We start from the raw sequence: 56,546 nt of genomic DNA on the forward strand, positions 1-56,546 counted from the left end.
GAAAGCTCGCATTGGATTTCTCGCTTTTGATTATTCTCAACTTAGACATCCATACCGGGACAACATAGACAACGAGATAATGGACTCCTCTTTTAATGCTTTAAGCATTCAACAACAATTAATTCTTTTCTCATTAGAGATTTGAGGATGTTTGTCCAAAACTGAAACTTCCACCATGGAACATGGCTTCGGTTAGCGGCCCAATGTTCTTCTCTCACAATATGCATGCTCAAACCATTCAACTCGAGTAGATCGCCCTTACTTCGGACAAGACGAACATGCATAGCAACTCACATGAAATTCAACAATGAGTTGATGGCGTTCCCCAGTAAACATGGTTATCGCACAACAAGCAACTTAATAAGAGATAAAGTGCATAATTACATATTCAATACCACAATAGTTTTTAAGCTATTTGTCCCATGAGCTATATATTGCATAGGTGAATGATGGAATTTTAAAGGTAGCACTCAAGCAATTTACTTTGGAATGGCTGGAAAAATACCATGTAGTAGGTAGGTATGGTGGACACAAATGGCATAGTGGTTGGCTCAAGTATTTTGGATGCATGAGAAGTATTCCCTCTCGATACAAGGTTTAGGCTAGCAAGGCTTATTTGAAACAAACACAAGGATGAACCGGTGCAGCAAAACTCACATAAAAGACATATTGAAAACATTATAAGACTCCACACCATCTTCCTTGTTGTTCAAACTCAATACTAGAAATTATCTAGACCTTAGAGAAACCAAATATGCAAACCAAATTTTAGCATGCTCTATGTATTTCTTCATTAATGGGTGCAAAGCATATGATGCAAGAGCTTAATCATGAGCACAACAATTGCCAAGTATCACATTACCCAAAACATTTATAGCAATTACTACATGTATCATTTTCCAATTCCAACCATATAACAATTTAACGAAGGAGAAACTTCGCCATGAATACTATGAGTAGAAACCAAGGACATACTTGTCCATATGCTACAGCGGAGCGTGTCTCTCTCCCATAAAGTGAATGCTAGGATCCATTTTATTCAAACAAAACAAAAACAAAAACAAACCGACGCTCCAAGAAAAAGCACATAAGATGTGATGGAATAAAAATATAGTTTCGGGGGAGGAACCCGATAATGTTGTCGATGAAGAAGGGGATGCCTTGGGCATCCCCAAGCTTAGACGCTTGAGTCTTCTTGATATATGCAGGGGTGAACCACCGGGTGCATCCCCAAGCTTAGAGCTTTCACTCTCCTTGATCATGTTGCATCATACTCCTCTCTTGATCCTTGAAAACTTCCTCCACACCAAACTCGAAACAACTCATTAGAGGGTTAGTGCACAATATAAATTGACATATTCAGAGGTGACACAATCATTCTTAACACTTCTGGACATTGCATAATGCTACTGGACATTAATGGATCAAAGAAATTCATCCAACATAGCGAAAGAGGCAATGCGAAATAAAAGGCAGAATCTATCAAAACAGAACAGTTCGTATTGACGAATTTTAAAATGGCACCAGACTTGCTCAAATGAAAATGCTCAAATTGAATGAAAGTTGCATACATATCTGAGGATCATGCACGTAAATTGGCTTAATTTTCTGAGTTACCTACAGGGAGGTGGACCCAGATTCGTGACAGCAAAGAAATCTGGAACTGTGCAGTAATCCAAATCTAGTACTTACTTTTCTATCAACGGCTTAACTTGGCACAACAAAACACAAAACTAAGATAAGGAGAGGTTGCTACAGTAGTAAACAACTTCCAAGACACAAAATAAAAACAAAGTACTGTAGTAAAATAACACATGGGTTATCTCCCAAGAAGTTCTTTCTTTATAGCCATTAAGATGGGCTCAGCAGTTTTGATGATGCACTCGCAAGAAATAGTATTCGAAGCAAAAGAGAGCATCCAGAGGCAAATTCAAAACACATTTAAGTCTAACATGCTTCCTATGCATAGGAATCTTGTAAATAAACAAGTTCATGAAGAGCAAAGTAACAAGCATAGGAAGATAAAACAAGTATAGCTTCAAAAATTTCAGCACATAGAGAGGTGTTTTAGTAACATGAAAATTTCTACAACCATATTTTCCTCTCTCATAATAACTTTCAGTAGCATCATGAGAAAACTCAACAATATAACCATCACATAAAGCATTCTTATCATGAGTCTCATGCATAAAATTATTACTCTCCACATAAGCATAATCAATTTTATTAGTAATAGTGGGAGCAAATTCAACAAAGTGGCTATCATCATATATAGGAGGCATATTGTAATCATAAAAGAAAATTTTCTCCTCAATGCTTGGGGGACTAAAAAGATCATGCTCATCAGAGCCAGCTTCCCCAAGCTTAGAATTTTCCATAGCATTAGCAACAATGGTGTTCAAAGCATCCATAGTAATAACATTCCCATTAGCATGCATATAAAGTTCCATGGGTTTTTTAATTCTCTCTTCAAACACATCATGTCCTAATTCAAGATAAAGTTCATAAAGATCTCTCATATTTTTGTTGTTTTCCATTATGCTTAACTAGTGAAATAAAAACATGCATGATATTAAGTAAAGTAAAACAAGTAACTAATTTTTTTGTGTTTTTGATATAGCAAACAAGATAGCAAATAAAGTAAAACTAGCAACTAATTTTTTTTGTATTTTGATTTAGTGCAGCAAACAAAGTAGTAAATAAAACTAAGCAAGACAAAAACAAAGTAAAGAGATTGAGAAGTGGAGACTCCCCTTGCAGCGTGTCTTGATCTCCCGGCAACGGCGCCGGAAAAAGAGCTTGATGGCGTGTATTTCACACGTTCGTTGGGCAACCCCAAGAGGAAGGTATGATGCGCACAGCAGCAAGTTTTCCCTCAGAAAGAAACCAAGGTTTATCGAACCAGGAGGAGCCAAGAAGCACGTTGAAGGTTGATGGCGGCGAGATGTAGTGCGGCGCAACACCGGGGATTCCGGCGCCAACGTGGAACCTGCACAACACAACCAAAGTACTTTGCCCCAACGAAACGGTGAGGTTGTCAATCTCACCGGCTTGCTGTAACAAAGAGTTAACCGTATTGTGTGGAAGATGATTGTTTGCAGAAAACAGTAGAACAAGTATTGCGAGTAGATTGTATTTCAAGAAAGAGAATTGGACCGGGGTCCACGAGTTCACTAGAGGTGTCTCTCCCATAAGACGAACGAGCATGTTGGGTGAACAAATTACGAGTTGGGCAATTGACAAATAAAGAGAGCATGACAATGCACATACATATCATGATGAGTATAGTGAGATTTAATTGGGCATTACGACAAAGTACATAGACCGCCATCCAACCGCATCTATGCCTAAAAAGTCCACCTTCGAGGTTATCATCCGAACCCCTTCCAGTATTAAGTTGCAAAGCAACGGACAATTGCATTAAGTATGGTGCGTAATGTAATCAACAACTACATCCTTAGACATAGCATCAATGTTTTATCCCTAGTGGCAACGAGCACAACACAACCTTAGAACTTTCATCACTTGTCCCGGTGTCAATGCGAGGCATGAACCCACTATCGAGCATAAGTACTCCCTCTTGGAGTTACAAGCATCTACTTGGCCGGAGCATCTACTAGTAACGGAGAGCATGCAAGATCATAAACAACACATAAGCATAACTTTGATAATCAACATAACAAGTATTCTCTATTCATCGGATCCCAACAAACGCAACATATAGAATTACGGATAGATGATCTTGATCATGTTAGGCAGCTCACAAGATCCGACAATGATAGCACAATGGGGAGAAGACAACCATCTAGCTACTGCTATGGACCCATAGTCCGGGGGTAGACTACTCACACATCACACCGGAGGCGACCATGGCGGCGTAGAGTCCTCCGGGAGATGATTCCCCTCTCCGGCGGGGTGCCGGAGGCGATCTCCTGGATCCCCCGAGATGGGATCGGCGGCGGCGGCGTCTGCGGAAGGTTTTCCGTATCGTGGTTCTCGGTACCGGGGTTTTCGTCACGGAGGCTATTTGTAGGCGGAAGGGCGAGTCGGGGGCCGGACGAGGGGGCCACACCATAGGGCGGCGCGGGCCCCCCGGGCCACGCCGCCACGTGGTGTCGCCACCTCGTGGCCCCACTTCGTGTGTTCTTCGGTCTTCCGGAAGCTCCGTGGAAAAATAGGCCCCCGGGCTTTGATTTCGTCCAATTCCGAGAATATTTCCTTACTAGGATTTCGAAACCAAAAACAGCGAGAACAAAGAATCGGCACTTCGGCATCTTGTTAATAGGTTAGTTCCAGAAAATGCATGAATATGACATAAAGTGTGCATAAAACATGTAGATAACATCAATAATGTGGCATGGAACATAAGAAATTATCGATACGTCGGAGACGTATCAGCGGTCGTAGCTACATTACTTACCAGTGCGTTTCCGTCGAAATCAACGGTCTCGCAGATGAAGATGTGGAACCCGCCCGGTTCCGGCCTCCAGACGCCGCAGGCCCCACGGTGGGCGCCAACTGTCGTTGCCTAATCGACGGTACCTCGGAGGAGGGATCCTCACGAGGGGGAGAAGAAGGGGCCATGGGGCGGAGTGCACACGGGACGGTGGTACGCGATTTACCCAGCTTCGGAACACCTGCACGATGACAGGGCCTACTGCTGCTTGTCTGGAATTATCTGGGCGCTTTCGCGTTGTTACAATGAGTTGAGCTTCTGCCTCTAGGGCTCCCGGGATCCGGCTTATATAGGCGCACGGATCTAGGGTTTACATGGAGAGTCCTAGCCGGATTACAGGTTGCCTAACTAGGTACAATGTCTTGCTGTGTACGTCAAGGATCCGCCTTCCATCTACGTCGTACTGGATCCGGGTTCCTTATGGGCCTTCACGGATCTGACTCCTGGCATAGACCTCTTCGGATCCGGGTACCTCTGTAGGTCGGTTCGGATCCGAGTACCTCTGTAAGGCGGTTCGGATCCGGCTACCTTCCTAGGGCGGTTAGGATCCGGCTACCTTCGTAGGGCGGTTCGGATCCGGCTACTTGTTCCTGGGTTGGACATCTTCCATCTCGATCAACAACAACTGGGCTGCCCGGTGGGCCACTATCACCACCATCTGTGAGCCACCCGGGTTTGCCGGAATCGGACCATGTCGATGGTATGCCTATGAAGTATATCCACAACAGGGTGGGTTTGCAGGGTCGCGGAGAAGGCAGTGATTGGCTTGGATCTTATACTGGGCCTCACACCAAAGGAAGTGTGGACGAGGACATACTCTCGGCCGGCAACAAGGTTAAGATCTCTTGTGGGGTAAAGTAACGCACCTCTGCAGAGGATACTGAATTGTGACTGTCACTCCCTGTTCCGGGAAGGGAACTGCGAACGCGGCAGGAAAGGAACTCCACGAAGTTCTGTTCAACCTGTGAAGACTGACGGGCATAGTTTTCGAATAAAATAAACCTTTTGAAGAAATGTTTATGAAAACTTGCATTGGCCTATGACTTTCTCGGTCTATGGCTGTAGCTAGTGCATGATACACATATTTCCTAATATGAACTTGCTGAGTACGCTCGTACTCATTCTATCCCATTTGAACCCCCTTCTTAGATCAAAGCACCGAAGGAGAAACTACCGTGGAACTCGAAGACAAAGGCGTCAACTACAACAAGACGAAGAATCCAATCAAAGAAGTCAATGGAGTCAACTTCTGCATCAGCTATAATGAAAACCTAGACTAGTAATAGAAGGGAACCTTTCCCTAATCCTAGCACCTAAGTAGCTAGAATTCTATAGCAAGCCAAGTAGCTCTTAAACTTGAGTTAGTAATAAGATAGACTACGAGTCGTTCTTCTGAAGCTTTATTTGAAGTTTTACCTCACTGTAAAGTAGGAGGCTGTGTCGATCTTATGTAAACAGTTCGTGTGTACTTCTATAGACATACCTTGGACTCGCATATGTTTCTGTTGTACCACTCTGAGAGATGTAATATGAGTGGAACGGTGTTTCACTTGTGTTATGTCAACGACTTGTGTACTACACCATGCAGTGGTACGCTGGGTCATCACAATAAGAATGTTTTATGTGATAGTTATATTGTTGAGTTTATTCATGTTGCTACTGAAAGTTATTATGTGAGAGGAAAATATGGTTGTAAAAATTTTCATGGTACTAAAACACCTCTCTACATGCTGAAAAGTTTGAAGTTGCACTTGTTTTGCTTTCCTATGCTTGTTACTATGTGCCTCTTTGATTTATTTTCTTACAAGATTCCTATGCTTAGGAAGTGAGTTAGACTTAAATTTGTTTTATATTTGCTTCTTGATGCTCTCCTTTGCTTCAATTCATATTTCTTATGTGAGCATCTTCTCAAATTACTGAGCCTAGCTGAAAGGCGTTAAAGAAAAGCGCTTATGGGAGACAACCCATGTTTTATTTACAATAATTTTTCTTTTTATTGAGTCTTGGAAGTTATTACTACTGTAATGACCTTTACTTATCATTTTTATTTTGTTTTTTTGTGCCAATAACAGCCTGTAATAGGAAAAAAGTAATGTTTGGAGAAGTTGCTATCTTGAAAACAGATTCTGTGCTGTTACCATAAAAATTCGTGAAAATAGCCAGAGCGTAATTTTGAGCTGTAATTTTTTATGCATATGCCCCAGGTTATTATCTGACTTTCGTTAGTTGAGCACTTTTCGAAATAAACAACAGAGTTAAATTTCGATCTTTACCTGATGTTCTGTTTTGACATATTTCTGCACTATTTGCATTCGCCTCTTGAATCACTTTCTTTTTGAGTTCTTTTGATCAGAGAACTATTTGAAAGGTTGCTACAGTAGATTATGCTTTAATAGATGTTTGATATATGTTAGTAATGAACATAAGTGGATTTGTTTATTTTGATTGTACTAATGTTGCTAATAAAGAATTGTGAGAAATTTTTCTATGAATGAAATTTTCAAGTGTAGGGAGAGAAGAATGATGTGATGAGATGGAGAATGGACAAAATCTCAAGCTTGGGGATGCCCCTACACCCCAATACATGTTCAAGAGGTACAAGCGTCAAATCTTGGGGATGCCCAAGGCATCCCCTCTTCATCAACAAATCAACATGTCATCTCTCTATACGCTATATTTTTATTGCTTCATACGCTATGTGTTTGATAAGGGGTTGTCCGATCTTCTCAGTAAGCTACGGTGGATGTGATGAATACGCGATGAACACAGCGGAGATAACACGATGATGAAGTGGATGATAACTTGTATGACGCAACGAGTCTCTCGATTGGTCCATGTCGCCAATGCAACAACTCTCAACCCTGCAAGATATTCGCAACTCCACACACTTTGCGCACGTAGCCACTGACCACGAAGCGGTAAGTTGCAACCGTCTAACTCCCAATGGAACAGCAGATCACACAAGACTTTCAGTGGCAAAACACCAGATCGATGCGGATTGGTGTAGAGATTCAATAGAGTTGCAAAGCAATCAACTATGAACTAGGGTTTATCTTAAACGGGGTCTAAACCTAATTTGGGGGCGTCCTGGGCACTTATATAGGGGTCCAGGACGACCAGAAGTCGAGAAAATACATTAAAAACCGACTCAGATCGGGATCTGGTCGAGACCGACTCGGACACGGCCGACCTAGGGGCCGGTCGACCAGGCCAGGGACCGGCCGATACGGTTTGGATCGGGCTTGGGGCCGGGCTGGGACTGGGCCACCGGGATGTCTACTTCCCCCTCCTTTTCCTGTAGACAGTGTTGGGCCTCCAAGAGCAGAGGTTTGTAGAACAGCAGCAAGTTTTCCCTTAAGTGGATCACCCAAGGTTTATCGAACTCAGGGAGGAAGAGGTCAAAGATATCCCTCTCATGCAACCCCGCAACCACAAAACAAGAAGTCTCTTGTGTCCCCAACACACCCAATAGGTGCACTAGTTCGGCGAAGAGATAGTGAAATACGAGTGGTATGAATAAGTATGAGCAGGTAGCAACGGTACCGGAAAATAGCTTGCTGGCGTGTAGTTGATGGTGGTAGTATTGCAGCAGTAGTAACACGGTGAAACAAGTAAACAAGCGATGAGTAACGCGACAGTATTTAGGAACAAGGCCTAGGGATTAGACTTTCACTAGTGGACACTCTCAACATTGATCACATAACAGAATAGATAAATGCATACTCTACACTCTTGTTGGATGATGAACACATTGCGTAGGATTACACGAACCCTCAATGCCGGAGTTAACAAGCTCCACAATTCAATGTTCATATTTAAGTAACCTTAGAGTGTAAGATAGATCAATTCGACTAAACCAAGTACTAACATAGCATGCACACTTGTCACCTTCATGCATATGTAGGAGGAATAGATCACATCAATACTATCATAGCAATAGTTAACTTCGCAATCTACAAGAGATCATGATCATAGCATAAACCAAGTACTAACACGGATGCACACACTCGTCACCATTACACCGTGTAGGAGGAATAAAACTACTTTAATAACATTGCTAGAGTAGCACATAGATAAATTGTGATACAAATACATTGCAATCATAAAGAGATATAAATAAGCACTTCACTATGCCATTCATCGGTGAATAAGTATTCTCGTGAAATATAGCCTAAGAGACCCACACGGTGCACACACCTGTCACCTTTACACACGTGGGACAAGGAGTCTCCGGAGATCACATAAGTAAAATTCACTTGACTAGCATAACGACATCTAGATTACAAGCATCATCATATGAATCTCAATCATGTAAGGCAGCTCATGAGATTATTGTATTGAAGCACATAGGAGAGAGATGAACCACATAGCTACCGGTACAGCCCCGAGCCTCGATGGAGAACTACTCCCTCCTCATGGGAGCAGCAGCGGTGATGAAGATGGCGGTGGAGATGGCAGCGGTGTCGATGGAGAAGCCTTCCGGGGGCACTTCCCCGTTCCGGCAGCGTGCCGGAACAGAGACTCCTGTCCCCAGATCTTGGCGTCGCGGTGGCGGCGGCTCTGGAAGGTTTCTGTGGGTTTCGTCGAACGTATCAGGGTTTTCGCGACGGAGGCTTTAAATAGGCGAAGAGGCGGCACCAGAGGGTCGAAGGGGTGCCCACACCATAGGGTGGCGCGGGCCCCCCTGGCCGCGCCGGCCTAGGGTTTGGTGGGCCCGTGCCCCCTCCCCGGTGGCTCTCGGGTGTTCTGGATGCTTCCGGGCAAAATAGGAACCCGGGCGTTGATTTCGTCCAATTCCGAGAATATTTCGTTACTAGGATTTCGAAACCAAAAACAGCGAGAAAACGAGAACCGGCACTTCGGCATCTTGTTAATAGGTTAGTTCCGGAAAATGCACGAATATGACATAAAGTGTGCATAAAACATGTAGATAACATCAATAATGTGGCATGGAACACAAGAAATTATCGATACGTCGGAGACGTATCAGCATCCCCAAGCTTAGTTCTCGCTCGTCCCGAGCAGGTAAAACGATAACACAGATAATTTCTGGAGTGACATGCCATCATAACCTTGATCATACTATTTGTAAAGCATATGTAATAAATGCAGCGATCAAAACAATGGTAATGACATGAGTAAACAAGTGAATCATAAAGCAAAGACTTTTCATGAATAGCACTTCAAGACAAGCATCAATAAGTCTTGTATAAGAGTTAACTCATAAAGCTATAAATCAAAGTAAAGGTATTGAAGCAACACAAAGGAAGATTAAGTTTCAGCGGTTGCTTTCAACTTATAACATGTATATCTCATGGATAATCGTCAACATAGAGTAATATAATAAGTGCAATATGCAAATATGTAGGAATCAATGCATAGTTCACACAAGTGTTTGCTTCTTGAGGTGGAGAGAAATAGGTGAACTGACTCAACAATAAAAGTAAAAGAATGGTCCTCCATAGAGGAAAAGCATCGATTGCTATATTTGTGCTAGAGCTTTGGTTTTGAAAACAAGAAACAATTTTGTCAATGGTAGTAATAAAGCATATGTATCATGTAAATTATATCTTACAAGTTGCAAGCCTCATGCATAGTATACTAATAGTGCCCGCACCTTGTCCTAATTAGCTTGGACTACCGGATCATCGCAATGCACATGTTTTAACCAAGTGTCACAAAGGGGTACCTCTATGCCGCCTTGTACAAAGGTCTAAGGAGAAAGCTCGCATTGGATTTCTCGCTATTGATTATTCTCAACTTAGACATCCATACCGGGACAACATAGACAACGAGATAATGGACTCCTCTTTTATGCATAAGCATGTAACAACAATTAATAATTTTCTCATATGAGATTGAGGATATATGTCCAAAACTGAAACTTCCACCATGGATCATGGCTTTAGTTAGCGGCCCAATGTTCTTCTCTAACAATATGCATGCTTAACCATAAGGTGGTAGATCTCTCTTACTTCGAGACAAGACGAACATGCATAGCAACTCACATGAAATTCAACAAAGAGTAGTTGATGGCGTCCCCGAGTGAACATGGTTATCGCACAACAAGCAACTTAATAAGAGATAAAGTGCATAAGTACATATTCAATACCACAATAGTTTTTAAGCTATTTGTCCCATGAGCTATATATTGTAAAGGTGAAGAGTGGAAATTTAAAGGTAGCACTCAAGCAATTTACTTTGGAATGGCTGAGAAATACCATGTAGTAGGTAGGGTATGGTGGACACAAATGGCATAGTGGTTGGCTCAAGTATTTTGGATGCATGAGAGGTATTCCCTCTCGATACAAGGTTTAGGCTAGCAAGGCTATTTGAAACAAACACAAGGCTGAAGAGGTGCAGCAAAACTCACATAAAAGACATATTGAAAACATTATAAGACTCTACACCGTCTTCCTTGTTGTTCAAACTCAATACTAGAAATTATCTAGACCTTAGAGAGACCAAATATGCAAACCAAATTTTAGCATGCTCTATGTATTTCTTCATTAATAGGTGCAAAGCATATGATGCAAGAGCTTAAACATGAGCACAACAATTGCCAAGTATCACATTACCCAAGACATTTATAGCAATTACTACATGTATCATTTTCCAATTCCAACCATATAACAATTTAATGAAGAAGAAACTTCGCTATGAATATTAAAAGCTAAGAACACATGTGTTCATATGCAACAGCGGAGCGTGTCTCTCTCCCACACAAGCATGATGTAATCCAATTTATTCAAACACAAACAAAAATAAGAAACATACAGACGCTCCAAGCAAAGCACATAAGATGTGACCGAATAAAAATATAGTTTCAAGAGAAGGAACCTGATAATTTGTCGATGAAGAAGGGGATGCCTTGGGCATCCCCAAGCTTAGATGCTTGAGTCTTCTTGAAATATGCAGGGGTGAACCACCGGAGCATCCCCAAGCTTAGAGCTTTCACTCTTCTTGATCATAGTATATCATCCTCCTCTCTTGACCCTTGAAAACTTCCTTCACACCAAACTTATCATAAACTTCATTAGAGGGGTTAGTACATAATCAAAAACTCACATGTTCAGAGGTGACACAATCATTCTTAACACTTCTGGACATTGCTCAAAGCTACTGGAAGGTAATGGAACAAAGAAATCCACCCAACACAGCGAAAGAAGCAATGCGAAATAAAAGGCAGAATCTGTCAAAACAGAACAGTCCGTAAAGACGAATTTTTAATAAATACTTCCGTTGCTCAGATCAGAAAACTCAAAACTAATGAAAGTTGCGTACATATCTGAGGAACACGCACGTAAATTGGCATATTTTTCTGATTTTTCTACAGAGAAAACAGCCCAGATTCGTGACAGATAGAAATCTGTTTCTGCGCAGAAATCCAAATCTAGTACCAACCTTCGATTAGAGGCTTCACTTGGCACAACAAAACACAAAACTAAGATAAGGAGAGGTTGCTACAGTAGTAAACAACTTCCAAGACACAAATATAAAACAAAGTACTGTAGCAAAATAACACATGGGTTATCTCCCAAGAAGTTCTTTCTTTATAGCCATTAAGATGGGCTCAGGCAGCTTTAATGATGCACTCGCAAGAAATAGTATTTGAAGCAAAAGAGAGCATCAAGAGGCAAGTATGAAACAAATTTAAGCCTAACATGCTTCCTATGCAGAGGAATCTTGTACACAAATGAACTCATGAAGAACAAAGTGACAAGCATAAGAGGATAAAACACGAGTAACTTCAAGATTCTCAACATAAAGAGGGGAAACTTAATATTATTAAGATGCATATAACCATATTTCCCTCTCTCATAATAACTTTCAGTAGCATCATTGATGAAATCCACAATATACTCATCACTTAAAACATTCTTATCATGGTCCATATGCATAGGAGTATCATTAATTTTGGCATAAGAAGAGTTATTCTCATTAATAGTAATTGGAGTAAGATTATTATCAAGAATTTGAACATGGTAAACAAGTTGCATATTAAGGGAATTGTTTTTGGTAATCCAATCATGACTATGACAAGTTTCATAAGGATAGTTAGAACCTATATCATAGCATTCTTTATAATAATCATCAAAGATCGGAGGCACAGTGTCATCATAAGAAATAGAATAGTTATCTTTCACAGTCGGTTTATCTATGACCATACCATCGTTGTTATTAGAAGGAGATGTATCAAACACATAATGATCAGTAGCAAAAGGATTTTCAAACACCTCTTCCCCAAGCTTAGAGCTTTCTATATCATTATGGGAGGAAGCATGGATAGCACTGACACTATGGCAATTATTATCATCATCATTTTCAGAATTAGTTTCCCAGAGATTTGCAATATCAAAAGTAGTGTGCTCATTCAAATCATGATTGCTAATGTATGTAGAGGGCATAGGAAGATCATCGTATTCAGATTCATTATCACAATAATCATTAGGAGCAACATACTTATGGTTACCTAGCGTTATCTCATTCACGCGGGGATACGCCGTTACCTCTTTCTTTTTATTCTCCTTCTTCTTCTTCTTCGTTCCCTTCTTCTTCTTCTTCTTCTTCTCTTCCTTCTCCTCGTTCCCTTCTTTAGGAGGAAGAGGCTTGAAGGGTAGCTTGTCCGCATAACCTGATTTACTTTCGAAACAATAGAAGAAACTTGGGAGGATCCCTCCTTTTCATTAATTAGTTGAAAACACACAGCGGTCCTATCATATTTTGGCAAGGTGTCATCTTCTAAAATATTTTGTATGTAAGTATTTGTATGGCTATTATCAATGCAATAAGAAAAACACCCATGTAGGACATCATCAATATCAAGATCACTCATATGTAACAAAGAGATTTTTCTCGACAGTTCTTCACACCCCAAAAATAAAGTAAGTTCATCATGCTGATTAGGAGTAATTTCACCATCACAATACAAATTTGCAGCACTCATTGGGTTCAAATTATCATTGGAGGAGCATTGAAAATTAAAATGACCCACTTCATGGCAAACTTCACAAATAAAAGGATAGAGGGCACAAACTTTTTTACCAAGATCATCTAGAGCCCTAAGCCACTTTCTAGTTTTTTCAGTAGTATGATGGATACAATATTCATCTTTGACTTGATTAATTCCACAAGGTCTATGCATTCCACAAAAATTAACATGCTTATAGGAAATAGCATTCTTAGGAGTTTGAGCATGCTTATTGCAATAATTAACAACAATTTCATTCTTCATGCAAGCCTCTTTAAAAGGTTCATGATACTTATCAAAATTCTTTTTAGGCAATTCAAAATGAGAAGCAAAGGCTTTATAAAGATTTACAACAACTTGAGAGTCAAGACCATAAGTAGCACTCATATTTCGAAATTTATCGGTATCCATAAAAGCTTCAATGCATTCATAATCATAATTTATACCTGACTCTTTACCTTCATTGTTCTCCCATCCTTCAGCGTTCTCCTTAATCCGATCAAGAAGATCCCACCTAGCTTCAACCTCCTTGCTTGTGAAAGATCCCTCCGAACACGCGTCCGGATAGTCCTTGTGTTGTCCCGAAAGCCTCGCATAAAAATTGTTAACAATAACATTACGGGGGAGCTCATGAATGGGACATTTGAGCATTAGTGACTTCGAGTCTCCCCCACGCTTGAGAAATACTCTCTCCATCACGAGGATAAAAGTTATAAATATAATTCCTATCAATATGCACTTCATGAGGAGGATAAAATTTAGAATAAAAGAGAGATGCAATTTCCTCCCAACCAAGAAAATGTCTATTCTCCAACAATTTATACCAATGCGCCGCTTTACCAGACAGATGAAACAGAGAATAGCTTCTTCCTCACTTCATCCATAGAGATACCTGCACACTTGAATAACCCGCATAATTCGTGCAAAAACAATGAAATGATCTCTAGGATGGACAGGTTCCATCCCCTTTATAGTGGTTGTCCATAACACGTTCAATAATTTTCATAGGTATTTTATACGGAATACTTTCAGCGAGGTGGATTTAAAATATCAGAAGCATCATTAGAGTTATCGCATATGGGAGATAAAGCATTATTAGAGCAAAATATTTCTTCCAAAGCCGAGGAGCAAAAAGATTATTTTTATATAAACTAGCTTCCCCAAGCTTAGACTTTTCCATAGTATTAGCGGTAATTGCATTCATACTAATAACATCGCTACTAGCATGCAAATAAGGTTCCATAGGTTTTTTAATTTTCGCATCAAACAATTCTAAATCAGGAAAAAGATTAAAAAGCTCACCAATTTTTTTGTTGTTTTCCATTATGCCTAACTAGTGTAAACAAGAAACAAAAAGATGCAATTGCAGAATCTAAAGGAAATAGCTTCGAGTACTTACAACGGCGGAAAATAGCTTGGTAGCCGAGGTCCGGAGTGTGAGTACCTTTTACCTTTCCTCCCCGGCAACGGCGCCAGAAAATAGCTTGATGTCTACTTCCCCCCCTTTTCCTGTAGACAGTGTTGGGCCTCCAAGAGCAGAGGTTTGTAGAACAAGCAGCAAGTTTTCCCTTAAGTGGATCACCCAAGGTTTATCGAACTCAGGGAGGAAGAGGTCAAAGATATCCCTCTCATGCAACCCTGCAACCACAAAACAAGAAGTCTCTTGTGTCCCCAACACACCCAATAGGTGCACTAGTTCGGCGAAGAGATAGTGAAATACAGGTGGTATGAATAAGTATGAGCAGTAGCAACGGTACCAGAAAATAGCTTGCTGGCATGTAGTTGATGGTGGTAGTATTGCAGCAGTAGTAACACGGTGAAACGATAAACAAGCGATAGTAACGCATCAGTATTTAGGAACAAGGCCTAGGGATTAGACTTTCACTAGTGGACACTCTCAACATTGACCACATAACAGAATAGATAAATGCATACTCTACACTCTTGTTGGATGATGAACACATTGCGTAGGATTACACGAACCCTCAATGCCGGAGTTAACAAGCTCCACAATTCAATGTTCATATTTAAGTAACCTTAGAGTGTAAGATAGATCAATTCGACTAAACCAAGTACTAACATAGCATGCACACTTGTCACCTTCATGCATATGTAGGAGGAATAGATCACATCAATACTATCATAGCAATAGTTAACTTCGCAATCTACAAGAGATCATGATCATAGCATAAACCAAGTACTAACACGGATGCACACACTCGTCACCATTACACCGTGTAGGAGGAATAAAACTACTTTAATAACATTGCTAGAGTAGCACATAGATAAATTGTGATACAAATACATTGCAATCATAAAGAGATATAAATAAGCACTTCACTATGCCATTCATCAGTGAATAAGTATTCTGTGAAATATAGCCTAAGAGACCCACACGGTGCACACACTCGTCACCTTTACACACGTGGGACAAGGAGTCTCCAGGAGATCACATAAGTAAAATTCACTTGACTAGCATAACGACATCTAGATTACAAGCATCATCATATGAATCTCAATCATGTAAGGCAGCTCATGAGATTATTGTATTGAAGCACATAGGAGAGAGATGAACCACATAGCTACCGGTACGGCCCCGAGCCTCGATGGAGAACTACTCCCTCCTCATGGGAGCAGCAGCGGTGATGAAGATGGCGGTGGAGATGGCAGCGGTGTCGATGGAGAAGCCTTCCGGGGCACTTCCCCGTTCCGGCAGCGTGCCGGAACAGAGACTCCTGTCCCCAGATCTTGGCGTCGCGGTGGCGGCGGCTCTGGAAGGTTTCTGTGGGTTTCGTCGAACGTATCAGGGTTTTCGCGACGGAGGCTTTAAATAGGCGAAGAGGCGGCGCCAGAGGGTCGAAGGGGTGCCCACACCATAGGGTGGCGCGGCCCCCCTGGCCGCGCCGGCCTAGGGTTTGGTGGGCCTGTGCCCCCTCCCTGGTGGCTCTCGGGTGTTCTGGATGCTTCCGGGCAAAATAGGAACCCGGGCGTTGATTTCATCCAATTCCGAGAATATTTCGTTACTAGGATTTCCGAAACCAAAAACAGCGAAAACGAGAACTGGCACTTCGGCATCTTGTTAATAGGCTAGTTCCAGAAAATGCACGAATATGACATAAAGTGTGCATAAAACATGTAGATAACATCAATAATGTGGCATGGAACACAAGAAATTATCGATACGTCGGAGACGTATCATACACCCACACGGATGGCACTGGCGCAGGAGCCGGCGGGTGCCGGGCTCACCCGGCGTGGGGGCCAGGCCGGCCGGCGTGGCGGCCGGGCGGACCGGGTCTGGCTCCGGCCTGGACATCTTCTTCCTTCCTCGCGCATGCCTCCCTCTCCTCCCTCGCGCGTCCATCAGATGTCTTCTTGTCTAGCTTCATGTCCAGCTCCATGTCCAGCTTCACGTCCAGCTGCTTCTCTTCTCCTCGTGTGATGCTTGCTCCATCTTCGTCAAAGGACTTAGGCAGTATAAAGTTCTCATCGATCAAAGTATCATTGATGAACAAATTCACCTGTTGTTTTAGTAGCTTCGCACGAGCTCTTGTCATAGGTCCAATTCTAACTTCATTGGACTTGAGCTTCAGAACAACATCATCTTCATCTTGTAATGACGGAGGTAGTGGTTCGGTAGGGATGTCCTCATCATCTCCCCCCTTCAAAAGGCGTCGACCTCGACGCTCCAAGGTCTTCTCTGCCATATGGCGTTAAATCAGCAACATTGAAAGAATTACTAACACCAAACTCATGAGTTGGAAGATCTATAGAGTATGCATTATCATTGATCTTGGCAAGCACTTTGTAAGGACCAGCACTACGAGGAAGCAACTTGGACTTCCGTAGCTTCGAGAACCTGTCCTTGCGAAAATGAACCCAGACCATATCACCTTAACTTTGCAAAATGTGCACTTCTCAAGATTACCATAGAGTTTATTATCACGCAACACTTGCAAAACATGTAAAATATGTATAGTATGACCAGATTCATTGCGACTGTAGATTAATATGTCATCAAAGTACACAACCAAAAACTTGTCAATAAAATCACGCAAAACATGGTTCATCAGTCTCGTTAAAGTGCTAGGTGCATTAGTCAAACCAAAAGGCATTACTAACCACTCATATAAAGCAAATTTTGTTTTAAAGGTTGTTTTCCATTCATTCCCATGTTTCATCCTAATTTGATGATAACCACTACGCAAATCAATTTTAGAGAAGACAACAGCACCACTCAATTCATCTAACATATCCTATAAACGAGGAATAGAATGACGGTATCGAATAGTAATATTATTTATCGCTCTACAATCTACACACATGCGCCAAGTACAATCTTTCTTAGGAACTAGAATAACAGGAACGACACAAGGACTAAGGCTTATGCGGATATATCCTTTATCGAGTAGCGCTTGTACTTGTTTCTGAATTTCCTTCGTCTCTTCGGGGTTCGTCCTATATGGCGCCCTGTTGGGCAGCGAAGCACCGAGGATCAAGTCAATTTGATGCTCAATACCACGCAATGGTGGTAATCCTGCAGGCACCTCCTCCGGAAACACATCGCTGAATTCCTGCAAAACATGAGAAACACCAAGAGAAATAGGGATCATGTCGTTATAAACTAAAACCTTGTCCGGTGATCTCGGGAGACTCCTTGTCCTACGTGTGTAAAGGTAGAGTGTGTGTGCACCGTGTGGGTCTCTTAGGCTATATTTCGCAGAATACTTGTTCACTGAATTATGATTTGAGTTGGATGTCTCTATGAAATTATGGTGTGTTAGTACTGCCTATGAATGCTCAAAGTGCAGCGCAGGGTGTTCATTAGTACTCTGGGAATACATTTTTAAGGTTTGCTTTTGCAGATCTACGCAGTTGATTATTGTTTGTTATCCACCCAGAGAGTCTTTCAGAGTAGCATAGTGAAGTGCTTATATTTTTTATTCCTTTGTGATATCATTATTGAGAGTGACCACTAGTGAAAGTATGATCCCTAGGCCTTGTTTCCAAACATCGAATCACCGTTTATTTATTGTCTTATTGTATGTCTACTTGCTGTCATATTTATTTTAGATTGTTATTACCACTCATATTCATCCATATCACGTGCATTTTACTATCTCTTCACCGAACTAGTGCACCTATACATCTAACAAGTGTATTGGGTGTGTTGGGGACACAAGAGACTTCTTGTATCGTAATTGTAGGGTTGCTTGAGGGTGATATCTTTGACCTCTACCTCCCTGAGTTTGATAAACCTTGGGTGATCCACTTAAGGGAAACTTGCTGCTGTTTTACAAACCTCTGCACTTGAAGGTCCAATACTGTCTACAAGAATAGAAGCGTGCGTAGACATCACACATCCGAAGCGCCGCCGGACGGAGACCTACTGATACCTACACTATATACACTCCGTGAGACGGGCTTCCCCCACCCTCCCGCCGCTGGACCAGCCGTCGGAGAGGGAGGAACCCACACCTCAACGGCGGCGAGGTGGAATCGCCGATCGACTCTCAAAAATCGCCTCCTCTGAACTGTAGCGGAGAGAGGGGATAAGGGACGACTCCTTCACATTCCCTTCATTTGGATCTATAATTGCTCATGCGATTCTTAAAAAGGGTCTTCCCAAAAATTATAGGACTAGAAATTTTACTCCCATATCCATGACAACAAAATCAATAGGAAGGAAAGTCATATGCAACTCAACCATAACATTTTTTTACTATGCCTAGGGCGTGTTTGGTGGAATCATCACCAAGTAAAAGTTCTATTGAGCATTTTTTTTATTTTGTTGAGCTCCACACAAGAACTCCATATTTTTTATTTTTTTTATTCTTTCAACCTTGAAACCAACATATATGGTCTTCAAGTATTTCCTTTGAATAATACCTTCAAATATAATTCAATAAAAAATTAGTCTACGAGGATTTTCATTAGTTATGAACCGTGAACTTGAAGGATGCATCTTCAAGAAGAATACACGCATGAGCATCACCACCGGCTGATTCGAGGGTCATGGTTTTTCACCCCAGAGCATGAAGGAGAACCAATAGAGACCGCGACGATGCCGTCAAGAAGGGGACAATGTCCAATATTAGTTTTAGTAGACCAGAAATTTAACGCTGAAAAAGAAAATAGTACTCCCTCCGACCCGAAAAACTGGGCGGGCTGGCGCTCTAATTCAATTTACAGAAAACCCCTTTGAATTTTAAAAACTTTTGCAATCAGGTCCTCCATCGTGTTCCTCGCATCCTGGAGACCACCGCGCGCCTCTGCTCCCCGGCGATCGCGCGCCTCTGCTCCCCGGCCACCGCGCCCTCCCCGGCGACCGCGCCGCTGCTCCCCGGCGACTGCGCGCCGCTGCTGTCCGGCGACCGCGCGCTCCCCGGCGACCGCGCCGTCGCTCCCCGGCGACCGCGCGCCTCGCTGTCCGGCCACCGCGCGCTCCGGCGACCGCGCCGCTGCTCCCCGGCGACCGCGCGCCGCTGCTTGTCCGGCGACCGCGCGCCGCCCCTGCCCAGGCGACCTCGTCGACGGAAGGGTCGAGCTCGCCGACGGAAGGCTGGAGCAAGGTCGCGCCGGTGGAGGGCGCCGGAGCGGGGTAGCAAGGTCGCAAGGACACGAAGGCCGCGCCGGTGAAGGACGAGCCGCCGGAGAACTGCAGCGTTTCCAACCTCGCCGGAGTATCCTCATCGCCGCCGCCCCCGGGCAGGTGAGCTCGGCCTCTTCTTTACCTTGTGTTCCCGACTCATCCCGACGGCGAGAGACGATCGGCTTCTCAGCGACGCTCCCGAAACGCAACGCCGAATGACGAGCATTCCGTGTTAACATCATAGCACAAAATAACCGGCAAGCAATTATATGAACACAAAAGAAGGCTTTACGATGTAGTGGAGTGCACATCATCCTCCAATTTTGCTCGGAAGCGACTCCTCGTAAGGTTTAGTAGTGTTCTCATTTGACCTGTTAAGGCATGTCAAACATTTCAGCGTAAGAAAACAACAAGACCTGCTTAAAAAAATGCCTTTATGCCACTGATCAGTTAGTCCAACACTGCAGTGGATTAAAGCCTTGATAACTGGGTACAGATTAAGCAATGACCGAAATTGCAAATCCAATGTTCAGACCTGAAGTGTGGGTTTGCAAATCCACTGATCAGTTAGTCCAACACTGCAGTAGATGACCTATAATGTGGGTTTGCAATAAGAGAACTTACTCTTGGACTTCAGAAGAAGCATCATTTGGAGTTGAGTCCACCGATTCAGGCTTCACTGGCTGTGCCAAAGAAAAATGAAACCAAGTTACTGTACATTTAGAGGATTAGATGCTGATTGTTTGAAACAGAAACATGGTGGCGCTGGTTTATTGCTTCTGAAGTGTTGAAGGGTATTGTCTGGAGTAGGATTTCATGTTACCTTGTCTGGTTGTAGTTTGCAACCTTATGGAAGTAAATAACTGCAAAGGAAAATTAAAGTTTGCACTGCATATAAATTCAGCATGCTGTTAACTCGTCACTTGCATATAAATTCAAGTTTCGAACTTTGAATGATTTGGAGTACTGCAATGGAGTATCGCTTGAAAGCACATTTTCTCATTCATATTATCACAGCAATATGCAGTAAGGACAAGGTTTGAGTACCTTTTCACAAAAAATCATGATCATTCCAGTTTTAGAAATACTCCAGTAAGAAAAGTGTAAAGTAGGTTGCTCCAGTAAACTGTATATCATCATCCTACTCTACAAATACAATCTGAACCAAGCACACTCCAAGTTTCTTCTGTCAATGTAAACCATCTACAAATACAATCTGAACCATCTTCTGTCAATTATACCAAAACAATCAAAATCAAGCACCCCTAACAACAGAGACACCAGCTCTTCAAGAAATTCCCATCTCTCCAGAGTATCTATCGATCCACTGCATCTCCTAGGTCAATGGGGTACATGATAATAAAAAGGGGAGCAAGAGAAGCAGCGATCTCGCTCACCAGTTGCGCTGGCCGCCCTCCTTGAACTCGGGATCAAGCGCGCGCTTCCTTGCCTCGCCGACCCTCGTCACCCGCGACGCCGTGAAGAAGAACACCAGCAGAAGCCCCGCGAACCTGCAAACAGATAACTGAAGGAGTAAACAGAGAAAGGTTGAAAACAAGGAATTTGCTTAATTTCATCCAGATTATCATTTGTTCTTCCAAATTTTGATTTAAGACTTATGCCTTCCTTTTAGTACCATGACTGAATATATCAACATAAACACTACCATGTAATCATGGTCTGCAATGGACAGTAAGGTAACAATCAGATTAGTTGTCGTACCAGTTGCGGTGATGTTGGTGTGCTTCTCCACTAACTGCTCCTCCTCAGACCTGAAGTGGAACAAGAAGATTAGATGAGCTTACACAATAATAACCATCAGTAGTATGCTACATTCATGCTTATAATATGGAACATTGTACAGTACTGACATGGATTTCTTTTCTGCAGAAAATGGTCCTGCTCATTGATATCAACTCAACTCCTCCAGAAGAGGAGGATGATGTAGGGAGGGTTACGGATCCGAACTTCAGTCCACATACTCCACAAGAACAAGAACAAGCTGCTCAGCCAGGTCACATTCCAGACCAACAAGAACAAGAACAAGCCGCGGAGCTAGAACAGAATCCAGAACAAGAACAAGAACAAGAACAAGAAGAACGTAATTTGCAGCGGAGCCGTAAGGATGTGCCAGAGAGAAGCAAATTTGCCTCATATATTGCATTGAAAGCTTTAGGCAAAGATAGACCTGTTGTGAAGGCGAGATAAAGAAAATGTGGCTCAACTCTTGGGAATAAGTCTTCGGTCAGTCGAGAAGACATGGAAGAAGGCAATGGATCAAGAGGCCAGGAATGAAGTGGTTGATTTCTCCAATAATCGGAAGATGTGTGGAAGAAAGAGGAGAGAGCTTAATCGGAAGATGTGTGTCAAGGCTACACAAGCAAAGAAAGCATCAAAGATAAAAGGAAGATCCCAATTAATTGTGGATAATGACCTAGTTATCACAGGAAAAGAATATGCCACATGGTTGGAGGACTCATCAAGCATTGTCCGTCCAAAGCGACGAGTCAAGATTGTATGTCCATGTCTTATTGCTTGTAATTTCTGTTTTAAGATAGTATGGACAATATGAGTAACTCTACCTGTTACTATTTACGAAAAAACTTGATCTCATCCAGGAAAGACAAGTAAGCGAATTTGAAGTTGCAATACAAGAAGAGAAGCCCGAGGAGGAGAAGCGGAAGGGAAAACAACCAATAATACAAGAGAAGCCTGAGGAGAAGAAGGTGAGCAAAACAAGAAAACAACCGATAATAGAAGATACTAGAGCAAACAAGAGGCCAAGGAAGGCATAAAACAAACACCATGTCATCCTAAACAGCAATTCACATGGGCAAGCAAGCAATAGAAAATAGGTATCCATAGTTTATCATGTATCCATAGTTTATCAGAGTTATCATGCATACAGAGTTTATCAAGCAAGCAAGCAATACAAGGAGAATCGATAAGAGTTATCATGTATCCATAGTTTATCTGAATATGTACTGACTCATATTGTCCATATATCTGAATGTAAAAATAAATCGGCAGTGACATCAGCTTATTAGAAAAGGTTGGAAGCAATTGAGTACTGTACCTAGTTTTCAGGCTTGCTCAGTTTTGGATATTTGACGATCAGGATTCTTATTCACTTACCCTGATGTGTGCATTGGATACAAGTCCTTACAAGAGCAATTGTTCACTAAGACACTGACTTTGCCTAACATATTACTCCAGCCATAAGTGCCTCAAGCCATCCACATAAATGAAGTGCATTTTTGCATTAAGAAGGAGCATTACATATGGACATTTCATAGAGAACATGGATTTGTGTCAGGTTAAGACCTAGCATCCAATGCAGGTAATTACTACACTTTGTGGTACTGTCAGACATTTGCATCTCTAACCAAGTCAGCATGCAACACTTGGGCAATTTGCACTTCAACATAAAATTAAATCTTACTTGGCAGCATATTCTACTTGGGAGTCTGGTCATTACAACCGAGCAAAATCAGAGACCACAAGCAACTCTAACTAACCATACAAGAGTTGACTGCACATCTTCAGGCTAAAAAAAGTGGGTAGAGAAGTAATTCACCTGAAGCCTGGTTTTTATGGTGTCGATGGGGTACAGAGCCGTCTCCACCACGACGCCGGCGGTCCCTCCGGCTATGACGCCCTCTGCGAGCAGATTAAGCAGTGCACGGAATCAGTCCCCTTCATCGGGTAAGAGGGGAGGAGGATTGGGGGGAGTTGGACGCACCTCCATTGTCATCCTCTTGAGGATTTTGAGCGGCAACAGCAACTGTCTGGTTCAATAGCATGCCCTCCATGGCTCTCCCATGCCAAGCAAACTTTGGACGCACCTGGAGGAAATTGAACGGCTTCTCTTCTCCGCCGCCGCCCATGGCTTGGGTGGTGTCTCTCCCCGCCGCCAAGAACGCACCACTATGCGGGGAACAAAATCTGGAGTCAGGTGAAATCTTTGCGGGCACAGGGGAGGCCCGCTGAGCTGTAGCTAGAAACAAAAATCTGCCGGAGAGAGAGAGGATTCGTACCTGAGGATTGGACGAGGAGCGGCAGCTCCCAGGCTGTTGTGGAGGAGGCGCACTCGCGCGCGATGTAGACGTCCAGGAGGAGGCCGAGGACGAGCCTGGGGAGCGGGCCTGGGGACTATCGTGAGGAGCGGTCCTGGGGACGAGGCGGCGACCTCGAGCAGAGGAAGGAGCGGACGCTCACGCGGGCTCCTGCAGGCGCGAGAACGGAGAACCAGCATCGGGGAGGGGCCGCAGCGACCGGGAGCACGCATGAAGCCTGAGGCGGACGCGGGCGCTGCGCGCCGGGCTCGGCGTGCGCGCGCCGGGCGCCGTCGGCCACGCGCGCGGCGACCGGCAGACCCTCCTCCTCCGGTGAGCTGGACGATGGCGCCGGCGAGGATTTGTGCAGCCGCCGTCGAAAAGAATCGAAATTGGATTGAAAAACATAGCCTTGATGAGCCTCGGCTAGGGTTTGTGGAGGGGCTGCGTAGCCAAGCTTCCAGGCCATGGGATCTACAGGGATCGACCGGAGATGGCCTGGGCGGTGGTCGCGCGGCGAAGTGGTGGGCGGAATCGACCGGAGTTGGCCTGGCGCCGGCGGCGGGTGAAATGGGGAATGGGAGGCGAAGCTGGCTCACGAGGGACGAACTGATTTCTTCAGGTGAAAAAGTGTGGGGGCGTTTTCGTAAAATTACCCGCCCGCCCAGTTTTTCGGGTCGGAGGGAGTAGAAAAATTACTCCTGTTTATTTACTAGCACAAATTTGTATTCTTACTGAAATCGGCGTGTTCTAGTACTACTGCTCCTACACGGCCAAGGGTGTTTCCGGAAACAAAAGAGAAGAAGATAACCCGACGTGCAAACCCCAAACCCCAGTAGTTCTCCTCCTCCCAACCCGAACCCAGATCCAAACCTAACCCCGGCGGCGGCTGCAGCGATGGCGGCGGCGACGGAAGTAGAGGCGGTGGACTTCGACTCCGACGACGATGACCTCATGGACGAGGATGGCGCCATCGAGCCCTCGCCGGCTCCCGCTCCCCGCCTCCGATCCACCATCGCAGGGGGCGGCGGCGCCGACGACGACGCGCCCCGTAAGACCAAGGGGCGCGGCTTCCGTGAGGACCCCAACTCCTCCTCCGCGCCCCGAGACTCGCGCTTAGCGGGCGTCGGCCGCTCTGGCTTCGACGCCCTCGCCTCCGATGGCGGCCCTGGCCCAGTCCGCTGTACGTCTCCATCTATCTCTCTCCCTCCCCTCCTCCCTTTTCTTGCTGGTAAGGAGATTTCAATGGTAGCGTAGTCAGGTAGGGCGGTGGGATCTGAACGCTCGTGTAGGAGGTCTACTGGCTCTGTATATTTTCTTCCTCGATGTGTTGCTTCTGCTGTTTGATGAGAAGATTTAGACGTCATGGGAGAGCAAAGATGCTGTCTTGATAGGTTTCTTCCGATGCCCATGGGCTGCTGCGCACGGCTAGGACATCTTTGTGTTCATTGGTGCGATATACGTAGTAGACTGCATTCTCTTGTGCTATGTAGATGTAAGGTGGAAATTTTGGGCGATTTTCTTGGATGGTTTCCTGGGATTAAAATTGCTGCTTACTCCTAGAGTTCCAAGATAGTTGCCTGTGATTTTTCTGTAGATGTCTGAACTGTGTTGGATGAAGAGTTTAGAAACTTCGAAACAAGTTAAATTATAATCGTGGGTCATAAATGTGGATCTTTTTGTATCTTCGACCGAGGATTGTTTTTGCTGCTTGAGTCTTAGGGTTACCAATAATTAGAATCTGTGGGTTAGCTTGTCTGGTGATATGCTCGTCATGCTTAATTTTTGTCTGGAAAAGGGTCTTTTAATATTGGTTGTGTGACTGCTGAGATTGTTATTGAAACTGCGGGTATTTAAAATCTTATGATGTGAGCAGGCTTAGTGTATACCTTCTGTTTTATTTTGACTATTTTTCTTAACTTGTTTAGTTCCTCTGATAAGTTGCTAGCGCCTTTGATTCTCATACATCTAACAACCCTCGAAGTTGTTATTTTCAAGTTTTATGGGGTTTTATTTTCAACCGTTATTATTTTTCCACTCATATTAGATCTTTTGTTGCTGCAAAATATTGAATCAATGGATGCTGTTTGTAAAAATAATGCAATAACAGTTACTACACAGATGTGTCTCTTTGCAAAAATTCCATAATATGAAGATAATGAATGTCACTAATTGGGTTCATGTATATTTTTCATTCTGTGCAGCAATTGAAGGGTGGATTGTACTGGTTACTGGAGTACACGAAGAAGCTCAGGAGGAGGACCTTCACAATATTTTCGGTGGTTTTGGGCAGGTCAAGAACCTGCATTTGAACTTGGATCGCCGGACTGGATTTGTGAAGGTATGCATTCTACTGTGTGTATGTGTTTAGTCCTTACATTTTGCAGATAGATATCAGCTTAATTTCGTTACCTAGTAACTATTCATGTGAAATTCCTCAACAAGGTTCATTTTTATTAGACCGCTGAAATCTTTATCCATAGAAAACAAAATAACTTGTGAAAAGCAGAGTTTTGCACTTTTTCTTATACGTGCTCATGTCTGTTTGGTTTTACTTCTCCTGTGCAGGGATATGCTCTGATTGAGTATGAGAACTTTGAGGAGGCCCAGCTTGCAATAAAAGAATCAGATGGAACTGATCTTCTTTCACAAATAATAAGTGTTGACTGGGCATTTAGTAATGGCCCTGTCAAACGCAGAAATACTCGGAAGAGGTATGTTCTATTTGTGTTTTCATATTTAGTTACTTTTCTGTCCAGAAGGAAGTCGTAGTAGACATGAGAGCTTATTCTTGAGAACATTTAGGCCTCCTTTGATTCACAAGGTAGGGAAAGTAAAGGAATAGGAAACGTGTAGGATTGGTTTGTCCTGTCCGGTGGAATCCTGTAGGCATAGGAACTCTCACAAATGGTTGCTTGATTGTCCCGAAGGAAAACCAGAAGTCATCAACACTGAATTGTCCTGTCCGGTGGAATCCTGTAGGCATAGGAACTCTCACAAATGGTTGCTTGATTGTCCCGAAGGAAAACCAGAAGTCGTCAACACTGAATAGTCTGTAGGACTTCTTCATGAGGTTAGACCGCTAGTTTTCCTGTGAAAATGCACTATGCAGTTCCTACGTGAATATTTCCTGCAGGATACACTCCCGTGAATCAAACACCAACCAAAGGAAAAATTCCACAGGAGCTAAATCCTCCAGAATTCCTATGAAGATCCTATGAATCAAAGGAGGCCTTAGGTTTTAGTGATAGAATTTGATACTTAGATATTCTGAACTAATTAGCTGGCATAGTGAACCATGAATTATCCATGCATGAGGCTTTTACTTGTAAAGCACTATGGCAGGAGCTGAATCTAGATTTTTGTGCAGGGACTCCTTAGATGAAATACCATATAACACGCACTTGAGACTACTAAGAGTAAATCATTATAAAGATCAGCATGATTAAAGAATTACGTTTGGAATGAAAAGTTTTAATCTAAGGTTTGCTGAACCTAGTTGGTACCTTGCTAGCAATTTGATAGATTTGGTTTCTGGTTGATTAATATGGCTACCAAGGGAATGTGTACTTGGCACCCAACTGAAAACCACTCCACATCAGATTTTGGCTTTATATTTACCTAACAAAGATACATACCTTCTGGACTTACGGTTGCTTACTACAATCTGAAGAGGGTTGTTCTGGCTGGTTTTTAAGTCCTCAAGTTGCACTCTACAGCCGATTTTAGCTAGTTATCTGATGAAGTTACCTACTTCTGGACTCTGGTTGCCCAATACAATCCTGACGAAATTTGTCCTTGGCTGGATTTAAGTCCTCAAAAGTTTCCTTTACATTTTCCCACTTTCAGTAATACATCCTTTTTTTATGAGACCTGCTGAGGTTCTTTGAATGAAGAATCTCCAGTAGCTAAATCGTTGGGAATTTGTTTTAGGCTATATAACATGGTTTTATGGATTCTGATCAATAAATTAGCTTAATACATATGATTTATTTCATCGTAGTTTATTTCTTAGTACAAATTAAATTTGTTTTTCCTAGTTTTACGTGATTTCCCAGTCATTGTTTCCTTTTTTCATAGTCTGGGGTTTGGGTCACTAACGAGCATTCATAGTTCAATGTACACAATTCTATCAACTGCATATAGAATATTTAATAGAGTTTGTACTGTGTTCAATTCAGGTCACCCAGGCCTAATCGCTCAAGGAGCCCACCGAGGAGAAGACACTGAGTGTTCCCTCACCATGAGTTGCGGTGCTTAGAAGTGACAAAGTGCGAGAATTGTGGGGATCCAGTTGTTCTATGTCTCCTCTTATCGTGGTTTGGTGATTGCCTTTGTCTTTTCGTTGCAGTTTCTGGTTCATGACTATACTAGTTGTATGGCATCTTTTAACTCTCCTTTCGGGATGGAGCTATTTTTACTGTTAAAGCTTGGCTTGCCATTTTCAGACGATTGTAACTGCTGTGCTGGATCTATATGTATTGCATTGGAATGTTTCGTTTTGCAATAACAATTGAATGAACTTGTCTTGCACAGTCTTCCAATGCTGAACCACAGTTTTTAGGGTGGTGGTCCACTTGTCAAATACTACAATCCGTTACTATGAATAAGGCGCACATGCATTTGAAAAGGTGAACTTTGGTGGAACAAATTGGACAACAATATCTCGTTGAACTTAACTGCTCTTTGTTATAATCATATTGATAAATATTTTGTAATGATATTGTAGGATATATTCTTATAATTAAGGTTTTCTCCATGACGCATTTAAGATAGGGAAACGCTCGCTTTCCTCCGGGCTTGCAGTGCGCCACGCGTATGGGCCCCACCGATCGCTTATCTCTTCCTTGACTTTATCCACCGACAGTTTCATCTTCTCCATCGTTCCCCTTTTCGCTTCGTTCCTCTTCCAAGCGTTCGATCCTCCGCCTCAGCACCCCACACCGTAGTCCACGTCCACCTCCGGGAGCTTGCCCCACCTCGCCGCTGAGATAGCCGTCTCCTACACCAGAGCTCACCTGCATCCCCGCAAGAGTTCGGCCGCCGCGCGGCTCGGCAAGGAGCTCGCCCACCTCGACGCCATGGGGACATGGTGGCGCGAGATGGTTCGGTCGGCGCGGGGGCGGTGACGGGGGAACATGTTGCTGCGGCGTTCTCCACCTCGACATCCACGTGCGCCTTCCTCGGGTACTCGCGGAAGCCGTCGCTGCCATGGGAACAGCTGCAGCTGCAGTGGCGGGCGTTGCTGCCAGCGACAGACTCGGTTGCTCCCATGGGCGACGGGCGCTGCTACGTGGAGCCGGCGGTGCTGCTGCCGGCTGCCTCCGGAGTTGCTACCATAGGCGACGGGCGCTGCTACATGGAACTAGCAGTGTTGCTGCCAGCGGCAGACTCGGTTGCTCCCATGGGCGACGGGCGCTGCTACGTGGAGCCGGCGGCGCTGCTGCCGGCTGCCTCCGAAGCTGCTACCATGGGTGACAGGCGCTGCTACATGGAACTGGCGGCGTTGCTGCCAGCGGCCACCGGAGCTGCTATCATTGGCGACGGGCGCTGCTACATGGAACTGGTGGCGTTGCTGTCGGCGGCCACCGGAGTTGCTACCACCGTCGGCTCGCCTTGCTACTATGGGTGACGAGCGCTGCTACATGGAGCTGACGGCGTTGCTTCCGGCGGCCAGCGGAGTTGCTACCATCGGCGGCTGGCCTTGCTACTATGGGTGACGAGCGCTACTACATGGGAGCTGACGGCGTTGCTGCCGGCGACCACCAGAGTTGCTACCGTGGCACATCGATGCTGCTGCATCAGCAACGCCGCGTCGGTTTCTCCGGCGACGGCCGTGGCCAACGGGGGAGCAACGCCGGTGTGCACAAATGGGAGGAGGCACATCGTAGTGGACAGATGTGCAACGCAACGAAGGCTGCTGCACCGGCGACCCAACGGCGGCTTCTCCGGCAACTCCATGACAGGGTTCTCCGGCGAAGCAACCATGGGGCTCTCCGGAGACGCCACGACGGAGGATCATCGGCGGCGGTGTTGCCGCTGTGTGCGCTGCAAGAGTCATGTTAGGACGGAACTATCAGATCCTAATCATGGTTGTGTTATTTTTTTCTTCCTTCTTTTGCGGGTAAGGTTGACCGGGTTGAACGGTAGCGATGGTCAGATCCTACGGCTGGGGACCCGGGGGATCGGGCGATCTGATCCCTCGGGGGACGCTCAGTACTGCCCTTTAAGATATTGTAGGATGTTGTATTCATCTTCATTTTTATTGTAGTACTTTAGCAGGTGTGTGAAGCGATTCTTCCTCCCGTGACCATCGTGCACAAGAGTTAGTTGTTCAATTAAGTCAAAATAAATTAATATCAGAATATAACCCCATTAGAACATATAAGAGCTCGTAGATGTCTGAAGCTACCTTCTATGTTTTCTCTTTGCGGTGGAAACCACAAGCTGATGAACCTAGGTAAGAAGAAATACTACATCTAAAGATGCAGGTTCTGTGTACTGCTGAACACGCTGGCCAGCGGGGGTCTAATTTCCCAATGTCCAGGCTTGGCGAAAACATGATTTGCTGCTCTCTGTGCTCGACTGGCAGAATTTTGTTACTAGTAAAACGAGCTCTGAAGATGAATAGTTTTTCCATTCTCCACCACGGAATAACAGTCGCTCGCTCAAATAGCAGACACACCGCCGGGTCGTCGTGTTGGTGCTGCTCTACAGTCTACAGCAGGACGACGCGCCGCAGTGGCGTCAAGGTGGCCTCGCGTGCGTCCAGCGTGGGGCACTGCAGTCTGCAATACCGCGACCAGATAGTGCTGAATACACAAGACCTGGTTACAGATCTATATTCATTGAGATGAGTAAATGATAAAAAAAATAACCACAATTGTGACAGTCCTGTCACGAAACTACCAAATAAGTTCGTTTTGTCACATGACTGTCACTATTGGGACATGTTCGTGACAAAGAGCACTGATTTTGCTATTTAGACGTGTTAAACCGTTTTCTGACTATTTGACCCCACTTGTCAGGACTACGTGGCAGATAGAAACCTAACTGCTAGTTACATTTTGCAAATATAATCTTAGAATATATTTTGTGTCACTCCTAGGTCCAATTTCACACATAAAAAATAAAGAACGATAAATGAAGAAAATAGAAATCCTCAACTGCTGCCGCATGCACTCATGCCCACCGCGCGCATGCATGCCTAACCGCCGCGCGCATGCTCGCTAATGCTCGCCTGCTTCCCTGCGCGTCTCGCGCATGCCCGCCCCGCCCCCACCGCCGCGCGCCCCTCGTCGTTAGGGAGGAAGCCGAGGCCGACGAGATGGAGGAGCTCGTGCTCGGACCGTGGCCGGGAACGAGGAAGATGCTGGTTGGGAGTTGATTGCTTTTTTGAAAGGAAGTAGGGGGTCTTTTGTAAAATGAGCATAAACAAGTTATTGGTTTTTGCCACGTAGGATCTTCCAGCTGCCAGAAACTAGATTAAGACGCGCAAATTGGAAAATTAGTGCTCTTTGTCACAACCATGCCCAAAAAATAGTAGTTATGTAACAAAACGAACACATTTGGTAGTTTCGTGACACGACCATCACAATTGTGGTAGTTTTTTTTTCATTTACTCCATTGAGATGGAGCATAAGGTGGATGGGTGGCTGAGAGTACACGCATAAGTTGTGTGTGCTTGAGTCTTCATTGTGCACACGTAAGTTGCACACTGTGTGAGTGAGTGTCTCTGTCGTACACTCATAAGCTGGACAATGTTGCGTGTGCGAGAGTCTTCATTGTACACATAAGTTGGACAGTGTGTTGGGTCATAGAAACTGGAGAAGTGAGAAAAATCAAAAGTTGGTCAACTTGTTGCGCCCAAAAGATCGAGAAACACAAATGATCAGGAACTGCACAACTGTAACATCTTAACACTTGATACATATGATCCATTGATCAACAGCTGTTCATGCATCGGATGATCGTCACTTGACATTTACTGTTCATGCGTTGGACGATCATATAACCTTCGGTAGTAGTCCTTGCACCAACTTCATAACAAAATTCCAGGCGTCTTAGTTGATGCTTATCTGATGGAGTTCAGAAGTAACAACCAGCCAGACCACCAGAGCCCAGGAAATCAGAAAGGCTCATCCACTGCATTCTGCTCCGGTAATTCGTAAGGTTGCAACTTCTTCCGAACAACAGCCAATTGATGGATCATGCCCTAGACAGTCTCATCAGAAATGCTGCAACAAGAGTCTCCCTGACAATGTGCCAGATTTCTGCGAAGACAACAAACATTTCCTCGACGTTATCAAGATCCATTCCCGTAATGCAGCGTGAACCAGCTTATTTGTGCCGTACCGAAGCACCCATTGCAGACTTCCGGACTCGTAAGGAGTGCCGGCGGACATCGGTTTGATTTGAGGGCCTGTTCTCTTCTGCCATGGTAGTTTTGGTAGTGTCAGGAGGATGCAGCTGAACATGCTCTGACAGAGATATCCATCGCCTCCTCGAACTACGGGTACCTTGTTGGCTAGGATCTGATGATTTGTGCGTGGTTGGCCTCAGTTTTCTCTTAGACGTCATGATGGTGTCCCTCTGATTGCTTAGCTCAGATTCCCTGTCTGCGTCCAGTGAACGAATTTTGATTGGAGATCTCAGAGCATCCTCTTCATCTGCATCGCTCTCTTCTATATCTGCAATTAGAGAACCGCGAAGATGGTAAGTTTGCAGGGACTACATCCCCGTGAAGTCCTTTACTTCTTCACAAATGGTAGATAAAAAGCTACAAAGAAAACTAATACAGTTCATTGGATTTGATTCACTTAATATCCCAGCTTTGCTCAGGCAGCTAAGCAAAAAGAACTACTCGTACAATTCCAGTTTTCCGGATTTTTTGTGTGGCTAATGACATGGTTGATTGCTAATTTTTCAAGCGAAATATCTGGAGATCTCGCTTAGAGAGAATATTACTACTACATCTTCGTCTATTGCCTTGTAAATTTCGAGTTTCATCATCAAGAATTCAAGATTAAATGCGTAACAGAAACAGTAACTCTTGTTTTGATTTTTTGTGACTTGACTTGACTGAAAAGTTGTCCATGTGTTCCGTTCAATTTCCTCATGATACACTTGTCTTGGAGGAAAAGCCTAATGTTTTAGTGTAGATTATTTCTCTTTATTTTCTAATTGATGTGCTTGGGTCTCTAGAATTATTGAAAACCACCAAGCCATGATGAAATTTCATCTGGCCATCCTAATATGCATGGCAGCCATACAATATCAACAAAAGATCAGCAGTACCAGGTTTAGGATGGATCAGACAAGCAGCATACCAGCATTTCCCATTTGCCTGACATCATAAAAAATACACAATAAGATGTCTACAGAAATAGACAATAAATTTTGTTTACACAGTTCGGTTACAGGAATCCATTCAATTCAATAAATTAATCCAAAACTGGTCAAGAGTCACCTCAATGCCCTGTTACACACATTAATTAACCATGTGAATTTAGAAGCTAGACCCTTCACCATTTGAAACTTACCTGTGAACGAGGTACAGTCCAACCTTCAATAATCGACCAATCAAGCGCAGGTCTCAGATCCTTAAGTTTAGCAGAATAGCTCCCACCTTCACCCAAGGGAGGTTCTAACAGGCTTACCTGTATAAGTGCAATATTATCTCCAGTAAAGTTGGTTATAATATTGAACAGAAAGCAAATAATCAGCATGGAAACAGTGGTTAAATGATAGGACAACTTGGGCCACTTAATATCTTTATCATGGTCCAGAGCTTGTATGTTCATGTGACGCTATCTTATCAGTGTGTCATCTGCATCATCAATATAGCTGATTGTGCATTACCAGCCTGTAACACTACTGGACCACCAGATATCAATCAAACTGAATGGAAGCATCCACGGCTTCCACAAAACATAACGGTCCAAGATACCAGTGAACAACAAAGTAACAGCTAATTTGGACTTACACAACAACTTATTAAATGTTTACCTGAACCACATCTTTAGTGAGCACCTTAATAATTTTCGCAGTCCAGTAACAATCTTCGTACAACCATTCTACCCAATCACCTACTTTCCAGGTATCACAAATAGTTACAATCAGCTCGCTCTTTGAAAAATGGTCAGGAACTTCACCCTCCCTACACCACTGAGGAAAGGAAGGACGTAACATGATTTGACAACTCGCACTTGATTTCCCATTCCCGCATTCTGGGTTGAGTTCCATTCGAAATACTTGAAGCCATTCCTTGGCTGCAAAGGAAGGGCATGAGGAGTAACAATATGATGTGTATAGAAAACAACCATTCATATTCTTCACACGATTCTAGTGCTACAAAAATTTTGATGTCTTGTGGTGGAAACACATTTGTACTTACACGCATGAGTGTGGGTGTTTCTGTCACTGTCCGTTATGCTTTGAGATTCAGATAAAAGGAAGAGAGAAAAGAATCTTTCCATCTACCAAGGCAAGAAGGAATCTCGAGGAATAAATTGACGGTCTAGAACACACCCACACCCATGTGTGTGTACAAAATCCACTCTCGTCTTGTGGTGTATACAAGGATAATGCCAAAGTTCGAGCACAAATCATGTCTACAAAAATGGAAAAGAAGGTGCACAATATCCATGAGCGAAGTGTTTGAGAATGAATGTCTAAATTGATTTAGTGCATGTGGTTCATTCACATCTCTTCAAACGACTAAAGGTATTATTATGCGAAAGAAAAAAATGTGTAAGGAAAAAATATAGCTAGCATTAAGACATGCTCACCTTCTTCTGGATAGTCAATATACTCCAAGTAATACTCAAGGTGTCCGGATTCTGTGACACGTGTATCCTCTATCTGAAATAGAAATAATGTAATATGTGTTAGTATAGCACAATACCTTACACTTTGGAATGAGTAGAAAGAGAGGTGATATGTTTGTAACCAAAAGTATGGACCTTGTTTTCCTCTTAGACTTATTTTCCCCTCCCACTAAGGATGTTGCCGTGTTGGTACCAAGTTATGTACCTCTTATGCTGCTCTAGCCCTTTACTTTTTCCCTCCCAACAAGGGTGATGGTGCCTTGTAAGTTCTGAATCAAGGCTGGGTCTATATAAACACGGCCTTGGCTCAGTTGTAATCTAACTCTCATCTAACCCGCTTGCACAGAAATTTCTATTCAGTGCATCAAGTAGTTCTCCGGAGTTCAGACCGTGATATCCTAAACCTTATATTCCCGCTCCAAAACCAATGTCGTTTGGACCTACTTGTTGTGAATTTCAGTACAATCACAAGTAGAGGGAAATAATCTGAGTGTGAAGGTGTCTAGAAGTGTATATTCACTATAATGAAAGGAAATCAATTCTTTTAAATATTTAGATCCAATACATAAAAGAACATGTTTGCTTTAAGTCCGTGTTGACGCAAAAAAAATGAAATGGTGAAAAATGTGCGTATTTCCTAATTAATTCAAAACATTAACATGCTAAAATAAATAAGCTGACCCACCTTGGAGCGAAACCATGCACCATTGAAACCTTGAACAAGGGACCTTGCCTCTGCGAGATCTCCAGTTTTAAAAGGAAGAATCAGATCCATGCCCAGCCAATCTAAAGACATTATCAACACAAGAAACACAAGTTCGTTAGCACAACATTGGGTGTGTAGCCTACCATATGCACATGTAACAGTGTGTAATCTAAAACATTAATAAGAATGTTATAATGGAGCATTAACAGAACAACCATAGCCCCAGAAGATCACATGGGTTGCTGTGATAAGAAGTGGGTCTAAATATAAATAGACTAGTATAACATCCAAACGAATGAACCTCATTAAGAGAACCAAGATAACAGTAACAAAAGCACAACAAAAGAAAAAAAAGTCTAGTATGGGCAAAATGAAAATGTATTGTTGATTGGGCAAACTGTCTTGAACTCTTGATCCATAAATCAACTTCAAATACAATGATGGCACCCGGATTTTTTGTGCAAGTTCCATTTTTACTAAATTGCAACTGCACACTTTTCATTAAGCTATGTTTTACTTTCCCACCTTGTTGCTGAGAAAGTGGAAATGAACTTTTCAGAATCAACCAATACTTAGAGCAACTCCAACATCCAGTGGTAAAAATTGACATTTAGCGCGCGGTGTGGGGTGGGGGGCCTGCTCCAGCAGCGGCGGCAAAAAAACGTGCATGCTAAAAAAATATCCCAGCGCACGTGGGATATTTAGCACGTCGCATCCAGCGCGTGCAATAAAAGCCACGAACACGTGCGCTCCCGAACGGCCAGACAGTTCCCGCCGCTTTGTCATGCTCGGCGGGGACGTTCTATGTGGAGATCCGCGCTGCCGGAAGCCGCATCATCCTCGGGACCTTCACCACGACGGAGGAGGCCGCGCGCGCCTACGACGCGGTGGCTCGGACGCCCACGTCGCGACAAGAACTTCCGCGACTACGAGTCGCGCAAAGAAGCCGAGTTCCTGGCGGGGGAAGCGAACGTCGTCACCGCCGAGCAGCGCCATCGTGAAGGCGGATGAACGCGCCATGGAAGCGTGGCGCCAGGCTTTCCCGCAGGACGTCGCAGACGATCATGACTTCTTCGCGCAAAAAAAGGCCAAGCGCAGGATGGAGAAGGAGGACATACGCTGGCGCAAGGCCTTCATCCAGGCGCAGAGGGAAGGCCCCCAAGCAATCAGTGACAACAATGATCGCTGGGCGGGAAAGTTCTTGACCACTCCAATTTCTTGGAGGATAGCGTTATTTTAGTATTGCAATGTTTATTGCATTTAGTATTTTATTTACGATGTCGTATGTTTTATCACATTGTAATAAATATGTCTTTTAGTTTAGTTTTGCTATCTACGTTTGATCTTATTTTGAGAAATTTCATCACCGAATCATGTTTGTGGCGCGCTATTTTTCGCTACTTTCCGCGCGCTGCACTATACCGCCTCCGGTGGAGGACGCGCCGACGCTGCGTGCTAAATCCTATTGCAGAGAGCTGTAAACACGATTTACAACGCCGGGTTTTGGCGCGTCTGTGGAGTTGCTCTTAAGAACATCCTAGCCCACTAAGACTTAGCACAACCCTACAAAGAAATGGTATAGAAAATTAAGTACGAATAAAAATACAAAGACAATAATGCATCGAGAACACATTTGGGCCTTTCTAATTCGCAAGGTGAAAGATTCTAAAAACATAGGATTGCATGTTGAGCTCAATCAAATTCTACATGATTTCATATCCAACAAACTTTGGTTGAATCCATCACAAGAAAACCAAAGGATTTTGAAAAAGGTTTGAGTATATGTTAGATTTTCTATGAAATCTAGTGCAAACAATCTCTTCAAAAAATTGATATGAGATTCAAACCTACAAATCAAACAATCACCATAGGAAAAATCATACGGATATGAATCTCCAAAAAAATCATATGAAAATCCTTTGAAAGTAGCCCTTAGTAACATGAAAAATCACAATTTGCCCCCCAAAAAATAACACACACCCCAAAGTTAAAAAAGTATAAAACAACAAAATAAAAAATAAAAAATGAGTTCATACTTATGTTAAATTAGATTATTATGTCTAAGGCAAGGACGATTGCCATCGAATCTTATCGTATCATATTAATTGATACAAAAATCTCAAGACATTGACGTTGAACAATTTAGTATATTGATTTTAGACAATTGAAAGCAGCTACCTACAAGGGTCTTGACTTTTGCGCGTGGTTCCGAGTGATCGTTGCATCGCTAGCCTCCTCACATCCTTTTCTTCCAACAACCACCTGCCCAACATAGCTAGGCCCATCCAAAAGGAGATCCAACCCACCAGTCTTCACACAAACATCAAGCAAGCACAAGAAGCGAACCAACATTTTCGATACATCTATGCTGAAAAAATAAAATGAAAATGATCTAGAGCATCCAATCTACTACCTCCGTTTGAAGGAATAAGGCGCACGCGTGATTCAAGATGAACTTTGACCATAAAAATTGAGCAATAAAATTTTAATTTTATTATATGTAATTAGCACCGTTGGATTCGTACTGAAAAATGTTAAGCTTCATGCACTAGCCACTTGAACCAAAAGTCCGAACTGATGGAAAGGGGTAGACAATCTACTTATACACATCAACACCCCCTCTCACGTGTGACGGGAGACGAGAAGACAAGTCAACACGTGTAGAGAGGCAAAGAGGCAGCGCCGGGACCACACGGCAAGAGGCTACGAGGGAATTTAGAATAAATTGGAGATTTTAGAATAAATTGTGAAAGCCAGGATTTGAACTCGAGACCTGGGGCTCTGATACCATGTTAAACTTCATGCACTAGCCACTTGAACCAAAAGTCCGAACTGATGGAAAGGGGTAGGCAATCTACTTATACACGTCAACAAAAAGCACTTTCTAATGATGCTAATTTCATACAAACAATCTTTATATATTTAAAGTATTTTTTGGTCAAACAAAAAGCACGTAAAAAGAGGACACCTTATTCCTTGAAATGGAGGTAGTATGTATAAAAAAAAACCCAAGCGCAACATTTTTTTGTTCACATGTAACATTATTTGCACTAAGTTCCTCAAAAGCTGTAAAAACTTGAGATGTGTACCATTTTGAACACAAGCATGTCGCAAAACTAGCAACATATGCACCAAATCCAAGTTTGGTTGTAGCATAAAAGCGAAAATAGCATGTTGCCCGTTTGATACATTTTCAACCCACTCATGTAGCAAAATCAAAGAAAGTATGCAACAAATAAAACTTTGGTTATATTAAATTAGCATGACACAGTTTGCAACATTTTTAACATGTAGCAAAAATCATATGTGCTTGTAGCAAATCGTAGCACCGCATGCAACATCAAAAAATTCCAAAAAGTAGAATTATTGTAGCACTTTGTCTATACTTACACAACAAAAATGATGCATCGATGTAGCAATTCGCAATACCATATGTAACTTTGACAAAATTTCACAAAATTTTGAACTTTCAAATGAACATGGAGTCACTGCCATGGCCAATTCAAGCTATCCACCCATGAACCCACCACGCCAAAGCTCGGTAGAAGCTAGATCTGCTAAAACCGCAACCAATCCATGCACATATGTCTGTCTTCTCCGAATTCGATGGCGTATGGGCAAGTCGTCGTCCATGGTTTACAAGGCGAGCGATCCATCTTCTCTAGTATGGCTAGGTGTGGGAAAATGGTCCTCGTCCCTGGCGTACTATCGAGGCTTCAGATAGTATGGCGTGGAATGTGGGGACATCATACGGGGGAGTAGCTACCTAGCTAGCTAGAAACTAGCTATAGCTAGCAATTTGCTCGCATGCATGCACAGCTGATTTCTCATGTGTGCACGCGCCACGCGAGCCTGAAGCATGCGTGACTAGGAATAGGAAACGCTGGCAGAGATATACATGCTCAACGCGGATAGGCCGACGGCCTATTGGGGAGGTTGGCCGCGGAGGGATGTGCGATGCTAGGAACAACTGATGCCCAGAGTGACGTGCGATGCCAAGAACCGACCGATGCTTTAGGGGGTTGTAAGATATATGTTTTCTTTCAAAAACTAAGGAGTCTTAAATTTAGTAAAACGATAAAATGTGGTAAAATAAGAAATTTTGGAAAAGTAAAGATTGACAAGTCTTAATATGATAAATCACAACTACACCAATTTTTTTTTCAAAAGTGTTAAAAAATAAAACAATAAAACAATAAAACAAAAAAGATGATTTATGATTCAGTTGAATAAGATTTTTATGTGTAAGTCAATGGTGCTAACCATTGTTAGCACTTATTTTGGTCAGATAGCCAGCTAAGGCGAGGACCGGTAGACAACTTAGGATTAGACGGATATGTCTAGCTTTGGGCTGAATTTAAAGAGGAGCTAGATGAGTGGACGACTTAGATGTGGAGCAAGGCACCACAATCAAAGAAAATTTAGAAGCCGCACCAAGCAAGAACAAATATGGGCAGGCTTATGCCCAAAAGCCTATGAAGCAGCTAAGGATAAACACCATTTAGAGATGAGCTACACAGACACTTGGCCTGAGCGCCTTTAGCTTGGATGTGGATTTGAAAAAATGAAAGTAGGTTTTCGGGTTTAAAAAGCGCTAGCCAGATTGTCTTACATATCGCGCTTTTAGCCAACCTCTTGCGGCATGAGTAGCGGAGTACGTTCCCGGAGGCGCCGCACATACATAAGTAGGTGTTCATGGGACGCTTTTCAGGTGCAACAATCAGATCTATTTTACTTCTACAAATCGAAGGAGTCGATACATGAAGTTTAGATGTAAAACATCTGATAAACTTTAGATTTACTAAGTCCGTAAAAAAAGATCTACCTAAAAAAAGTTTAAAGTTTATCTAAATTTAGATATATGTAGACCCAATTATTTAATATAGAAATACATCCAAATTTAGACAAATCTAAGTCATCTTTTATGAAGAAGCAATAAAAATACGTTTGCAAAAAGTAAAAAAGAATGGGAAAGTCATAGTAGGAAATCATTATATAAAAAATCAGAAGGTGTAACAAATTAATCACCATAAAAAAATTTGATATAAAATCCACCCTCAGATCTACATGAATAAGAATAGTCACTTTTCTAATGACTGAGATTCGACCTTCTATTGTGGAATTTTTCCCCATTCGTGCTGAGAGAGTGACCAATAAAAAAGCAAGAAAAAAGGTACACAAAGTTTTCAAAAAGCCAAGCAGAAAAACGCACTTTCGATTTTGCAGAACTGGGCAAGATTGGAGAGGTTGACGCACCTGAGAAGGTTTGCTGCGAAGCCCGACCGCCACTCGCTCCTAGATCTAGACGGCCGCCAGATTCATCCCCTAGTCTTCCTCAAGGGTGGCGGCAGAGCTGGTGCTACTGGAACGGAATATGGCCGCCAGCGTCGCCTTTAACCCTCTTCTACCGCAGCGGCAGCCCTGGCGGTCCGATGAGAGTAGCCGCCGCCGGCTCGGGTGAATCTGCTCAGAGCTACTCCATAGTCCAGAAAAAAGTTGGTAGCGACTGCTTTATATAATTAGCGTGGACCGCATGATCCAAGGGTATTAGAAACAGATTCCGGCCTTCTTCGGACATGGGTCTAGGCAGGCTGAAGGCCTCGCACAGCACGGCCCGTTCAGTAATCAATTGAAATCTCTATGTTTCGCATCCGGGCCGAGCGGGCCTCAACAAAAATAACCAGGACCGAGGGACCCCTCACAAAAACCAGAAAAAAAAACAGGGCCCCAAGGCGAGGCAATCACCATAGGCCGACTCACACCGGGAAAATCTCTATCTCTTCCCTACTATTTAAAAAAATGAAGAATTTTCTTCTCTACTATCTATTTAAAAAATGAAGATTTTTCTTCTCTACTATCTATTTAAAAAGAAGATTTTTCTATGTTTTATTTGATCGCTCGTTTCGTCTAATTTTTTCTGGACCATTTTACCTTTTCACCAAATCACATAATAGACACAAATGCCACAGTACCGATTTCTTTATAATGAGTGTTTCGTTTTCTACCATCCGGTGCACTTGGCGGTGTAGTCCTCCACGGAATTTGTGGACGCCGCGACGTGTCCTCCCACCGATTCCTCTTCCGTTGGTTCCACGGCCGGCACGCAGGCTTGGTGTAGCCCCGCATCATCGGCGCTCGAATTCTCCATTCACGTGCTTCTCTTCAGCGCTCTGGCTCCCTCCGATCTTAGAGGTAGAGGGAGGGAGGCGTTACGTGGTTGCTATGTCGTATCTCGACCTTCCTTGGTGGCGACGGGGTTTCTCCACGGCCTTCCCTCCGCATGCTGTGACCTGCATTGAGGCCGAGATGGCAAGACCATCCTCACGCCTGCCACTACTTGTTCCATCCTCCTTGGATTCGGGATTAGAGCTGCTGCATAGGTTGACGAAACTGGTCGTTCAACGGCACCTCGTCGCACACTGCCTATCCTCCTCGGAATGTAATTGATTATGCTTTATGATCTTCATTTTGACAGGTTGTATTCATTCTGGTTCCAATCAATTTCTACAGGCAAATCTTGGTGTCTTATGTGATACTACTGCATTGGTTTGGGAAATTCTTGAACTGACAATACCCGATGCAGCCATGTGAGTTCCCTTATACTCTGAGACCTCATCTCTCTACTCTTTAAGTAATAATCCATGTGCTAGATGTATGTGTACCCTTGTTTTCTTAAATTATTTATGTGTATAAATGATTCCAGAACATTGTATGCGGTAGGTTATTGAGAGGAGGCAGACTGGAAGTGTGAAACAGTTGTTTACGTGTTCATGTCTTTAACAACTAGATGATACTCCGCGTGTTGCTGCAGGAATGGTGACACACAACACCAATGGAAGGAGCCATAAACCGACGTTCATGGAAATATAATAACATGTAAATTTGAATGAATTTGACAATTGTTAAGCTACAATTCAAAAGAATTACAAAGTAAAAAAAGGAACATGAATATATATAGTAAGAGAGAGAAGTAGAGGGACATTAAGCGAAGATGCTGGATGGATACACATAAACTCATAAAAATAAAGTTTGTATTGCTACGTCTTGGTGACTGGCATATTGCCAAAACATGACTCGTCAGAGTTTATACGGTAATAAGATGCTACCGGACTTGTCTGAATTTGTACAGTTGCAAGATACTTCCAGACTTTCCTCATTATTTTGATATACAATTGATGGTACAGGCCCTGACCCAACTTCCAGATCTTCTGCACTCACTGGAATTCCTTTTGTGACGGAGAGTGGCCCATTTAGCATTGACATGCAATGATTTTCTACAGATAGAAAAGGAACAAACAGTTACTACAAATGTTCAGAGGAATTAATTTGATGCCTGTTTTGGAGCTGCAGTCTAAGCCAAAAAGAAGGTATATCAGCTACCAGCAATTTTTAGCGAAACACAACTATATACATATTCGTTTTACTATCTCTTAATTGTGGAAGAACGGAAAAGCAAGGAGTGAGCCATTGGAGCATAATTTTTGTGGACATTTGCACTTTACCTTGACGGAAACTCAAGTTTGAAACAACAAGTGATTTTTTCTTCAAGTTTGATAAGCCTCAAGATTCAAAAGGTAGTATAAGATACAGGAAAGCACACTGGCATATATGAAAACTAAGACTCATCTTACGAAACTGTCGCATTTGTTTTCAGTGATTGAACGTGTGCAAACAGAAGCCACAATAATTTTCTTTCAAGTAGAAAAAGACACAATTATATACTGAAACTCAAACATTGTTTACAAAGAAAAAGAATAAACAAAAAATAATGCATCTTGGTCCCTTCTAACCTGCAGACATCTAGCTACAAAAATTGAATGGAGGATTAAATGGATTAGAATACCTTCAACGATCTCAAGGTAATTTTTTTTATTGTGGCCAGCCTCAATCATATATAAATGGTACATGATTAGAATACAAGACATATGCTGGCAGGTTTATACAACACCATACCACTACGTGTACAACTAGGTTAGCCTAACATATACAATTTATCACCCTCCCTCAATCTCAACCGAGATAGCAAGGTTGAGATTGCGTCTAAAAAATTGAAACAGTGGTAAAGGAAGAGGTTTAGTAAATATGTCAGCATGCTGATACTTGGAGGAGATGAAGCAAATCTGTAACAACTTTTGGGCAACCCTTTCTCAAACAAAATGAAAATCAAACTCAATATGTTTAGTGCGAGCATGAAAGACTGGGTTGGATAACAGGAAGGTTGCGCCAATATTGTCATACCATAGAACAGGTGAACTACTCTGAGATACCCCAAGTTCAGCCATCAGAGCTTGTACTCATATCAGTAAGTGCTTTATACTAAGACTTTGTACTGAAACGACCTGTTTAGCATATCCCTCGGTTAATCGCTGATCATCAGAATTACTAGCCCAATCCGCATCAGAAAACGCAAGCAGAAGATCTGGAGATGATGTAGAGCGTCTCAACAACAAGCCATATGACAAGGTGCTCTGAACATACCGCAAGATAATCGAGGAGCAGAAAGATACTGACACACCTTGTTCACTGCAAATGACAAGTCAGCCTGGTCATAGTAAGATATTGTAATCCTCCAACAATACTGCGATAGCGGGTAGACTCCTCAGCAGAAAGAAGTGTGCCATAAGTAGAGCATTGTTTATTAGTAGGAGTCATAGAGTTGTAACCGGGGTGGACTTGAGAAGCCCAGCTCGTCGCATAAGCTCAGAAGCATACTTCTGCTGACACAATACCAAGAAAGTAGTGTAACTCGCCAAGATCTTTAAGAGCAAACGAGGAGTAGCAGCAGATGAAGAACTCACCGGCCACTATGATGTCATCCACATATACCAGTAAATAGAGTGTAACGTTTGGTTTCCGGATAATGAAGAGAGATGTATCCTCAGTAGAAGCTGCAAATCCAAGGCCATGAAGAACATAACTAAAACGTGCATGCCAAGCACGTGGAGCATGTTTGAGTCCATAGAAGGCCTTGTCAAGCGACAAAGATACTTAGGATGTGTAGAATCCTCAAAGCCAAGAGTTTGACACATGTATACCTCTTCTTCAAGAACACCATGTAAGAAGGCATTCTGAATATCCAATTGTCGGAGTTGCCATCCCTGATGAAGAGCCATGGGCAATAGTGTGCGGATAGTAGTAGGTTTAACAGCATGGCTGAAAGTGTCCTCATAGTCCAAACTATAGCGCTGCTTGAACCCTTTGGCAACTAGTCGAACTTTGTACCTCTCGATAGTGCCATCATACTTTTGTTTAATCTTAAACACCCACTTGCAGTCAATGATATTGATGCCAGTCTGAGGGGGAACCAGTCGCCACCTCTTGTTGGTATGAAGAGCTGAGAATTCAGCTTCCATAGTGACGCGCCAGTATGTGATCACATGGCATGCATCGTGATGACCACGGGGTTCAATATGGACAAGATCACCAACGCGAGAGGTGTGCCACATGACTGTGTCGTCGGTGCGCTGCTTCGGGTTGCGAACACCACACATGAGCCACGTGGTGACACCCTGTCGAGGAGCAGGTGACAGAGGTTGATCAGGAGTCACGTGCTATGTAGTCGAAGCAGTAGTCCCGGGAGAGGGCACATGCGATGATGGGCCAGCCTACGGAGATGGGTCGTTCGGGGCAGAGCCCGGCGTAGAAGGCCCGTCGTCAGCCTGCCATGCATGGTCGGGCGCGACATGCAGCTGATCGACGTTTACGTCGGAGGCACCATGATCGACATGCTCCACGCCACAATCAGTAGGACTCGGCACCGCACGATCATCCAGTAACTCAAGTCGAGCTCCCCGCCCCAAACCACCAGCACGGCGCTGACCACCAACACGCGCCCTCCCACTCACGAATCTTCCATCAGTAGGAACGCGAACACGGGCACGCATAGCCGACCGCACAGACGCACCATCGCACTACTTTACCTTATCGATGTAGTAGAGAAAGAGCCAGGGAAGGTCGAGGAGGAGATCCAGGCGAAGTAGAGGAAGATATCCTCCATGAGGAGGAGCAACCGGAGGTGCAACGGCGTTGGAGAAGTGTCGACGACAAAGCCTAGGGCGACACTAGGGTTTCGTGGGCGCGAGCGCAAGGGCGCGGCCGAGCATTGTGGTGGCGGGAAAACGGAAGAGAAGGAGAAGGCAGAGCACCGCACGACGGGATAAACGTGGCCAGGGAGGGGAGTAGGACGGTGCTGGCGGCGATGTAGAGAAGCAGACCAAAGAAACATGAGAGGTGGGGGCAAATCAATTCATTGATTCTAGACCCAATGCATCATTAAGCGAGATTTTGGCTTACTCCTATGCAAACACTACAACCACACACGTAAGGTGTTTCCAAGCCTCCTAAAAATGCTAGACATCGTCCAAACACTACACACAAAAAACACAACAGGAGTAAGGATACACGTGTCAGCAGGCTGTGGACTTAAAAGAAATTCAAAATTATGTGAAAAAAGAAGTGTGTTAATGTAGAAAGCTGCCGACGAGGAAACTGTCTAATGGAGGAGGTAGGCCTGCTGACATCACATCCATCCTGATGCACTTTAAAAAGAATTGAGATGCCACCAGAGGACCAAAGAATAAGGAAAACAAAAGTTTCAAGGTATTTTGGAAAAGTTAACGGCCGTCGTGATAGGCTGATTAACTTATAGTACAGTAGCACTCTTTGTACAAGACCCGCTGAAGTATCTCTGAGTAAAGCCGTGGTATTTTTGGGGATTTCATTTCTGGCTACGTAATATGTTACTTTTGATTCCGATTGATAAGTTAGCTTATACATATGATTCTACCAAAACAGAACCTCTGCCGCCTCCTAAACCTAGCGCCCTCTACACCTCCGCTTTCTCTATAGATCGGTTTCCTCTCCTCCGGCCGATCTCGCCAGTGTCAGGAGGGGTGGGAAATCCGATTTATGTGTGGAGTTTTTATTGGAAGTAGTATTTTCTAGGGATTTGGTAATCATCTTTTTGTTGGCACCCGTCTCAATGGAGATGACATCCTCTACAATAAGTGATTTTCAGCTCTTCATTCGACAATGGGATCTCCTTCTCAATGTTAATGGTGTTGTTGGAAGATTACAATTTTCTAGGCATAGCTTTCTGATCCTGCTTTACCAGATCTATTTTGGATCTTTCTCATGGTTTGCCACGAGGATGATTGTCCTTGTAATATTTGTCTCGGCTTCTACGTACTGACCAATGGTGATTCGTACTCTCGGCTCCCCAATGATGTTGACAAAGTTGTCCGGTTATTTTGCCATGACATTGTGGCTCAAACTAAAATTATTGAATAACCTTCGTTGGTATTTACAAGTTTGTATTTTGATATTTACGTCTGCCTTCTAGAAAATATAAGATTACGTTATGGAAGAGAAATATTTGAAAACCTCAAGAATTTACTTTTTAGATTTTATTTTGTAATTGCTGGAGAAAACTCATGTATCTCTATTATTTGCATATGTGATATTGATTGTAAAAGAAAAATTATACATACGATTTATTTCTTCTCACTGTTTTCCTTAGCTTTACCTTTGCAGGGCTTTGCCTGTCATCGTTTCACCTTTTAATAGTCTGTATCCGGGTCACTAACCAGCATTCATAGTTCAATAAATTGTGTGCACAATTCTAACAACTCTGCTCATTTCAGATCACCGATGCCTAAGCCCTCGAGGAGACCACTGAGACGAAGACACTGAGTGTTTACTCGTCCTCTTATCTTGATGACTGTTTTTGTCTTTCCGTTGCGATTTCTGGTTCATGAAGGTGATACGTTTACATTTACCGCTTGGCTTGCCATTTTCAGACAATCATAACCTCTGTTCGCTTTTGAGAGAGTTATAACCCCTGTCTTGGATCTATCATGTGTTGCATTGGAATGTTTTGCATCATAATATGCTATGCCTTACTGTCAAGTTGTCCAAAAGTTGTCTTGCAGTTTTTAGTTGCTCAAACAGTCTTCATGGCGTCCCACATGTCAGCATCTTATGATTAATTGTTCGTTTCATAGCCGATATCAAGCTTAGAACCGCTTAGAGAGGGAGGGAGAGAGAGTTGCTTGTGACAAGTGAAGAAAAATCAAGAGATGTGCTATTGTGGAACTAGTGCATCATAGTTCTTTTCACAATGAACTTTGGTCAATTTGTTTCCCCCCAAAAGACCGAGAAGAACAATCATGATAAAACCAAGACCACTGATATATATGATCCATCGATCAACAACTGTTCATGCATTGGGGGATTGTCTAACCTAATGTATTGGCACCAGATATCAAAAATGCCCACATCCTATAGTCCTTGCACCAACTTCCTAACAAAATTCCAGGCAACGACATGATATTTTTCTAACTTTGCCCCCTGTCTTCCTCCGCTTATGTTCAATTTGAAGAAAACTAGGAGGTTCTGTTTTTCCTCACGGGTTCCTGGTGTGACATATCTGATCCTGACACTCTCATCAGAACAACAGCCAATCAATGGATCATGCTCTAGACACTCTGATCAGAACTGCTGCGACAAGAGTCCTCCTAAGCCGCCAATGTGGCAGATTTTGCAAAGACACCAATCGAACATCTACTCGACACTATCAAGAGCCATGCTTATCAACTATTATCCCGTAACAGCCACGATCCCACGGGGGTGGCATGAAGTGCAGAGTTGCAAGCTTATTTCTGCTGCACCTGTGCATTCTTCACAAGCTTCCGGGCTCGTAAGGGGTACCGGCGGGCTCTGGTTTCGTTCGAGGGCCTGCTCGGTTCTGCTGTGGTACCTTTGATAGTGTCAGGAGGCTGCAGCTCAACAACCTCTGACAGAGGTAGCTGTCGCTTACTGGAACTGTGGGTACCTTGTTGACTATGATCTGATGATTTGTGTGTCGAGATCAGCCTCAAATTTTCCTGAGCTTCCTCTTCATCTGTGTTGCTCTCTTCTATATCTGCATCAAGGGAATAGCGAAGATGGTAAGTTTTCAGGGACTAACATCACTGTGACGTCCTTTATTTCTTCACATACGTACATGAAAAGTGACAAGAAAACTAATACACTTCACTGAATTGGATTAATCAAATATCAGAGCTGTGCTCAGGCAACAAAGTAACTAGAACTAAGATTCCAGATTTTTGGATACGGGAAAAGACCCACTACCCGCATGGGTAGCTACGCACCCCTGCATTATACCAATATCAAGCCATATTAACTTGTATTAGCTTGTTTTCCTAGTAGAACGTGGAATTCTGGTGTACAAAAGTGGTTTCCAAATTTTGGTTTGAACTTTTCTTTGTCAAAGTCAACTCCTATTCAAAAAGTCAACGCAAATACGTTGGTGAGTTGACTTGGACCAAAAAAATATTCATATCAAAATTTTGAAACCACTTTTGTACACCAGAAATATGTGTTCTACTAAGAAACCAAGCTAAAACAAGTTAATATGGCTTGAATATTGGTATAATGCAGGGGTACGTAGCTACCCATGCGAGTAGTTACTTGGATAATGTGGTCAATAATATGGATGATTACTAATTTGTTAGTCAAAACATTAGGACAACTCACTTAAAGGAAAGTAGAAAGACCACATGGCACATTAACCTATTGCCTTTTAATTTTCAAGTTTCAACACCTAGATCAATGTCTAGAGACAGAGTAACTCTCTTAATCTATGTAATTCAACTAGCCTGAAAAGTTATCCTTGTGTTTCCTCTAATTTCCTCATGATAATGTACTTGTTGTCTTGAAAATATAATGATTCAGTGTGGCTTAATGTTTGTTACTTTCCAACTTATGATCTTCGCTCTCTAGAATTATGTTCAGTACTGAAAACTCCAATCCAACATGAAATTTCATTTGACCAAAGTTTCCTAATGTGCATTACAGATTTATAGCAATACAATATCCACAAAAGATCAGCAGTACCAGTAGGATGAATCAGATGAGCAGCATGCCAGCTTTTCCCATTTACCTGACACCATAAATAGACACACTATAAGATGTCCACAAAAATAGACAATAAATTATGTTTTATTTGAGGAATATATAAAAGAATCCGCTAAATTCAATAAACCAACCCAAACTGGTCAAGAATCACCCTCAACACCCTACGACAAACATGAGTTAACAAAATGTATTTAGAAGCTAGACCTTGGGCATTAGAAACTTACCGCTGAAAGAGGTACAGTCCAACCTTCAATGATAGACCAATCAAGCGCGGGCCTCAGGTCCTTATGGTTAGCGGCATGAGGGGGCCCACCTTCACCTATGGGAGGTTCGAACAGAACCACCTGTAGAAAAATGTCGAGCAGGAAAATGTGAGTATTTATCTCTGGTAAATTTTGTTATAATCTTGGCCAGAAAACATATAATCAGCATGAAAACATGGTGATTAAATGATAGCATAATTTGTCCCACTTCAAATTTTAATCGTTGCACAGAACTTGGAAATTCTTATGATGGGATTTTATCAGTGTGTCATCTTCATCATCAAGAAAGTTGATTGTGCACTACACGACTACCAGCCCATAACACCATTGGACCACCAGGTAACAAGCAAAAGAACTTAACTGAAGTATCGATAGGACAGATTCACGAAACATAGTGGTCTATGATAACAGTGAACAACAAGAAAGTCGATATGGGCAAGAACAAATTCCTGGCTTAAACAGCAAATTATTAAATGTTTACCTCAGCCACATCTTCACTGATCAACCTAACAACTTTTGCAGTCCAGTAACAATCTTCACACAACCATTCAACTGAATCACCTACTTTCCAGGTATCGTGAACACTGGCTATCAGCTTGCTCTTTGGGAAGTCCTTAGGAACTTGATCTCCCCTATACCAATTAGGAAAGGGAGGACGCAACATGATTTGACTACCCGCACTTGATTTCCTTTTCTGGCATGCTGAGTTGAAAGGGTTCTTTTGAAATACTCGAACCCATTCGTTGGCTGCAAAGGAAGGTCATGAGGAGTAACTATATGAGGTATACAGAGAATCAATGTTCATAGTCTTGATCAGATTCAAGTGTTCCAAGATCTGCTGGTGTCTAGCCACCAGTATAAGGGTAAAACTGATCATGACAAGAATTTTTGCCATACTTACAGGCACCAACTTAACTGCCCCCCTCCAGTCAAGACCAACATTTGGGCAAGAAAGCACATGCTTTGGAGGGTACTGGACAAATGGTGCACTGATTGATGAGTTGTCGGGTAAATTTAAATGCAAGGTATAGTCATACTAGATGTTTCCATGTTTTTACTAGCTCTGTAGATTAGAGTATATGCTTCGCAATATCCTGCTCAAAACCAAACTCGTCAATTCTGATATGTACAGCATGCTCCATTTTTGGGGAGATATAAAGGGAGGGATCACATGGTTTTTCAAGTGCTGCATGATCTATCGCATTAGAGGTAAAACAGTATTTGCTAGACATCATACATGATCGACTAAAAGCTGGAAAAAATATTATAAGATATTTAGAACAGAGATGTTTCTTGATTATATATTGTATAATTCCAGCTGGACTGGGGGCACTACACAGAAAAAAGTTAAGTAACATAGCTTAACATGTGGGCATATTTCTAGATTGAAAAAAAAACTAAAGAAAATCATTTCCATACATAACATGTTCTTGTTTAAATGTTGGATATTCCTCTGATATAAATAGAAGTGTGTAATTAGAAAGTCCACTTGCAAGAATCGCGTGCATAATATAAAATATAGTAGCTGTCTCCAGGCCTGAGTGGTGCATACAAGGATAATTCCAACGTTTGAAGTACAAATTATATCTACCAAAATGAAAACCATGGTGCTTGGGCCACCATATCCTTAAGCTAAGAGTTCAAGAATGGGTCGTCAAATTGATTTATTGCATGTAGTTCCTTCACAATCTCTCTTCAAACAACCAAAGGATATGCAAAAGAAAAGGTTGCACAAGAGAGAATAGGGCTAGTATAAAGATAAGCTTACCTTCTTCAGTATAGTCAATATACTCCAAGTAATACTCAAGGTGCCCAGATTCTGTGACACGCATATCATTTATCTGAAAAATAATGCAATATGTGTTAGTAAAGTCCCACGCCTTACTTTGGAATGAGTAAAGGGAAGTGTTTTGTCTATAGTCCATGAGATCATGGTCAAGCGGTAAGAGCTTATGTTTTATTTACTGTTACTATGAAAGTAGTAGCACACCAACAAATTATATTGGCAAGAAATCTTTATCATCTATATTTTGCATTATGTATTCAAGTACACAAGATTCAACCAAACTTCTCTATTGCCTTTACTTGTACCCAGCAGTAAAATAACCCAGAAGTGTAGCATAGACCTTTGTCCACACAGAGGCAAATGGTCACGAGTTTTATTCTCGCAAAATACTTGTCAGTGTGCTAGCTGTGTGGATTTCATTATGATTTTCTGATATTTAAACAAGTGAACTATGAGTCATGAGCCTTAAGATGATTAGTTCACAGTAAGGTGAAGGTCGATATATTAAACAATGTACTCTACTCGGAAACAACTTAGTAAGAAAAAATGTGTACTTATTATCAGCCTTCAAGAGGACAACTGTTGTTACTCGGTCATCTTTTAATGATCACTTCAGCTATTACTAAATATAAGATAAAGTTCAGCTCAAAGGCATGGTATGAAAGTTCCACCGGCTCGAGGAAGGCTGAAGATAGGTGTAGGTCCAAAGAGCGAGGTGCCACCTGATCAAGACCTAAGGAGGCTCCACGATGGAGGTGTCTGCATATGACCCACAACTCTGGGGAGGAAGTAAGCCTGGTGAGTAACTATTATCCAAAATTGTGGGGAAAATGTATGCGGAGGCCCGTGGCTACCTTTATTGGAACATGCACCACTGGACCGCGCACATGAGTACATGACCAAAGACTAAATAAAGTTCAGAAATAAAATAAAATCCGAGAAGAAAGATGCCCCACAAGGATAAAGAACTGGAGAAGTAAAGAGTTCAGGTCCACCCTATTCCATGATCCAAATCCATAAGCAATGGTCTAAGATCCTGCCCTTCATTTTTCCCTCCCACGAAGGCTGATGGTGGTCGTTTAAATCAACCAGGCTCTAGACCTATATAAACCACACTTGGGAGCAAACTTGGGAATTGGGGAATAGATAGGGTTTTGGGCGTGTGAGGCTGCCAGCAGGACCCGCGAGCAATATCCGATGTGGCGGTAGGTGTCGGCGCTCCCCACCGGCCCTTGTGCGTAGGGGCCGGCATGGGGTTGGCGGAAGTTTTATTGGGCTCCAAACTGTGCCAGTGGATTATGGGGGCCACCGGTGTGAGCCCAAAATGTAGCACGCACCCCAATAGGCCTATTGGGGGTGCTATTGGGGCTGCAGGCTCTAGACCTATATAAACCACACTTGGGACCATTTATAACCATAGTCTCTTTGACCTAGTTCGTGCAGAAGATTCTATAAAGAGAATGAGGTAGTTACCCAGAGAGTATTGTAGTGATATCCTAAGAACCTATCTTGACCCTCTCAACCTTGTGTTGTTTGGATCCAGTCGTAGGGCAACCGAGTTTGTATAGATATCCATATGTCGCTATTTGCATCCACATACAACGACCCTTTCTGATGCTAGCGTACCCACGAGTTTCACTATAACAACAAGTAGAGGGAAATGGTGTGAGGAATTAGCTCAAGTATTACAAGTGCACAAAGAATAAGCGGCATGTGCACTCTGCTACCACTAGGGAAATACATTCTCCTCTAAATATTTGGATTGAACACATAAGAATCATGGCACACTTGTCTCACAAAGTACTTATGGTATTACAATTTTGTTTAGCCAGGTAAATATATAGCAATAAATATAATTGGTCAACCTTCTACTTTAGAGACCATTTTGATGCGGAAACACATGCAGGGAGAGTAGTTATTTGCTTCCTGAATTACTGAAATCCAAGGTTAAAAAGGCGCTGAGAGAGCAGTGAGGCACGCTCAGAGGAACTGAAGCTCAAGTGTTTTGCATGGAACCATACAGATAGAAATTGTTTAGCCGGGTAAATATATAACAATAAAAATTATTGGTCAACCTTCTACTTTAGAGACCATTTTGATGCGGAAACGCATGCAGGAAGAGTAGTTATTTGCTTCCTGAATTACTGAAATCCAAGGTTAGAAAGGCGCTAAGCGAGCAGTGAGGCACGCTCAGAGGAACTGAAGCTTAAGTGTTTTGCACGGAACCGTACAGATAGAAAATAGGGAAGCAATTCAGGGCATCCAGGAGCAGAGAAGTGGAGGAGAGTGGTGTTTGCTCCGAGGAAGGAGAGACGGCGGAGGCAGGGAAGGGACTACGCCGGTAGTGCCACCTTTTTTGCTGTGCATGTGTGCGTGAAAGTGAAGACGTGGGAAAAAGAGATAACAGAGTAGATGGACAACTCAGATTAGAAATGATAAATAGTTCGGATTGGGTTAGAGAACTAGGGTTCGATAGTGTGCCTCACTAGGCCAGCTCTGTAGGAGGAAAGAGATCGTTAGCATGAGTCTCGTATGCCCTAAACTGCGCTAATGGGCCTTGTCAGCGCTTAAGTAGCCGCTTAGGGCCTAAGCAAAGCGTTTTGCCATTGCTCAACGCTTAGTTACGTTTTTTGAACCATGAAATCATACAAGTACTAATATAAATTAGACGTCCCACCTTGGAGCGAAACCATGCACCTCTGTAACCTTCAACAAAGGTCTTTGATTCTGCGAAATCTCCAATTTCAAATGGAAGAATTAGATCCATGTCCAGCCAATCTGAAGGTATTACCAAAAAAAATATACAAGGGGTGTTAGAATATGATAAAGCGCTAAATCAAAAACGACATTTGTTCAAATCGCACCATGTTCGAATATGATAAAGCGCTAAATCAAAAACGATATCTAGTAACAACAGGTCATGTGTAACACTAGTAAATCAAGCTGCGAATGTATCACAACAACCGCAAGCTTGATTCTGTAGTATTCGAATCAAAGTTATCCAAGACCATGCGCAACTATAGCAAAGTCAAAGAGTAGCGAGAGTGAAAATGGCCAGACAATCCAATGGAATACAAATCATCATCAATGTTACAGTAGACCATTCGTCACCTTGGCGGGCTTTTCTAGGACGTGGTAGAAATTTAGATACCACTATCCCGATGCATTGTTTCTCAAGTGTTGTACCTAAACGAGCTTTCACTTAATTGGATCTGGGACCGCACTTGCATTTTATCATGCTAGGCTATTTGTGGCATAAATTAACCTGATCCATTTTTTTTTTAGAGATACACAAGGATGAATATACGAATTCTAAATATACTGGTGTTCATACAAAAAGTATGAATACATTAGCACCAAAGGATATATTTCGGGCTGACTGTATCAATTCATGAAGGTAAGTGACTCTAGTTAAACTCACACATACACAAGGATGAAGATACGAATTTAAATCATACTGGTGTTCATATAAAAAGTACCAACACATTAGCATCAAGATGTATTTCGGGCTGAATGGATCAATTCATGAGCATAAATTATTTTGGCCCAACCAAGTAGTTTTTCAGTGCTTTTGTGTCAAGCTACACCCCGGATGTTAGAATATGTCCATAGTATAACGGCAAGCCGCTGTGAGTGAACACAATTGGTACAGTCAACATCAAACATGCATGGAAACGATAGTTAGCCTTAATCTAATAGTTTACACGGGCATCAGGGCATCAGGGCATCCACTGATACTCATCCTTGTAACTTCAACCCAGGAGATGTACATTTCAATTTCAGCAACTCTGTTTGATGGGAACTACCGTGCCAAACGGAACAAAACGGTATAGTATAAGATAAGTTGAGAATCTGCTGTGATTAAATCACCGATTGAACTCGGCGGTGAGATTGGGCAGTAGGTGGAGAACTAGGGCAGGGGTAGGGCGATGGGGCGGGGCGGAGCGGGACAGGAAGATGGCAGGGGTCACGGCGTGGGGCGGGCGATAGGCGGCCGCCGGCGCGCAGAGGCAGAGGCAGAGGCATAGCAGAACAGAGCAGGGCGCGACGGAGATATGCGAGGATCTGAGGAGGGCAGGGGCGCGCGCACCTGCAGTCCGCGGAGCCGGAAGGTCCGCTGCTCCTCCGCCGCCGCCGCACGCTCCGGGGCCGGGATTACGGCCGCCGGCGTCGTCTCCTTGTACAGTGGCGGCACGGCGCTGCGCCGCGGACACGGAAATCTGCGGCAGTTACTAGTCCTATTCAGGGCATGGTGGGAGCAGATGCGGAAATCGGTGGCATTTCTTAGGATGGAAGGCATTTATTCAGGGCAGGGCGTGGTGAGATGAAATCGGTGGCGGCTGCGCCGTTTTTTTGCCTTGGAAGAGAAGAAGAGAAAGCCTTGTTTTCCGTTAGTCCGTCCGTGCGTGAGAGTCTGCGCCAACACGTCATCGGCGCCGTCGGTGGGGTCGAATGTTTGCTGCGCACGCGAGAACAAATTCCCGTCGCCATTCCAATATTTCACGATGGAAATTACTATACTGCGCATCCGTCTAATAATTACAAGACCTCGATCCGATTTGGTCTTGATCGGTTGGTTCTAAATGGTTGGTGATTTCTGTAGCAACAGAGCAGAGTAGTGACTCTTTCTTTTTTTAACCAAAATCTTGAATTGAGCCTGATTTTGAATTAACGAAAGCATGAACCAGCTAAAAGATACACCATAAGTTGTAGCGCACACGCAAAACGCACACTAAAACCAACAATGGAAGATATAACACAAAAATAAACGCCACCTGAAGCGTCAACTTAAACTAGGTTGATGGAGCCTTGTCTTCTATTGCACCAGAGCGACCACGTGCCAAGTCCACGCAAACAAGTCTCCACCGCACAGGAACTCGACAACGGGCCATCACCCTAGCATAACTTGAGAATCCAAAGGAGAAGGGGTCTTGCGGCGATGCCTCGAAAATGTGCATGGCGTGAGAGCGC

The 56,546-nt window shown here is 43.1% G+C and overlaps 3 protein-coding genes across 4 annotated transcripts; 1 reads left to right on the top strand and 2 right to left on the bottom strand.

The window, feature by feature from the left end:
• The first annotated feature begins 24,887 nt into the window (after nt 1–24,887).
• Nucleotides 24,888–28,609, top strand: LOC124708118 (RNA-binding protein Y14A-like). Its single transcript, XM_047239806.1, has 4 exons — nt 24,888–25,257; nt 26,279–26,415; nt 26,643–26,788; nt 28,256–28,609. The coding sequence occupies exons 1-4, from the start codon at nt 24,972–24,974 to the stop codon at nt 28,302–28,304; spliced, it is 618 nt and encodes a 205-aa protein (XP_047095762.1). The 5' UTR covers nt 24,888–24,971; the 3' UTR covers nt 28,305–28,609.
• A 3,274-nt stretch (nt 28,610–31,883) lies between these two features.
• Nucleotides 31,884–41,096, bottom strand: LOC124708675. The gene is made up of 7 exons (XM_047240352.1): nt 40,866–41,096; nt 35,589–35,689; nt 34,865–34,937; nt 34,083–34,345; nt 33,617–33,733; nt 33,372–33,420; nt 31,884–32,764 (listed from the first exon to the last, which is right to left on the bottom strand). Exons 2-7 carry the CDS (start codon nt 35,676–35,678, stop codon nt 32,415–32,417), a joined length of 942 nt encoding a protein of 313 aa, XP_047096308.1. The 5' UTR covers nt 35,679–35,689; nt 40,866–41,096; the 3' UTR covers nt 31,884–32,414.
• Nucleotides 41,097–47,692: 6,596 nt separating this feature from the next.
• Nucleotides 47,693–55,760, bottom strand: LOC124708463. Of its 2 annotated transcripts, XM_047240144.1 has the most exons (7): nt 55,666–55,760; nt 54,253–54,353; nt 51,558–51,630; nt 50,271–50,536; nt 49,751–49,870; nt 49,506–49,551; nt 47,693–48,531 (listed from the first exon to the last, which is right to left on the bottom strand). In XM_047240144.1, the coding sequence occupies exons 2-7, from the start codon at nt 54,340–54,342 to the stop codon at nt 48,263–48,265; spliced, it is 864 nt and encodes a 287-aa protein (XP_047096100.1). In that variant the 5' UTR covers nt 54,343–54,353; nt 55,666–55,760; the 3' UTR covers nt 47,693–48,262. The 2 variants fall into 2 exon arrangements, with proteins under 2 accessions (XP_047096100.1, XP_047096101.1); XM_047240145.1 differs by lacking the exons at nt 54,253–54,353; nt 55,666–55,760 and adding an exon at nt 53,049–53,169.
• Between the last annotated feature and the right edge of the window lie 786 nt (nt 55,761–56,546).

This window comes from Lolium rigidum, chromosome 4, assembly GCF_022539505.1.
Source record: "Lolium rigidum isolate FL_2022 chromosome 4, APGP_CSIRO_Lrig_0.1, whole genome shotgun sequence".
Lineage (NCBI taxonomy): Eukaryota > Viridiplantae > Streptophyta > Magnoliopsida > Poales > Poaceae > Lolium > Lolium rigidum.

Bases quoted from the DNA above. Each gene is read 5' to 3' on its own strand.
- LOC124708118 (XM_047239806.1), top strand. From the start codon at position 24,972: ATGGCGGCGGCGACGGAAGTAGAGGCGGTGGACTTCGACTCCGACGAC. The intron at 26,416-26,642 runs GTATGCATTCTA...TCTCCTGTGCAG, and splicing joins GCCGGACTGGATTTGTGAAG to GGATATGCTCTGATTGAGTA. The intron at 26,789-28,255 runs GTATGTTCTATT...TGTTCAATTCAG, and splicing joins CGCAGAAATACTCGGAAGAG to GTCACCCAGGCCTAATCGCT.
- LOC124708675 (XM_047240352.1), bottom strand. From the start codon at position 35,678: ATGGATCTGATTCTTCCTTTTAAAACTGGAGATCTCGCAGAGGCAAGG. The intron at 33,734-34,082 runs GTAAACATTTAA...GCACTTATACAG, and splicing joins TCACTAAAGATGTGGTTCAG to GTAAGCCTGTTAGAACCTCC. The intron at 33,421-33,616 runs GTAAGTTTCAAA...TTATGATGTCAG, and splicing joins GGACTGTACCTCGTTCACAG to GCAAATGGGAAATGCTGGTA.
- LOC124708463 (XM_047240144.1), bottom strand. From the start codon at position 54,342: ATGGATCTAATTCTTCCATTTGAAATTGGAGATTTCGCAGAATCAAAG. The intron at 49,552-49,750 runs GTAAGTTTCTAA...TTATGGTGTCAG, and splicing joins GGACTGTACCTCTTTCAGCG to GTAAATGGGAAAAGCTGGCA. The intron at 48,532-49,505 runs GTACTGCTGATC...CCCTTGATGCAG, and splicing joins TCATCTGATTCATCCTACTG to ATATAGAAGAGAGCAACACA.